General features: G+C 41.4%; 2 protein-coding genes across 2 annotated transcripts; both read right to left on the reverse strand.

The window, feature by feature from the left end:
- Nucleotides 1-27010: 27010 nt before the first annotated feature.
- Nucleotides 27011-52804, reverse strand: eif3ha (eukaryotic translation initiation factor 3, subunit H, a). The gene is made up of 8 exons (XM_027157727.1): nt 52690-52804; nt 47965-48121; nt 36476-36643; nt 32695-32794; nt 30814-30963; nt 29149-29269; nt 27749-27881; nt 27011-27238 (listed from the first exon to the last, which is right to left on the reverse strand). The coding sequence occupies exons 1-8, from the start codon at nt 52768-52770 to the stop codon at nt 27141-27143; spliced, it is 1008 nt and encodes a 335-aa protein (XP_027013528.1). The 5' UTR covers nt 52771-52804; the 3' UTR covers nt 27011-27140.
- A 672-nt stretch (nt 52805-53476) lies between these two features.
- Nucleotides 53477-60461, reverse strand: rad21a (RAD21 cohesin complex component a). Its single transcript, XM_027157851.2, has 14 exons — nt 60301-60461; nt 59232-59417; nt 58498-58627; nt 58272-58371; nt 57954-58060; nt 57615-57815; nt 57412-57528; nt 57174-57305; nt 56779-57002; nt 55902-56055; nt 55018-55163; nt 54749-54931; nt 54532-54615; nt 53477-54162 (listed from the first exon to the last, which is right to left on the reverse strand). Exons 2-14 carry the CDS (start codon nt 59373-59375, stop codon nt 53971-53973), a joined length of 1914 nt encoding a protein of 637 aa, XP_027013652.1. The 5' UTR covers nt 59376-59417; nt 60301-60461; the 3' UTR covers nt 53477-53970.
- Nucleotides 60462-64498: the final 4037 nt, after the last annotated feature.

Here is a 64498-nt window from a genome sequence, read left to right on the forward strand (position 1 = left end):
CGACCCAGCTGTAGTTACTTCTTTTCTCTTCTCCGCACCATCCGTCGCCAGTGATGAATGCTAGCGCAAAACCGAGCGATCACGTTTAGGATTCGTACAGGTATAAAAGCACACAATAGGCTAAATTGCTTCTGATTGAAACGTTTCAGGATGAGTTCATATTGATTGCGAGCCTGATTAAATGCCTCTGTTGGAAATCCGGTCGCCCTGCACGAGCGGCTCGAACACGGCGATGCAGATGTCTGAAATTTTTTGTTCTAATTAACAAATTTGAAACAAAATCCCAATTTGTATGCAGATACTGTGAGCGGTCCTTAGAGAGCCAAAGACAAATACACCTTGAAGAGCTTTTTGTCAGGGAACACTGCATGATAAGACACCTGCCTTTTTTTTCCTGCACAGACAACCATCTGTGCTTTTATACAACACACTACATGCAACATCTTAATACCATCGCAGTAAAGGGCCAAATTGAGATCAGAGGATTATTCAGTTCTTTCAGGGTTGAAGAGTCGTTTTGAGAAACGGGACCAAGAGGGTGTGAGATTCCAGCTGGCAAAACCCCAAAGCAGGGAAATGTTCATTTACAGATCAACAAGGCCGGATTAATCGTAGGGTCGATTGGGCTTTTGCCCACAGGTTACCAAGCTGAAAGGACTTCAATCTGTTTTTTTAATGAACAATTAAATAAAACTTTTTATCTCCTGAGAACAACTTGTGTATAATGGAGATGTTAGTGCTGTAGCGTAACAGGCTAAGGGGCAAATATAGACACACACAAGGCAGCAGGTTGGGTGAAACCATTGCGAGCGGTTAATTGTTTAGGACAGAAATAAAGAAATTATGGTAAGAGAGTGAGCAAAAAAAAGAGAGAGAGACATAACCTAGTAGTGCAAGGAAAGGCGTCAAGCTGGAGACCGAATCTTGGAGCCGGTAATCCGGGGTGGGTAAGCGACGACGGACATGTCTCACAGAGGCGGGTAATGGTGGTGGGAACAAGGTGACGTAGAGAAGACGGCCAGGCGGATGGTAAAAGAGGACAACACAGAACATTAGTTCTGGCTACGTAGCCAAAGTTAACTCTCTCTCTTCTCCTGGAGGGTGAGTGGAGCAAGCGGCCGCTCTAATTGGCCTATTGGTGCTGCTTTGCCCCGCCCCACAGCCACGCTGATGGCACTGTCCTTGGTGCTGAAGTGGCACTTTTTCTTCAGCACTGTCGTAAGGGTTGCTCGAGGAGCACCTGCTGTCTTGTCATCAGTGGCTGTGTGAGACCTGTCACCACAATGTACTGTAGGACAAAGCTCTGTGGCTAACATTACAGAAACCAGGGATTGCTGCCGAACCATACGACAGTTAGTCACGACTAACTACAGAGTCAGCTTTTTCAAAACTGTAAGATTCTTAACTTGCCGTACACTTTCACGCATTTCATTGTTCTCTTGGATATTTGTGACTCATGTACACCGATATAAGTGGCAACCCATGTAGAAACCGTCTATATTTAAATCTTTAAGACATAAAGTTTTATTTTGGACAATCCAAGAATAATCCACATCATGAGTCACTGCACAAGCAGAGCTTGAACTCGAAGCCGAAGTAAATAAAGGACTTCTTCCACTATATCAACAATTACAGACATTGTCAGCGTGTCGATACGGAGTCATCTGAGCATACGTGTAATATCTAGACTGACCGAATCGGTGTATATGTTACCCACATGGTACAAGATATTAATACAAGAGCAGGAGGAAGGTCAAAGATCCGTGAAAATAGCTGGTAAAAGAAAAGCACAGGGTTTTCAAGCAGCCGTTTAAATCATAAGACCTCGACGAGCCTCAGCAAACACAACCATCATGTAAAGCGTATGTTTTCAGAATCGACCCGAACCGAGAGCAGCAGATTGTCACAATCCCTCCGGCTTTTCATTTCATGGCAGATTTCCATCTCATTTAATAATAATCTGCCGAAGTGGCGCTTTCTTCATGGCTGAAATGCTTTGTACGTTCAGAAGAGTAATATCTCTGCTGATAAATTGCCACCTATAGGCTTTTGCACGTCTCCAGTGTCACCTGTATGAGTTCATCAGTCTCCACTGTTGTTTGTTCAACCCGGATGATTTTTACTGTGCCGAATGAATTATCCTGAAGTTTTATGATACCCCACAGAATAAAAGCTTGCTTGAAAAAGGGTTCGTTTTTTTATACAGCTCTCTGCTTTCGAGCACCTAGTGACTGGAGTATTTTATGCCATGTTAGAACTTTTGTGCAGACGGTCTGTATTTCAACAGTCTGAATAGTATTTACGCTTCAGTATTTCTACATCAAAAGGAACATTTTCATATTCATTCGAGATATTCGTTACAACCTGTTTTATTGTGTTTTCAGTTTAAAACAGTTTATTGAGACTAATTTAGCTGCTTCACGATTCACACTTTTTTCCTCGTTCCGTCTTTCCGTTTTTATACTTGATCTTTTTACTCCCTATCGTGATAGTCCTGTTTTCTCTAATAGATTACTCTGGCTTTTACATAAAAACAACCATCCATCAACTTCTACCGCTTATCCGGGGCCGGGTCACGGGGGCAGCAGTCTAAGCAGGGACGCCCAGACTTCCCTCTCCCCAGACACTTCCTCCAGCTCTTCCGGGGGAATACAGAGGCGTTCCCAGGCCAGCCGAGAGACATAGTCCCTCCAGCGTGTCCTAGGTCTTCCCCGGGGCCTCCTCCCGGTTGGACATGCCCGGAACACCTCCCCAGGAAAGCGTCCAGGAGGCATCCGGAACAGATGCTCGAGCCACCTCAGCTGACCCCTCTCGATGTGGAGGAGCAGCGGCCCTACTCTGAGCTCCTCCCGAGTGACCGAGCTCCTCACCCTATCTCTAAGGGAGCGCCCAGCCACCCTACGGAGGAAACTCATTTCAGCTGCCTGTATCCGGGATCTCGTCCTTTCGGTCATGACCCAAAACTCATGACCATAGGTGAGGGTAGGAACGTGGATCGACTGGTAAATAAAGAGCTTCGCCTTGCAGCTCAACTCTTTCTTCACCACAACAGACCGGTATATCGACCGCATAACTGCAGAAGATACACCGATCCGCCTGTCGATCTCCCGCTCCATCCTTCCCTCACGCGTGAACAAGACCCCAAGATACTTAAACTCCTCCACTTGAGGCAGGAGCTCTCCACCAACCTGAAGAGGACAAGCCACCCTTTTCCTTTTTCCTTTTCTTTACATAAAAACAATGACTTAAAAATAATTCTGGATGGGCAGAGCATTTCTTTATGTATGTGTATGTAGCTTAAAGAAATGACATTATGGTTAAAAACAGATCATTTCTAGCTTCTTTAATAGAAAAGATAAAAAGGATCTAATAACTAGATTTGTGATTAAAGCACTTCCTGTATTTATTAATGTGTTTATTTTCCTTTTAGGAATAAATCTCACCTCCACATTATCGCTATAAATGTTGAGTAGCTTCTCAGTTGGTAGACAGGGTCTTATTAAGTTGGCAGAAGGGATGTTATCATAATATGAAATAAATGTTGTCTCAGTGGTAAAGGGAGTTTGCTGGAAAAGGATCGAAACGGTCCGAAAAGGGATCATTATGCCTGTAGACACCTTTTAAAAACATGAGTATTAGTGCTTGGAAAAGGAATAGATCCTCTCAGTAATGGGGAGAAAGCAAGCAGCTTAGTGGAAATAACTCACTCAGATAAGTGCCCAAGCCATTAATTTCCCAGACAATACACAGCGAGTGATGCGATGTTACCAGGAAGAGGAAAGTAGCACAGGTCTGACCTTCCATCAAGACTAATTATGACCCCGTCTAAATCCTGCACAAGACACGGTAGCGCAAGGTGACGGCTCTCGCTAATGAGCCTCGTCCAAACATGCAGCACAGGGGGTTGAACCCAGGTTATTTACACCACCGAATGAGCCAGATCTGGTTTTTATTTAAAAGCTAATTAAAAAATACAAATAAAAAAACGTAATTTTTGGCTGTGTTTCAAGATGCCTTAAACGCTTCTGCTGCTTCTAGGAACTTTTAAAACATCCATTTTACTATCGTAATTGGATCCTTTGTCTCTAAATTGTGTCATTTTTCACCAATTATCCTCCACTATCTGGTAGAGAGAATACACTAAAGAAGTTAAAACTAAAAGATAACAATAACACTGTAGAGTCCGATGTTGACATGCACTCCAGAACCCAATTAGTATGAGTAAAGCCATAAAAAAAAATGCAGTTATCTGTAAGAAAACGTTTATTAGGATTTAGGAAATTCATTCATTTCATTCATCTTCTACCGCTTATCCGAACATCTCGGGTCACGGGGAGCCTGTGCCTATCTCAGGCGTCATCGGGCATCGAGGCAGGATACACCCTGGACGGAGTGCCGACCCATCGCAGGGCACACACACACTCTCATTCACACACACACACTCACACTACGGACAATCAACCTACCATGCACGTCTTTGGACCGGGGGAGGAAACCGGAGTACCCGGAGGAAATCCCCGAGGCACGGGGAGAACATGCAAACTCCACACACATAACGCGGAGGCGGGGATCGAACCCCCAACCCGTGGTATTGCCGACTCAAGACTCGAACCCACAACCTTAGGGTTAGGAGTCAAACTCTCTAACCATTAGGCCATGACTTCCCCACGACTTTTATGTTGAGAAAGAATTCAACCTAACGTTCTTCATTTTGTCCCTGAAGGAACCCGTAAAGGTTCTACTGAGATATTTTCTCGTATAACTTTGCATCCAATGTCCTAGAATACTGTATTTCAAACTTTGCTTACTGAAACCTAGAACTTGAGATGTTCACCAAGAAAAGCTCATTTAGTGGCAGTGATGTGCCTGTGTTTGGTGTCGTGTGTGTGTAATAAACGTACAACGTACTCATTTATACAACAGTCTTCATTAAGCAGGCAGCCAAGCATTAAGTGCTCCACAGTGACTCTCCATCCATAATTACAGCCTCAACACTGTAATTTATTCACGATCTGCCTGCGCTAAGACTTATTGACTCAAAGGCAGCGAAAACCACCCGGCGTTCTTTTACTGAAAATCGGCACACAGCTTGACGTAGACAAACACAAACACAAACACACAAGCTCAGCCAGACTGGAGTCAAAGGGCGAGGCCAGGAGCACACCACAGTCAGCTCGCTTGTCTTAAAGAACCATCTGTAATGCATGGTTAAAGCGAAATAATTAAGGGCCAAACTCTTTGCTTCCCCAGGGCTGTCAGCATAAGCAGACCATCAGTTGCCGCTGTGCTAATTTACCTGCATGCAGTCACCGTGACATAAAAATCCCCAACCATGGAGAATAGAGTGGTGTGTGTAGTCAGCATGAGCTCAGCAGATGGACACTTCAGCCCTTGTTGCTCACCGATGCATTAGATCCTCAAGAGTCCGGGTAGTAAGTTATGGATCTGCATTGTTTACGTATGCATTAGAAAACGTCCAATTAACATTTAGAGCGCGTTCGGGAACCATCCCGTGCGTCGATATGATATACAATATAATAAAAGGTTAACCATGATGGAGTTACTGCAAATGATCCTCAGCTCAAAATCTTCCTGGATCTATATTAATGAAATCAACCATCATGTATCACCAGGAATGCAGTCCATAGTGGTCAGTTTTAATGGAAGAGCTGCGGTCTTCCTGCTGACGTCCCGTATAGGTCGAGCTTAGAGCCAACGACGTGCCAATTCAATCCTCAAACGGCACCTCTGTGCTGTTCGGTAAGGCAGTCAGCATAAAATTGGGAACAAAGCACCTCTTAAAGGAGGAGTTTGAATTTTCAAGGTAAAACTTCAGTAAAACTTTCCCCATTCTTTCCCCAAAGCAACCCCAGTACACGCTTTGTGATCAGGGAAAGGAATAAAGAGTAGAGCAAAGTTTTATCTGTGGGCAGCGCTAACTTCCAGACCAGATAACGGAAACAAAATCTAGAAAAAAAAAAACTTTTTGCGATGCTTAAAAATCCATAGTAATCCATCACTTTACCAGTGATCAGTTGCAGAAAACTGAGCAGGTATAAATATTACATAAATATGGCATTGATTATTAACAGGATTTTGTCCTAAATCAGTAGAAAAGCGCACACACAAATTTACACAAGGCCACATGTTAATTCTTGTGATCTCAAGATAACAAAACCTTTAAGAACTTATTTATTTATTTATTTATTTATTTATTTATTTATTTATTATTATCTTATTTTTGCATGGTGGCTTAGTGGTTAGCAAGTTCGCCTCACACCTCCAGGGTCGGGGTTCGATTCCCACCTCCACCTTGTGTGTGTGGAGTTTGCATGTTCTCCCCGTGCCTCGGGGGTTTTCTCCGGGTACTCCGGTTTCCTCCCCCGGTCCAAAGACATGCATGGTAGGTTGATTGGCATCTCTGGAAAATTGTCCGTAGTGTGTGAGTGTGTGAGTGAATGAGAGTGTGTGTGTGTGCCCTGTGATGGGTTGGCACTCCGTCCATAGTGTATCCTGCCTTGATGCCCGATGACGCCTGAGATAGGCACAGGCTCCCCGTGACCCGAGGTAGTTCGGATAAAGCGGTAGGAAATGAATGAATGAATGAATGAATGAATGAATGAATGAATGAATGAATGAATGAAAGAATGAATTAACTTATTTTTCTCATATGGCTGTTGGGACATACAGTATTGTGTTGGAGAGATTTCTATAATCAACTTTTTTTTTGTCTTAAAATTACAAGAAATATTTTACGATCTCAAAAAAATCTACTTTTTTAACTTACAATAAATATCTTAAGAAATCAACATTTATTTGTCTTGAGATCAATAAAATAGTCAAAATCTCGAGAAATCTTTTGTCCCCGAAGCACAAATAATGGCATGAAATCAATATTTCTGTCATGAGATCACAAAACATCTGACATTATCGGAAGAAATCGACTTTTGTAGACCTTAAGATCATGAAAAATAAATCACGATCTCGAGAAAATCTACTTTTTATTGAAATCACAAATAACGTCTTAATCTCTATGAATCTTTTAAGTCTTAAAATCTCAAGAAATATGTCAAAAAAATCTTCTTTTGATCTCAAGAAATCAACATTTCTGCCTTGAGATCACAATAAATATGACGTCATCTCAAGTAATCAATACTTTTTGTCTCGATCACGATCTTGATGAAGATGTCAATAAATCCACTTTTCTGTCATGTGATCACAATAAATCTGACATAATCTCATGAAATCAACTTATCTTTGTGTCGAGTACACAAGAAAAAAAGATAATAACCCATGTCTTTTCTGGACTTTCATCCGAACTCAAAGTTTTTGCAAGTTTAAAATTCCACCAACTCTAGACCTTAAAGCACATGACTCCTGTGGCTGCTAAATGTTTCATCATCGCTCTCCACTCTCCAAAAATATCAAACCTCCACACATTTACAGCGAGAATTCAGCGCCCTGAGCTACAAAGCCATGATGGAGACTTTGGGAATTTAATGCACAATTGCATTAGTGTGTTCTCTTCCATTCCTCTCCATCCTGCTGCCTCTCACAGGACTTCTTCTTTCAGAGATGTTTTTAGCAGGCAGACACCAGCGGTGCTTACATCCACTCTGACAGAGCGACAACTCACAGCTCAGCAGGTTTGAGAGAGAAAAAAGGATTGTGTAAAAAAAATAAAAAACAAAAATGAAAGAAACCGCAACGATAATTTATGTGTAGTGGTCTGGGAAATACTTCAGGCGCTACTTTGGGGGAATTCTGACGACTTACTCAAAGGTAACAATGTATTATTCAATCCTGAAAGAAATCATCAAGTCTGTCTATCACACGCAATTTTAATATTTTACGTCCCGAAGAAACCGCTTTCGGCGATCGCGGCCCGATGTGGGCGTGTCTAGTGCCACTATAAAGTTCTAGACTCACGGTACAGGTGAGTTTCATCTTGTATGATATGATGCTGATCTACACTGATGGATTTTATACACAAACACCAAATCTCCCTTTAGTATGTTAGTACCAAAAATCCGGATTTGTCGTCAAGTGGAACGCTGGTGAAAAGTGCCACTCGCTGAGGAATGTTATTACCATGGCAACCGGTCATAGGAAAGCTTACTGGGGTTCTCGGAGATAAAAACTCTGTATGTTTGTATGCAGATTTGCATACTGTTAGATTATATGGCATACTAACTCAGAATTTGCCTCATGGTTTGAATTCTGAATGAACACACACACACACACACACACACACACACACACACACACACACGATATCTCTATCCCTCCAGTCTAAATCAATAAGCCATATCTTCTACTGTTCTTGCATCAGCTGGTAATCATTAAAGAGCAATAGTAGAAAGAGAAAAAAGAAACGCTCCACGTTCCATTGGCCTGAAACCAAACACGAGTCTCTGTAGTCTCTGGATTTCTGAGCACAGAAACCTTACAATCAATTTGCCCACAATACCATCACCATGGACACAAAGGACAATGTTCAGAGCTCAAAAGATGCATTGATATTTACACAGAGAACATTTTGTGTGTTCAGATATGGTAATGCAGCTACTTACTGTACTGTACGTCATTCTTCTGGACAGATTATTTCAATCCCCCATGCATCTGTTTTCCTCTGACGAGATCCGAGATGGCTTTTGGATAGAATACAAGAGCACTGAACTTAAACTTCTTAAACACAAGTATTTAACTTTAAGCCCTGAAACAGACAGGAATAGAAAATAATGACCAAGGAAGGATATATACCGCAACATGTACATTTAAATTAAAATATATTTGAAATATATACCAGAAGCACCAAGAGATGTTCCAGCTCCAGTTGTGTTCCTCTTCTTGAGGATTTGATCTTCAGTGAGTAGATTCTAACTCCATGTGGTCTCTGACGACAACAACCTCCTCATCGATACACAATTATCAGACTGTATCTGACTGTAGAAAGAACATTATACATAATAACACTCTCTGGTGTTTATAACAGTTTATAATCACACCCTTTGGTGTCACCCAAATAAGGATGAGGTTCACTTTTGAGTCTGGTTCCTCTCAAGGTTTCTTCTTCTTCCATCTAATGGAGTTTTTCCTCACCACAGTCACCTCAGTCAGCTCAGGCTTGTTCATTAGGGATAAATACAAACACGTTTAAATATAAGTCTGATATTAATCTCAAACTTTTCGTATTATATTTCTTATGTTCTATAAAGCTGCTTTGAGACAACGTCCATTGATAAAAGAGCTACACAAATAAAATTGAATTGAATTAAAGATAAAATGAATATTTCTGGTCATAATTATTACATGGATCACTACAAGTTCAGTTGAATTAACCATATGGTTTCATTCATTCATTCATTTTCTACACTTCTCGGGTCACCGGGAGCCTGTGCCTATCTCAGGCGTCATCGGGCATCGAGGCAGGATACACCCTGGACGGAGTGCCAACCCATCACAGGGCACACACACACTCTCATCCACACACACAATCACACACTACGGACAATTTTCCAGAGATGCCAATCAACCTACCATGCATGTCTTTGGACCGGGGGAGGAAACCGGAGTACCCGGAGGAAACCCCCGAGGCACGGGGAGAACATGCAAACTCCACACACACAAGGCGGAGGCGGGAATCGATCCCCCAACCCTGGAGGTGTGAGGCGAATGTGTGGCGAACAACCCCATATGGCGAACAATCCCTCATTATATATCAGCTTAACAATTAGCCCAGTCTGTTATTATGATGAAACAAATTCTGTTGTCGTTTTTTTAAGACCATTTGATCAAGTCTGGAGATGGAAAAGATCCTTTTGCATGAACTCACACACACACACACACACACACACACACACACACACACACACACACACACACACACACACACACACACACACACACTTTCCCTCAAGTTTACAGGACAATGTCAGCAATTTACTGGTTCCATATTGGATTTGCCCTGTGGGAGTCAAAATGATTGCAGTCATATCTCAGCTATTCTAGATTTATCGCTTCTCCTTCTGCTTTTTAGCTGTAATGTGTTTTGAGCTTTGCCCACTTTCACTTCCTTCCCCTCAATTGAACTCCAGGTGGCATTTCTTTTTTTTTTTTCCTCCTGAAAGCATAGCAAAAGTCATGTCTGAGTGACTCTGAGTGGTCGACGTGCTGATTGCTTGAGTGAACCTACACACTGCTGCAGTTTTGTCAGTTTTATTTCCATCTACTTTTAATCGCAGAACTGATGATACCTATTAGAGTCAAAAATGAAGAACTCTGCATTTTTGTCAGAAGAGAAAATGGTACAATGAAGCAAACTAGTTATTCTGCTCGTCCCGTAATTTTTTATTTTTTATTTTTTTCTAGCGAAAAAATATAATTGAACTATTAAGGAAAAACAGGTAAAGTTTAGCTCTCTGATGAGGTTTTGTTTGATTGTCCTTTTGGAAAGAGATTTGTTTGCAAAATGGGATACAAACACATCACTTTTAGAAAGCTAAGGAAAGGAAAAGGTTCTCTTGAATGCAGGGGCGGTTTCAGGGTTTCATCTTTGGGGGGGTTTTAGCCCTCAGTGAGAATTTAAAACAAGAAGAGTTTTATATTATATATTATATGACTACATAGTAAGCCAAAAGTTATGGTATTATTTAAAATGGAAAAAGTGGACAATAAAATGTTATGCATGATGTAATGATGTCGGTCTCGAATCAGATCAGTTTATGTACAGTACGTGTGCATTCTCTACGAACAGTGTGTCCGATGAATGCAGTCATTAATATAAAAATATTCACAAAAGAACAAATCAATAAATGTTATTTTTATTCAGTATTGAATGGATTGTTTGCATTAATACGGGCAAGTCGTGGCTTAATGGTTAGAGAGTCTGACTCGTAATCCTAAGGTTGTGGGTTCGAGTCTCGGGCCGGCCACAATTGAGGTGCCCTTGATCAAGGCACTGAACCCCCCAAATGCTCCCCGGGCACCACAGCATAAATGGCTGCCCACTGCTCACTGTGTGTGTGTGCACTTTGGATGGGTTAAACACAGAGAACGAATTCTGAGTATGGGTCACCGTACTTAGCCGTATGTCACGTCACAATATTTTGTTTGTGCTATAAACTCTGGTAATAAGAATAGTGAAATTTCACTGCGCTCTGACCGACTCTGTGCTTCTCCGTTCTAATAAAGCACACAGCTGATGACATACTATTGAAAGACCAACGCAGGCGCGTAAAAGCAAAGTAAAAAAAAATCGCTCTTGGATCAAACTGATAAATAATTTTCTTTCCCATCGACGACACGTCCTGCATTTTAATGTAATTTTTATTTTTGATTTTTGAAAGTAAAAATTATACTTCTAGTTTTAGGGTGGCTGAGACCATAGACGGGGGCGGGGGCGCTGGGGGGGGGGGGGGGGGGGGGGGGGGGGGTCTAGAAAGGTCTAGAACCGCCCCTGGTTGAATGCACCTTACGGATGTAGATAGAACCTTTAGAAAGGAAACCTTAGGAGGTTTAGTCTCCTAAAGAAGAGTGAACCTTAGAAAAGGGTTAAACTCTTAAGGGTTCTTCAAAGAGTCGATCAATAAATAACAGTTTTCTTTCCAGAAACAGTTCCAATAAAAACTCCTTTAGAAACTTTTAAGAACGTTCAGCACTCTATATAGGGGGGGCTTAGTGGGTAGCACGTTCGCCTCACACCTCCAGGGTCGGGGTTCGATTCCCGCCTCCGCCTTGTGTGTGTGGAGTTTGCATGTTCTCCCCGTGCCTCGGGGGTTTCCTCCGGGTACTCCGGTTTCCTCCCCCGGTCCAAAGACATGCATGGTAGGTTGATTGGCATCTCTGGAAATTTGTCTGTAGTGTGTGTGTGTGTGTGTGTGTGAGTGAGTGAATGAGAGTGTGTGTGTGCCCTGTGATGGGTTGGCACTCCATCCAGGGTGTATCCTGCCTTGATGCCCGATGATGCCTGAGATAGGCACAGGCTCCCGGTGACCCGAGATAGTTCGGATAAGAGGTAGAAAATGAGTGAGAGTGAGCACTCTATATAAAGAAGTGTTTGTTTTTTTTTACTAAAAGTGTGTATTTTTCCATAAGACCTTAAGCATAGCCTGAAGGGATCTTCTGTTTGACCCTCTGCTGAAACCCTTGGAGAGTTTATGTAAAGCTCTACAACACCTTCACCATCTGAGAGGGTTCCAAGTTGCTTCAGGTTTCAAGTTAATACCTATTAACAACCAAAAGCATATATAAAAGACCCTTTAACTCTTATGAGAACCATTAAATGTTCTCGGAGAACCTTTCAAATGATTTCCCTTAAACGAGGGGTTTCAATAATCCTTATCTATTTATTTCAATACGATTCGATCTTATTTCTATAGCGCTTTTAACAACGGACGCGTTGTTCAAAGCGGCTTTACAGAAAATAAGAAACGTAATCCAAAAAAGTTTAATATAATACAAAGATTAATATAAAACTCGTATAATAATGACTGAATACTTCATGAAGCGGAGTCAAAATGGAGCTGGAACATCTCTAGGTGCCTCAGGATCCTCACAGGTTTGGCCTCATCTCAAAGAAGGTCTGAAATCTTCATGACACGGAACACAACCGGAGCTGATAAAATCTCCAGCTGCCTCGGGATGGGTAGAAAAACAGAAGCAATGAACGAGAAATTATCTATGTATTTAAAAAAAAAAAAGTGGAACCTTTGAGAAGAAGACTTCACATTCTCAAATTTTACACTTATGTCATTTGGAAGATGGCCTTATTTTATACAACTGAGCAATTGAGGGTTAAGGGCCTTGCCCAGGGGCCCTGCAGTGACAGCTTGGTGGAGCTTTCATTTAAACTCACAACCTTCCAATTGGTAGTCTAACACCTTAACCACTAGGCTTCCTCCTCCACCAGTTTTAAGCATCTAGGAAGCTTAAGCCTTTTTTTCTGAAGTCTGTACAGAAGCTTTTGGGTTCTTCGTATCATTTTGGGGTTCATTCGTTTAGGAGAACACATCTGTGTTCTTTCAGATGTTCATTCTTCTGTTTGTTGTTTTGGCAAATCCTTAAAAAGGTTTAATATAGACTCCAACTGTCACGATTAGTCACAGGCGAATGCGGATCCAAATGCAGTTAAATCCTTTTAATAGGCACGGACAGAGGCGCGGACAGAGGCGCGGACAGAGGCGCGGACAGAGGCACGGACAGAGGCGCGGACAGAGGCGCGGACAGAGGCGCGGACAGAGGCGCGGACAGAGGCGCGGACAGAGGCACGGACAGAGGCACGGACAGAGGCACGGACAGAGGCACGGACAGAGCGCATAGCCCATACTAACAACAACCCACAACAGGGAAATGAACACACAGAGTACATATAGGGAACAAGAACCAATCACAAGACGGAGGCAAACACAGACTAAGACAAAACACCTGGGGAAGAGAATGAGTGCAGTTAATATCCATGGTAACAGATAGGTGGGCGGGGTCAACAATTAACAGCAGGGAATGACAACAGACAGAAACAAGGGGAAACACGGACAGACTCGTTACACCAACAAGGTTCCGTTCACATAGGGTTCTAAATATAACTCCTTAAAGAACATTCAACTATGTAAAGAACCCTGAAGGAACTTGTCTGGGGAAAAGGTTGCATCTAGAATTTTTTTTCCTATTCATAGTGTGAGAATAATTGTATAAAACAATCTTTTCTGATAATGTTGCAGACTTTTTTGTACAGTATAGAGCACATTGTTCTTTCTCTCTCTCACACACACACACACACACACACACACACACACACACACACACACACACACACACACACACACACACACACTCCCCTACACCCACACATAAACCTTCCTTCTCTATCTTACACCTACAGACAGATGCCTTGACCTTAGTTTAACCCCCTCCCACCTTAGTGGGACCCCCTGCTTTGCATGTATCCCACTTGCAACACCGAAAGCAGTTGTAAGAAACATGATACTTTGGCTGGGAGGTTCCTACATTGAGATAACGGTCAAGGCAGCTTTTGTGGACACTAGCATTAAGCTCTACACACACATTACGCCATCCTTCCTTACACACACACATTACGCCATCCTTCCTCTTGTACGACTATATATTCCTGTTTTACTTAATAAACCTTGGAACTTCTCTCTGAAAAGACATTGACTAGTGTGTTCATTGAGACGTCCCCGAGTACTCGGCGGGAACCGGAAACCGAGCGGAGGTCGAGAAGGCTGAATTTAGTTACCCTGTCCAGGCGACAGATGGAAAAAATTCCTTACACATAGTTCTTGTGAATCCCTTAAAGGTTGTAAGCAAGACCTTAAATACTCAAATTCTGGTGCAACCTTAACAACCTGGAGCTGAACACGCTCAAGACAGTGGAGTTGATAGTGGACTTCAGGAGAAACCCCCCTGCTCTTCCCCCACTAACCATCATGGACAGCATTGTCACAGCAGTGGAGTCATTCAGATTCCTGGGAACCACAATCTCCCAGGACCTGAAGTGGGACATTCACATTGACTCCATTGTGAAAAAGGCTCAGCAGAGGTTGTACTTCCTTCGTCAGCTGAAGAAGTTCAACCTGCCACAGGATCTGCTGAAACAGTTTTACACTGCCATCATCGAATCCATCCTCTGCACCTCAGTAACTGTTTGGTTCGGCTCAGCCACCAAATTCGACCTCAGAAGACTACAGAAGGTAGTCCGGACTGCTGAGCGAATCATTGGCACAACTCTCCCCACTCTCCAAGACCTGTACTCCTCCAGAGTGAGCAAAAGAGCAAAGAAAATCACTCTGGACCCCTCACATCCAGCACACTCACTCACTCTGGACCCCTCACATCCAGCACACTCACTCACTCTGGACCCCTCACATCCAGCACACTCACTCACTCTGGACCCCTCACATCCAGCACACTCACTCACTCTGGACCCCTCACATCCAGCACACTCACTCACTCTGGACCCCTCACATCCAGCACACTCACTCACTCTGGACCCCTCACATCCAGCACACTCACTCACTCTGGACCCTTCACATCCAGCACACTCACTCACTCTGGACCCTTCACATCCAGCACACTCACTCACTCTGGACCCCTCACATCCAGCACACTCACTCACTCTGGACCCTTCACATCCAGCACACTCACTCACTCTGGACCCCTCACATCCAGCACACTCACTCACTCTGGACCCCTCACATCCAGCACACTCACTCACTCTGGACCCCTCACATCCAGCACACTCACTCACTCTGGACCCTTCACATCCAGCACACTCACTCACTCTGGACCCTTCACATCCAGCACACTCACTCACTCTGGACCCCTCACATCCAGCACACTCACTCACTCTGGACCCCTCACATCCAGCACACTCACTCACTCTGGACCCCTCACATCCAGCACACTCACTCACTCTGGACCCCTCACATCCAGCACACTCACTCACTCTGGACCCTTCACATCCAGCACACTCACTCACTCTGGACCCTTCACATCCAGCACACTCACTCACTCTGGACCCCTCACATCCAGCACACTCACTCACTCTGGACCCTTCACATCCAGCACACTCACTCACTCTGGACCCCTCACATCCAGCACACTCACTCACTCTGGACCCGTCACATCCAGCACACTCACTCACTCTGGACCCCTCACATCCAGCACACTCACTCACTCTGGACCCCTCACATCCAGCACACTCACTCACTCTGGACCCCTCACACCCAGCACACTCACTCACTCTGGACCCTTCACATCCAGCACACTCACTCACTCTGGACCCCTCACATCCAGCACACTCACTCACTCTGGACCCCTCACATCTAACACACTCACTCTTTAAACCGTTGCCACCAGGTCGGCGCTACAGAGCCCTGAGCTCCAGAACGACCAGACATAGGAACAGTTTCTTCCCTCGAGCAATCCACCTGATGAACACTTAACACCATGGAACACACAACACCTAATATTTGCACTATGTTTACCTCAATTTGCACATTTCATACTTGCACTTACAATTTAATCTATACTACATATGTCATTCTGTTACACTATGGAGATTATGGCACTAAAACAAATTCCTCGATGTGTAAACATGCCTGGCAATAAAGCCTCGATCTGAAAATTTTCAGATTTCATTTAACAGATGTATCCAGATGAGCTGACTGGAGACAAAGATGATTCATTTGATCCGGTGGAGACCATGAAGCAGCAGATTCAAAACCAGGACACGGATCAGCAGGAACATCACTGTGTGATACACAGCATCCATAATGCAGCGAATGCCCGGGGACAGATACAACTAATTAGAGACTCAGAACATCCCATAATAACCCCCCCAGGGATCTCACTGCTTTCCAAGAGTCTGAGGTCAGCTGTAAAGCAACACTGAGGTAAGAAAGTATAAACGTTTGAAGGCAGGCTGATGAAGTATCCTGAGAAACCACAGAAAGTAGTGGAAAAGATTCATTAACTATGTTTAGTGGATTAACGCTGAAAACTATAATTGATGTGAAACATATTTGGTTTATCTTATTTGGTTTGCACATTTTATAAAAGCTCATCATATCATCATCATCCTCACACACACACACATACACAACAACACACACACACATATCTGTAAGATCATCTGCAAAAGACATCGATCACAGAACGAAGCAGAGACTAAAACCATCCGCTGTGGAACTCTGCAGTGATTCAGTGAGTTGTTTATTATTTAAAAAAAAACTGCTGTATAGAACTGAATATTTTATAACCATTTGTTCAAATATTTAAAACATAGTAAAAATTCATACCTGTCACCTCCTATAGCATCACAGGGTCTGTTTCATAGCAGCCGACAAACATGACTGCCACCGACTCCAGTCCTAACTAGAACTAGAAGCCATGAACACATCACCCCAATCTTATCCACATTGCATTGGCTCACAGTCAAGTTTTGCATTATGAAATGCTATGACTAACCTATAAAGCACTTAAGGGTGCAAAAGCAGCAAACGACTGAAATGTTGTGCAGTATGTGCAAAACAGGGGGGCACGGTGGCTTAGCGGTGAGCACGTTCGCCTCACACCTCCAGGGTCGGGGTTCGATTCCCGCCTCCGCCTTGTGTGTGTGGAGTTTGCATGTTCTCCCCGTGCCTCGGGGGTTTCCTCCGGGTACTCCGGTTTCCTCCCCCGATCCAAAGACATGCATGGTAGGTTGATTGGCATCTCTGGAAAATTGTCCGTAGTGTGTGAGTGAATGAGAGTGTGTGTGTGCCCTGTGATGGGTTGGAACTCCGTCCAGGGTGTATCCTGCCTCGATGCCCGATGACGCCTGAGATAGGCACAGGCTCCCTGTGACCCGAGGTAGTTCGGATAAGCGGTAGCAATTGAGTGAGAATGAGTGAGTGTATGTGCAAAACGACTGAAATATTGTACAGTATGTGCAAAACGATGGAAATGATTAGACAGTGTGTGCAAAGAGTAAAAAAGTTTTTTTTAAAAAAGTTAGCAAAACAGCATGGTGACTGTTCCAATACTTTTGATTATCCCTATTTTTGGTTATTAGAGCCTGGATTTGCACCCAGTGCCTTGATTCTCGCTCTAAACCAAATAAAGCATCAAATTACAGTATATGACAGAAAATGGCATTTATATAAGTATATTTATACAGTCAATTTCTAACAGATGATATAATAAATCTCGATCATGAATCGCGTAAGTAAATCCGATTGAAATTCCAACTTTAATGTTTTCATATCACTTCTTGTTTCAAAATAAGCTTAGCAAATAAACCTTGCTTACATTTTTAAATCAGAAGGCGAAATACAGCCTAGCGTTTAAAATGCTAGCTGAATGCGTTTAGATTGTTAAACTGGCACCTTATGTACCTAACATCATCTTTTTTTTTGATTAAAGCATAAAGCGTAAAGTAAGAGCTACATAAATATGTAAATTACACACTTATGTATGACTTATAATAACTGTTAAATGTTGCAGTGGTCCTATGTTATAAATCTGATTCGTTATGTTTGGAAGTCACAGAATATTCTTACTGTTCAATTTGGGATGTTTAGCCAAAAAGTTTGGATATAAGTCATTATTTTTAACCTCACTAAAAAACTTTTGCACTCACTCTCGGATTGTAAGTCTCCGGTTTATTAGGATGTAACCGCTGATAGTCGTAACATCGAATCTCTATTCTCTGAGTTCAGCTCTTAAAATGCTCTCCATGAGGACACTCAAATAAAACTTTTACAATCTTCAACACTTCATCATTTAAGCGACTAATAATTAAAAATATAGCCAAGTTTCAGTTCCTCCATTTATTGCATTTGAGTGTTTATAAAGGCTTCTTCGGAGACGTGTGAAAGCGGGCGGCTGTGGGTAAGAGCACACTCGCTGGCTGGCTGAGAGTGAAGGATGATGGGTAATAAACGAGTTTTAATGCTCACTTCTCAAATTAATCCAACGCAAACAGTATTAAAGTCTTATTTTTTTTCTTTTTTAATTCACTCAAGTTAAGACCTAATATTGTGAGCCACGTTTCGTATTATAAATCGTCTGCGCCACACGACTCCTCTGCGTTTTCTATCCAGATTTAATTAGCGCACTGAATCACGCCCAGGCCGCAATTTAAAGCGATACCGACTGATAAAATATAAAACAGAAAAATCTTCATCAACGAGATATTAAAATGGAGCTGGGTGTTTTATTTATTTTAAAAAAAAAACCATCCGTATTTCCTCTCTGTTAGCGTGGAGAAATTGAGTCTAAGCTTTTCAGGAGTCATGATTGCGACTCGCTCTGAAGTTTGCAGGAGTGATTAACGCGTCTAAACAGATGTGTCAAAACACGTTCCTGTAGACTCGGTGAAAAAAAAAACATTTTTACTTCTTCTTCTTCTTTTACTTTTGGCTTTTCCCAAATCATCAGCTTCCATTTAACTCTATCCTCAGCATCTTCTACTCTCGCTTGGTTACCTTCATGTCCTCTTTTAACACATCCATACTGTATATCAACCTCTTTGTCCTTCCTCTTGACCTCTTACCTGCAGCTCCATCTCCAACATCCTTCTACCAATATAACCATCTCCCTCCTCTGTACATGTCCAAACCATCTCAGTCTATCCTCTCTGACCTCGTCCACAAAACAGCCAACCTGAGCCGTCCCTCTGATGTCCCCGTTCCTAATCCTGTCCATTCTCGTCACTCCTAAAGAGAACCTCGACATTCTCATCACTGCTACCTCCATCTCTGCCTCATGTCTTTTCCTCACTGCTACAGTCTCTAACCCATACAGCAGAGCTGTGCTCTCTCTCACTACTGTCTTCTACACCTTTCCTTTGATTCCTGCTCACACTCTTCTGTCAAACACATGACACTCCTAACACTTTTAATGCCCTTCCTGAAGCACAGAAATCACCGGCTTGCAACCTTTTTGGCTAGATTACATTTTCACCTCCCAGACAGTGATAAAAATAAGATTCTTTTGAGAAATATAATAGAAACAAATGTGTTTAAAAAAAAGCATCTAAATTACTGACACCTTTAATACTTAAGACATTTTAATTGCTATCGATCAGACGCATTAACTTGCTAAAGAGAAGATTGTTTTACTAATCCGTTATTACTATTATTATTATTATTATTATTATTATTATTATTATTATTATTAATATTATTATTATTATTATCAGAACTTTTACAACTAGAAAAATCCTTTCAGTGTTCAAGTTTTTCCAAGTTTACTACAAACTATTTCAAAAAGTACTATGTTTGTTGTTAAGTGTGTCAGGGAGAGGATGGTAAGAAGAGGCAGTAAGGAGACAGTGCTGAGGCAGTAATGAGGCGGTGAAATCATCCTGGGGCTGATTATTTAGCTTTCTTTAAATAATCGTGTAACATCTGTGAACATGTTCGTTAACCTCTTATCACATATATTATAGCAGCATTATAGCAATAGTTCAGAGACGACTTCAAAAAATAAAAATAATTAAAAACGTTCACCCAGTTATTTAGTTTGTTGGTGGTGCTTCAGTTCTACAAGCCCTTCTGTAGGTCTACAGAAATGATAAAGTTTTAGAACGTTATAGAGCACATTGATATAAAACTGTATGACACGCGAAATAAACGAAACATGACTAGCTGGAGACGTGAAAACGCCACTGATACAAAAGGTACAACACAAATAAACATAACAAAGTGTCTAAAACACAAACCCGACATTAAACAAAGACAGATAGAAAAGGCAGGTGTATATAGGGCAGAACATTAAGACAAATGGCAATGGGTGACAAGGCAGGAAACAATACGGAACAATAGGAACAATAAGGAGAGCGTGATACAACACACGTGACATGAAAACAAGTTATAGCACCCTCTGGTGGTCTGGCAGGGAATTGTCCAAGTGGTTCCTGACAGTAATCTCTAAATCTCAGTCGTGTTAAAGTCTAGCAGCATGTTGCTCCTCTCCGTAACAGCAAGAGCAGTTAATCATCTCTGACCTGAAAAAATGCCATGGATTAAATGCTTCCACACACTCCATACACTCCACACGATTAAACCCAAGGCTGTCGACGTGCACAAGTGAGTCAAAAAATAAAAGTATCATTGCATCCTCCTGCTACTGAACAACACTACAATTAAAGACAGAGTGGAGCGAGCGACTGCATACAAATCTCCCCGGGGTACTTCTACTGTATAATCAGATTAATTCCCATCATACAACACAAATATAAGCCGGAAAAAAAGAATTGTGTATAGAACATATTGAAAATTGTATTTAATATTAAATACAAAAATGTTAAAAAATATATATATTATAAAAATGTAATTATAATTAGCACATGGACAATTGTATTTAATATTTAATATAAAAAAATGTTTAAATCTATAATTATTCAAATATTAAATCTTAAATATAATTATAAAGATATAATAATTAATTGTAAATTACAATGATAAAAATTTAAATATTATTAAATATTATTTAAAATAATTAAATATAATTATAATAAAATATTTTTTGCATATAGTACATCCTGAAAATTGTATTTAATTCTAATTCATGGTTAAGAAAAGCGGTCCATAAAGACTGGACTGATTGACTTATTTAAATTAATTTTAATGGCTGCTATATTACCTGCTCATTTTCCTCATTTGTGCTGACCATCCGTTCCTGCTGGTTATTAATAATAATAATAATAATAATAATAATAATAATAATAATAATAATAATAATAATAATATTAGTATTATTAATAATAATAATAATAATAATAATAATAATAATAATAATAATAATAATAATAATAATAATAATAATAATAATTCATTCATCTTCTACTGCTTATCCGAACTATTATTATTATTATTATTATTATTATTATTATTATTATTATTATTATTATTATTATTATTATTATTATTATAAGAACTTCCATCTATCTGGTAGAAATAAAAGTTCTCTCTGCTCTAAAAGAAGCAGGTCCTTCATACAGCTGATCATTTTTCTCTCTCTGGAGCAAAGTCCACCACTCCAAAAGGGAATTGGATCATTTTTGCCTGAACAGAATCCTTGCCGTCTTTCATCAGCCCCCTCGTTTTCTGCAATAACGCTAATCATAGCGGGGCTACAGAGCACACGACCCACAATTCACACAGGCCTGAGGTGGAAATGGCTGCCTCCCATCATCGTAAGTCATGTGTGTGTGTGTTATTGAGGTCTGATGGAGCATTGTCGAGAGCGGGACATTTTTTACCGTCGAAATGATTCCTCTGTGTCACTTCTTGTGAATACTCGAGGATATAGACGTTGTTCTCAGTCCTCGGTTTTCACTTAGGTGCTGTTGTTGTCCTTCAGGTCTTTGAGGTTTTTCCCTTAAACGCTCAAGCACTCTCAATGGACTATTTTTATTTATTTATTTATTTATTTATTTATTTGTTTATTTATTTATTTATTTATTTATTTATTTGTTTGTTTGTTTGTTTGTTTGTTTATTTATTTTGGTAAGATCTAATGGTGATAAATCTAATGCTGATAAAAATTAGTATTCAACAATTATATTAATCTTAATGTGTCCATTCTAGCATTTTCAATAGTCTGTATAGCAACATTTCATTGGACTAAAAATGTGTTGTGTTGTGTTGTGTTGTTCTTTAGCAAAGCAAACGATAGAGATGTTTATTGAACGTTTAAGGAAGTAGACTCCAACATCGGCGCTTTGTAAGCGTCAGAAATAAAACTGTAACAAAATGTTCCACCTTTTTCACTGCTGTCTCTCTAACAGTTAACGGAAAATGAATCCGTTATATACATCTTAACGGATCTGTTTTGATATATGACATTTATATCAGTAATGTTAGCAACTTAACAACCAAAAAAAACTCTCTCCATGAACAGCCAGCTTCTTCTTGGACCTTTTGGACGATGACTTTGCTACCTTAAAGCAAAAAATAGCCAGCGTTGAGCAGGAGAGGTCTGGGTGAAGGCCATGGAAGGAACAAGCAATTTCTGCTCTGAAAATTGGGGGAGAATTTATTCCCCTGTCCCTGCGGTAAGCAATGTGAAAGTGCTGACACTTGTCGAGAATTTATTGGCCCCATCAACCTCGAAAAAGTTCTTTTTTCGAGCTCCGAGATTAAAAAAGGGGAAGCGTTTTTGTTTAAATAGGTGTATCTAAAACTCAGCCCTTCGTGGTGATTTTGTCCTGCACCAACACGTCATTTTAACTCTGTGAGCGATTTGTTAATGAGTCGACGTGTCATGACAGGATAAAGGTTCAGTAGAAAGGGAATTACACGTTCTAGGGATTTGGTGTAGAATACCAGCGTGAATAACTGTAAGCCGGTACCGCTGTCATGGCGCTCAACTTCTCTCGGCATTAACCGATCGGTTCGTGTTCAGGCCGAGACGTGGATGGTGAATGCTAGTCAGTTGTGCGTTTGGTCAGTGGAAGGTGCCATTTGTCAGATGGAGGGCAGAAGAGCTCATGTGGGCAACTGAGAGAAACACTTCAGCGTATGATGGGGTAAAAAAAATAACTTCCAGATCGTGATGCTGACCAACGTGAAGCGATGTTACTAATTATTCAACTTTATGTTGGACTTTTTTTTTTTTTATCCATTTACAGTTTTGCATTCAATGTTGTGGAAACAAGTTCCTCTTTGTTATCACTTTGTTTAGAATATAATAGGTTTATCCTTTCTTTTACTTCCAAAGGAATAAAACAAAAACAAAACATTTCTGGCAGAATAAAATGTACACATTTAAAAATAGATGATTTCTATCTTAAATTTCTGTAAAGTTGATTTGTGAAAATGTCTTAATGTCCATTTTTAAAAGTTCTATACGAATCAAACTGAATTCTGAAGACTGGAGACTCCTTCCTATAAAACGTTAAAAACGTCTTCTTACAGAAAGACTTAACGATTCGGTTTTGCTTTGTTAACAAGTTTAATGGGTTCATTCAAACATTCATTCATTCATTTTCTACCGCTTATCCGAACTTCTCGGGTCATCATATATCTCAGGCGTCATCGGGCATCGAGGCAGGATACACCCTGGACGGAGTGCCAACCCATCACAGGGCACACACACTCTCATTCACTCACACACTACAGACAATTTTCCAGAGATGCCAATCAAACTACCATGCATGTCTTTGGACCGGGGGAGGAAACCAGAGTACCCGGAGGAAACCCCCGAGGCACGGGGAGAACATGCAAACTCCACACACACAAGGCGGAGGTGGGAATCGAACCCCCGACCCTGGAGGTGTGAGGCGAACGTGCTAACCACTAAGCCACCGTGACCCCCAATGGGTTTAATCACTTCATTATCAGACTTTGATTAGATTTAATTCTCCATTAATTATTACATTCCTGACCAATCAGAATCCAAAACTCAACTCGATTGCTCAATTTCAATTGCTTTCTCTCTCACATCATCTCAGTTAGATTTTCCTCTAGCTTGCTCTTTGGGGATAAATTTAGATGTATAGTTAATACCCTGAATTTATAGATTTGTGTAAAGCTGCTTTGTGACCCTTGTTAAAATCGCTCTCGAAATAAAACCGTGAAGAAGGGAATCGAATGTAATATAGCATTTTTATAACGTAGAATTTACATTGCAGTGTAGTAAAGTACAGTTTGTCTAATGGCTAATCCCCACCCACTGTACAGAACAGTCTAAGCATCTTGGGCCGGCCCATGCCAGAAGACTTTATATTTTATTATCAAACGCACTTCAGGGGTGTATCCTTTCATAAATCGTCTTCCACATCTCGGCAGGACACAAACACCTGTTCCGAACAGTCGTAAACGGAGACGACACGAAGGCAGGCGTTTGTGATAAATCTCCAAGGAGGATTTATGCAGCATGTTGATTTTCAGATCCCAGGGTTTATAAAATATGTGGGTGAGAAAACCTGGTGATCTGGGTTATGTAATTAGGAAACAAATTAGAAGAACACATCTGTTTGTTGATGAACTGTAAAAGAGCACAGAATGAAGGTCTGTGTGCTTTACATAACCTTTATATAATCAGCTCCCACCTACAAGCATTCCCACGTTCACCCACACCTTAACTCGAGTCAATATTCTTTTCAATTTTAAGGATTTACAGTACAGCGAAGTTCTGCAAGGTTGGGCTGTACTTCACCTTCACACATCTGCTGTAGAATCTGCTGTTGCTATGGAAATCTTGCTGAGGAGGAACAGCTTTACTAAGACGGAGGATGTTCCGTCATCACCGACAAACTTCCGTAGACAAGGGTACTGGCGGAAGGAACCCCATGCCGACATGAAACATGGACAGCAGTTGAGAGATGGAAAATCATATAGGAATGATCAAATGACATAAGGCATGATGTCACTTATTAACCAGTACACACTTTATCCTGGTCACGATGGTGGTAAATCCAAACCTAATCCCAGGACAATGGGTGAAAATCAGGAAAACACTCTGGATGAGATCCCAGTCTATTCCTAGGCAGCATGCACACACATTGGGCCAATATTTTAACCAGACATTACATCTACCTGGCTGTTTTTTGTGAGGTCACAGGAGACTGGAGAACCTGGAGGAAAGTCAAATGGAGAACATTCTTAGGAGATCACTTGGAGGATGACAAGCCTGGAGCCTAGAGGAACATGAACCTGCTGAAGGACTGGGATCAGCAAGAAAACACTGAACCCAGGTATTCACATTTACGGCATCTGACACATGCCCTTCAGAGCGACTTACGATTTTATGTCATTTTCTACAACTCAGGGGCCCAGTAGTGGCAACTTGGTGGACCTCGGAATCAAACTCACAACCTTCTGGTCAGTGGTCCAACACCTTAACCGCGAAGCTTCCTCATCTCAGGTAGTTCCTGCTGAAATGCTACCTCCATTAATGTTCAAATCTCACACAGGTTTGCCAACTAACAAACACCTTCAGAGACACGAGACGAAGGCACTGGATAGGATTTAAACTCTACAGGAGGTTAGCAGACCAGATGCCGTGTCGATGAGATCTCCGCCCTAAAACGTTATATTCATTTTACTGCCCCGGACCATATGGCAGCTTTAGAACATCCAGTCCGCCTTGAGCTGCCCACTAATCTATAAGAAAAGTCTCGCTCACATTGTGTTGAAGTATTAAGCATCTGGCCATGCAAGTGTAATTAGTCGTGCTTTCCTGTGAGATGTGGCAAAAGCCTGAGTTTTCATTCAGTACTGGAGATGACATTTAAAGCGAGAGCCGCAGTTACCGGAACACGAGCCGCCAGGAAAAGGCTGTAAAACAGCACAAGCAATCATCGCGACGCTGTCTGACAAAGACGGAGGACATAATTGTTTGTGAATAAAGCTGATCCGACATGTTCGTTATTAAGCACTGGCACAGTGCTGCACTCTTAAGACTGTAGAATTTTCTGTTCAGGGGCTTGGATACGGAATTTTCCCTCAAATGTTTAAGGAAATAACTTCTAGAATGATTTCAATGCATTAAAATGAATTAGACTACTCAAATAATTTGACCTTTTCTAAACAACAGTATATTCTCTCAGGAATAGGTGGCAAAATACTGATATGCCAAAGCTAAGATTTAAAAATTATTATTCATTAACTTTTAAAATTTCATGTCTGGGATTCTTTGGAAATTTGATAGGAAACCGACACTCGTGCATACCGTCGAGTATCAAAAACTATAAATGATCAAGAACAACTTTCTCTTGCGTATTAAAAACTAAGATGTTGCAGAAATATCGTGCTACAAAATGACACAAATGAAAGTTTGAAGAAAAAAAAATTGATTCTATACTTAAGCTCAAAATAAACATGTGTATATTCAGATTTGCTTGTGTTGTCAATGGTGCCATAGGTTTTAGCCACCGGCTTTGTTCATACAACATCCAGTCAGCCGTCGAGTCTTAAAATAGTGGCCTAATGGTTAGAGAGTTTGACTCGTAACCCTAAGGTTGTGAGTTCGAGTCTCAGACCGACCATGACCGAGGTGCCCTTGAGAAAGGCACCAAATACCCCAACTGCTCCCTGGGCGCCACAGCATAAATGGCTGCCCACTGCTCCGGGTGTGTGTTCATGGTGTGTGTGTGTGTTCACTGCTGTGTGTGTGTGTGTGTGCACTTTGGATGGGTTAAATGCAGAGAACAAATTCTGAATATGGGTCACCGTACTTAGCCGTACGTCACGTCACATTCACCTGAGTTGTGTGTCCGTGATACGAGGAGACGTAGAACAAGCTTTGTTTTGAGAGCCTTGGGATTGAATTTGGACAGCGATCGCTTTTCGGTACACGACGACTGCAACCCAGTGATGGAAGTAAAGGACGCAATGGAAAGTTTCAAGATTCAGACTCTTACTTTAGGGTTTGAATTGAAGTTCATGAAAACTCAATACCCCCGAGTTTGAATCAACATACAGTATAAAAACATATAACATGTTGTACTTGGGGTCTCTATGACACACACAGAGTCAAAACAAAACAGAATAACGCCTAGTAGTGGATGCACACATTTTATTAACTTTCTGGACAGAGTGATATGGATGTGTTTTGCATTTGGGAAATTAGCGCTGTTGTGTAACGTTTAGCGGTGTACACCCGATCCACAAGCTCGTCTGTTCGTCTCTTCAGCTGCTGAGCTCTTGTAGCGCCTCTGCCATGAAGAGCTTGCCGAGGTTCTGAGAGGTGAACTCCTTCACATTCTGACAGTAGTTGTTGATTTGTCCTTGAGAGGTGAAAGGAAACACACGTATGTAAATGATATGCAAATGAACAAGACGGCATATGCAAACGAGTGGATCGTCTTTAACAGGACGGCTTAATTAGATGGAATTAAATTCGGTAGAAATAACGTGGATTCGAGATGGAGGGATTCCGAGATTGGGGTTTTCTATTCTGATCATTTGGATCAAATAAATAATCATTAGGAATATTAATAAAACCTACACGAACTACAGCGAACAAGACGACAGCATTTAGTGTGTCCTCGTCCCCTAGTTCCTGACTGATACTGAGGCCCATTTATCCCAGATGATATAGGACAATTCTATCTCGCTCTAATTCTACCGCTCTAAAGCCTGAAGTCAGTCTGGAATTTTGTCCACTTTGAACTGGAAGCTCGTCCCCCACCTTTTTCACCCATACAGATGAGGAAGGTTGAGGAAATCAATGACTATAAAGAGAATAAAAGGGAGTGTAATTGGTTGTAAATGGCTGCTATTGCCCCTTCAGGCACCTGCGATGAGGAGCGTGTCCATGCGTGGGGGAGGCGGTGGGGGTTTGAACATCTTGCTGATGTCCTCCTCAGGCAGTGGTGGTTCTCCTCGACTCTGACGCTGGGCGTTCTCCTGCTGTCGCCTTTGTAGGTACTACACAGAGAGAGAGGGAGAGAGAGACAGAAAGAGAGAGCACGAGAGAAAGAGAGCGCATGAGAGAGAGAAAGAAAGAGAGAGAGAGAAAGAGAGAGAGAAAGACAGAGTGAGAGAGAGAGAGAGAGAGAGCGCAAGAGAAAGAGAGAGTGCGAGAGAGAGAGCGACAGAAAGAGCGAGAGACAAAGAGAGAGAGAGCGAGACAGAAAGAGAGAGCGAGACAGAAAGAGAGAGCGCGAGAGAAAGAGAGAGCACAAGAGAAAGAAAGCGAGAGAGAGAGACAAAGAGAGAGCGCGAGAGAAAGAGAGAGAGAGAGCGCGAGAGACAAAGAGAGCAAGAGACAGAAATAGAGAGCACGAGAGAAAGAGAAAGAGAGAGAGAAAGAGAGAGCGCGAGAGAGAATGCGAGAGAGAGAGAGCGTGCGAGAGAGAAAGAAAGAGAGAGCGTGAGAGAAAGAGAGAATGCGAGAGAGAGAGAGAGACAGAGAGCACGAGAGAAAGAAAGAGAGCGAGAGAGAGAGCACGCGCGAGAGAGAGAGCACGCGCGAGAGAGAGAGCACGCGCGAGAGAGAGAGCACGCGCGAGAGAGAGAGAAAGAGGGAGAGAGAGAGAGCAAGAGAAAGAAAGAGAGAGCGAGCGAGAGAGAGAGAAAAATTAATCTCTGGACAACATTTTAAAATACAACATTTTCAGAACAATGTTTATTCCAACTGAATAATTTACAGAGAGAAGAACAGAATTTTTAGCATTCAGACTTTAGACAGAAAATGGACACGCTTACAAGGCGTGTCTAAAAGTTGGACACTTTCGTTTAGATCGTTTATTTAAGTCTTTCCGTCGCGAAGGAAAAATCGACCGTATTCCCGGGATCCGTTTGTGTGATTTACATCAGTGCTGAGGTCGTGTGTCGTTTCCTTTCAAATCAGGGAACATGACTAACGGAATATGACAGTAAATGGTGACGGATGGTACACGGGGGGTGGGGGGTGACTGATGGGTGGTGTAGTTACTGAAGATCTCACTGGGTTTGATATATAACTATAACTGGATTAAAAATCATGCAAAAGAATGTTCGATATAATAACAAATAAATAAATAAAGATTTGTTATGATTAAAGGAGTGGAAAAAAAAAATAAAAGTCTGCAGAGGAAACAATTGTTTTTAGGCTACGACGCAAGTGCTAACATGAAGTAAAGAGTTCAATGGGATAAAGAATAAAGTGATTAAGACAGAAGCTGAGAGCTGAGAGCTGAGACAACGCCGATACCTGGTGTTTCTGCTGCTGCTGCTTGCTCAGGTTGCGCGAGTACGTGTTGTACTTGTTGATTTCCTGGTTGGTGTCGTCGATGCGATCCATCAGCAGCTGCAGACTCTTCTCCAGATGGTTGCTGAGGAAGCAGATCGACACCCAATTAGGCAAAATGAACGGAGTCTGAGAAACGCTTGACTGCGCGTTCAGTAATAATATCGCATGAGGAACGCTTCGGCGAATCGAAAGCCCGAGGAGTCGGAAATAACTCCGAGCTCTCGATATCCGACCGGACTTCCGCATCGTTTCTCGTCTATTAACCTACGGGACGTCGCTCGGCCTCATACGAGTGCTGCTCCTTCTCAACTCTACAAAACACGAGAGCATTCTTTGTACACTTTCAGCCTTAGAGTTTTCGCCCGCTCCGTCGACATTTGGCATTTACTCAGACAACAAAAGGGCATCGCTGAACACCTTCAGGAGCAAAATTACACATCGTCGTTATCTGGCTGGTAATAGGAAGGTGGTGAAATTCTGTGCGGAAGCCTGTTACTCGAACACCACGTCTTCACATTCCTAATGGACTCGAATTCGAACTGTTCTGTCCGACGTTTCGTGCTTCTCACCTTCCGGGTTTGTGCGATGAAGCGGCGTCACCGTTGCCATAGAAGCCATTTCTAGTTTGGTAGTGTTAATAGTGTTGGATTTCTATATATGTGTAGATATAGTTATGCATCATTTAAGTTATAGCAGCTGTGGACTATGGATCCGATAATATATCAATCCCAATTCACCTCCATCCGTCAATCCATATCCACCTGTATCCATCCATATCCACCTACATCCATCCATATTCATCCACCCATATAACCATATCCACCTACATCCATCCATATTCACCTACATCCATCCATATTCATCCACCCATATAACCATATCCACCTACATCCATCCATATTCATCCACCCATATAACCATATCCACCTACATCCATCCATATCCACCCATCCATCTTCTGTACACCTGAAGTCTATCCCAGGGGAAACAGGGTATAATACAAAGGACACCCTGGAGAGGGAACCAACCTATCACACACACACACACACACACACACACACACACACACACACACACACACACACACACAAACACAAACACAAACACACACACAAACACACACACAAACACACACACAAACACACACACACACACAAACACACACAAACACACACACACACACACACACTTCTTCACACACTACAGATTATGGATGCCAATCACCCTACAATACGTATCCTTGATGCCAGGGGGAGGATGCCAGAGTACCCAGAGGAACCAACTGAAGCACAGAGAGAACATGCAAACTCCAAACACACGGAGTGGCGCCGGGAACCAAACCCCGACCCTGACGGTTCTTAGGCAAATTCAGCACAAATAATCAAAGACTTGCTTCTGAAATAATAAACACCATCCTGTGTGCTCATCTCAGGACTCCTTGTGGTACGGTTTGTGTTTATTCTGTATACCGTACCGTTACTGTATAATCACACTATGCAGCGAGCACAGGTTCCAATTTGAGCTGACGTGTTCCTTAGGGACCTCTGCATAATAAAAAAAAAAGTTCTGCTGCTTCATTTAATGGCCTCTTTTTTGCCGAAGGTTAATTTAATTGTTAACTCTGACCTGCTGGATAAACTGAGTAGTTCGTGTTTGTCAGCCAGGGTGCTCTTGTCCTCTAAATCCCACATCAGCACGTTCATCAGGTGAGAGTTCTTGATGGAGATCGGCACTTCTTCGAACATGTGCTCGTAGCTGACGTTGGCTTTCTTCAGCCTGAAAGTAAACAGCACGTGTTAACAAAACGTTCCGCATGAACTGAACAGAGAGTGAACCGAAACCCTGTGTTTAACTTGGTTATGTAATAAGTTCTCATTTTGCATTCTGCGCTTATACGATGGTCTACAGATCGGCAAACTCGCACTGGCAGATACGAAAGCTTGCATTAGGCACAGGACACTCGGATCAAGGTCAGAATAAAGTCTGAAAGGGGCAAGTGGAGTGGCTTTAATATTAATGGCAGAGTATTTTGTACCAGCAGCCCATTCTGTCAGCTCTATGAGTGCGGAAGGGGGAAAAAAAAAAAACGACTGCTGCTTGAAACGGAAAAAGTTTCTGTCTTTCTCGCCGCTGATTTCGGATTTCTAGCTGTCACTGCTTCGCTGTTATTTCATCCTAATACTCTTGCGCAATTTAAAAAGCAATCACCGTCTGCCAGCAAGGCCGGGGAAAGGCGTGAACCGTGTGGCCGAGATTGATGACTAATCCGGCGCGAGCGGCTCGAACGGCGTTTTTTTTTTTTTACAAAGTTCCTTTCTGATGACGAACGCCGCGGGGGGTAAAATGTGCGCCTTTTCACTTTGCTTACAAAGGAAGACAAATCCAAAAATAAGCCATGAATAATCCTAAACTTTGATTATTTGTCTACTCGAAAAGGCGAGACGCCGCGTGTGAATAGGGTCGTGATTTAAAACAATAAATATCACTGTGAACATCTGCTGATGTTCTTACGAGGAAACCGTTTTTTTCCCCCCAAAACTTCGCACTGACGTATGCAAATCGGGCTTCTTATTAAACGTATGCATAAATTTGCATACATAATACAAACAAAACAAAACCAGTGCTTTGCTGTTGCTAGAGTGAACGAGGAGATCTATTAGAAAACAGCACCATGCGTTGGTGTTAAAAATATTTCATGCCGTCTTCGGTAGAACTGCTGGAATAAATCCAGCGTAAATGTTAATGTTTCTTTTCCGGGGTGATAAAATATCTCTTTAGCTCTATATTTCTTTATAAAAGGATTGACATGACAGTTATATGCATGTCAAAATCACAATTGCAGTAATACATATATCACGACACACGTTTCAACGTATATCATGATGACGCGTGCATTGATCCGCATGTCACAATGACAAATGCAATATTGTGTATATCACAATGATACACATATTCATTCATATATCAAAATGATGTATGCATGACAGAATGACGCATACATTGATATGCATGATGTATCTGTAGATACATGACATAATGACGCATACATTGATACGCATGACAGAACGACGCATACATTGATAAGCATGATGCATCTGTAGATACGCATGACATAATGAAGCATACATTGATACGCATGATGCATCTGTAGATACTCATGACATAATGACGCATACATTGATATGGATGATGCTTCTGTAGCATGTCATAACGACAAATACAGTAATGTATTCATCATAATGGCACACACACAGATACACGTCACAACGGCAAATGCAGTGATGGATAGAAAACAAGCTTTATCAGGATATATGACATGTTTATAAGACGCAGGCAGAGCTTAAAGTCTTCTTCAAAATTGCGACATTTTGTACATTACTGTGGAAATAAAACAACACAAACTCTGTGCAAGCAATTTACTCATTTCTACATGACATCTTGTCTTAACGTGTGTGTGTGTGTGTGTGTGTGTGTGTGTGTGTGTGTGTGTGTGTGTATGATACCCACCCTTCTGGAGAAAAATCTTTCTCCTTACAGATCTCCATCAGCTTAGGTGTTAACCTGTAGGCTTTGAGGGACAGCGAGCCTTGTGCCGTCTTGATGGGATCTACAAAAAAAGGAAGACGCTACAAAGTAAAGCCCTGTGCTTTCCTTTCTACAGCAGCAGCCATTAAACCTCCCTCTAACTCTTAACCCGGGGCTCTTAACACGTCTGCGAACCGGGCGAACAAACTGTTGTAAACAACGACATGGCTGCCTGCGAGTCAGCAAAGTAAATCAGAGCAGTCTTTCAACACCAGTTTCAGAATGCTCTTTGTTATCAGACATTTACTGGGAACGCTCACTGAACTCTCACTGTAATCACAGGGTTCTCTTCCTGAAATCAATAAAAATGGCTTGCAATAAAAAAAAACTGCCTCGATCCTGATCCCTGGTTATGAACTTTCCGGGGAACCCGAAAACCTGAATGGCTGCAGAAAAGGGAGGTAAAAAAACGCTGTGGTGTGTTCTGGGAAAATAACAAGCGACAGGATGGTGTGATGAAACAGAGGAACAGTTTCCACCTCAAAATAGGGCCTTTTTACACCCGGACACTTCATGTGTTGTCTCTGATCCGATAGCTATCTGATCTGTTAAAACCGTTCCAGTTACATCAGGCCACATAAACGCGTCTCGGCGAATCGGATGTTGATCCGATCTTGCTACCCCCGCCCAAGATGCTAATAACAATATAATATATTTTACCTCATTTCCGGGGTAATTGAAACGGAGCACGCTTTGGTGTATGTGGTTGTCAGAATGCGATCAAAAAGAAGACGAAAAAACTGGTTACGACGTTTATGCTACAAAAAACAGCATTTACTGTTTGCTGCGTTTTCGCTGGCAGCAGCAGCGCGTTTTAAGACCCGACGACACGCCTGGGTAAAAGGTCACCTGCGAGTGATGTACTTCCGTTTGGGAGGAGTATAGCGCTGACGTATGTGGCTTGAACAACCACATTCATTTACACCTGTCCAGTTTCATCTGAAACTCGTCCCAGACCACCTCCTGAAGGGGTTTGTACCATCGGATTTATATCCGTCTCCAAAACGTTTCGGACCTGGTCTACCTGGATAGCTATCTGATCACAGAAAACACATGAAGTGACCAGGTTTAAAAAGCCCCATATGCCTCTTTTCCACCGAAAAGAACCGGGTGCTGGTTCAGAGCTAGCGCTAGTGCTTATTTTATCTTTAACACAGAAAAAAAATTTAGCCTTAGCATGTAGCCACCTACTATCATGTGTGCTGATAATGTATCATATTGCGGTAAAGTAAAAGTGTATTAAACATTAGTATACTTAAGGTACGTTATCAAATACGCTAACAGTAGCCCCGCCCACAGCTCCTGACACAAGCGGTTCTTAAGTCTAGACCAGCAACGTTTTGGTGCTACTTAAGAACCACTTTTCCTGGTTCAGAGCCGGTGCTTTGGCGGTCGAAACAGAAAGAACTGGTTCTAAATTAGGCTCTGGCTCCGAACCAGCACTCAAACTGCCTCGGTGGAAAAGGGGCAATAGATGACTTTCCTACAAATCCTGAAGTGTTTGATTCCTCTTGCACCACAGATTATTATGCATTCCAAATATCACAAAACGTTTACTTGTTTGGAAACATGAACATGAAATGCAGCAGTTTATCGTATAAAACAGCGAATATATTCAATTTCTGAATTCAATAAAAAAAAAAAAGTCTTAGTAAGTGGAAATCTTACTCGCTCACAAAGCACTAAAACGACTAGCCTCCTTCTATAAGCGTGAAACGAAATCTACTTATATTGATAGAACGTCACGATACCAAAGTTTCAATTAAACGCCACGTCTGATCCATTTATTAGTGGCGTGTTCCCTATGAACGTATTAAAACAAACACGACTGTGATTTGAAACACAGCCGGAAAAACCGTCCCGGCTGCTTCTGACCAATCAGATTTGAGAATTGAACAGATGTGGGTGGGTCGAAAAGGGAAAACTGAAGCAAGCATCTTTCTCAAACACACACAGTCTCTTTCTCTCTCTCTCACACACACACAGAGCTTAATTCATGATTGACAATCCAATCTTGAGTATGTGAAGTAAAGGTCAATCAGCAAAGGCTTTCCCCCCTGAGTGAGAAGAGACACAAGGGTTATAGCGATTGCTATGGGGTGGCACAAAGAGCAGCTCACCAACAGCTTCAATAATTGAGTTGTGCTGAATTAATTTCGTTGTCAGGCTTGTCAGAAGCCTCGACACGTTTTCAAAGTCCTCGTCAGCTTTTCCACTCATCCGAGATTGGCTTTTTGCTCGGAGTCTGTTTTTAAAAACCCCTTTGCGACAAAATAAACCCGTCAAACCCGATGTGTGTGAAACGACCCCGACGGCATGCTAAAAACCGCTCCTTGGCTTCTTTTACACTGGAAAGAAGAAAGCCTTGTTTATTTGGTTCTTTAATATAACAGGCTGCATTATTGATGCGTTTTAAATGTGTCGTGATTAACTGCACCGCTCACACGCCGCCTTCCTCTCTGTAAAAGACTAGGAGATTAACAAAACGGGACCGAAAGTCCCCGAAGGCCTGAACACGCCACTCCTACATAATGAACTCTAGACTCAAGAAAGTGAGAAACCTAAAGCAATTTGGAACAAGATTAAATATTAACAAATTGCTAAAATGTTAAAAAGAATCGCGTGATCAAAAACGGTGTTTTCGCGGCGTCTGCGGAAAAACCCGTCGGATGTCGCCGTGGCTCGATTCGGCCGACAGCGGGATGAATAAATAAAGAGGGAAAAATATGCGTTTCTTACATTTTAGTTTCATTTGAGTCATTCGTTAAATAAGATGGTGCACTGTTTCATATGAGACATTAACGCGCCATAAATTACCAAAGCGGTAGACCGATGATTCGAGATGGACCCGAGTTAGACGGACCGTGCGAATTTAGGGCACTTAAAATGGGTCCAGCGCTCAGTGAAAGGTCAAGAACATCATCTCTTGTGTTTGTTCACCAAACGTCACCCTGCAAAAATGTGTAAGTCTTTTTATAAACTGTTTAAGGCACAAGCTTATAGGTTGTTAAAGGTGCGGTCTCCATTGTTTGAAAGTCAATGTCGACATTTGAAATCACCAAAACAAACACGCCCCTAACCCAAACAAGCCCCACCCCTGTATTGATAGCTCCGCCCACACATACATACGTAACCCAGGCGATTAATGGAAAGAAATGTGTCTTTATCATAGCTGAAGGGAAGAACAATTGTAGATAAACAAACAAGCAACAATGACACACAAGCATAATCATGTAAAGGACAAAAACATATATTAGTTCTGTGTAACAAAGCAAAACCAACGTTACTCACCTATCGAGAAGGAAAAAAGCGCCTCGGCGTTCTATCGCAGGCCTTCACACACATTAACACGTCCTACTTCTTGCCTTATCCTAAGCCTTTCTTCGCTCTCTTTCTTTGTTTTTATCCGCCATGTCGATGTTAAAACCGCTTTCTGCTAATGTCACACACGCACACTGAACACTCTCTCCGCCCATCTTGACTAGACACGCCCCTTTCTGCTCATTGGCTACATGTTTGTTTTGATTTTTGTTTTGTTTGTCGTCCCGACTCGGTTTTCTGAAGCATTTCTCAAACAACAGAGACCCCACCTTTAATATAAGAATTGAATGTGCGAGGTGTTTGCACCAACAACCTATAAATCTCACTCCCTGGAAGGAAGACGTTACCTTGGGTGAGGAACTCTGTAATCAGAGAGACTTACCGTAAATAAGCACCACAGACTCCTCGATAGCGTGCTGGTAGCTGAACTGGGAGTCCAGCAGAGCTCGGCTCACGAAGGAGCCGTAATCCGTAGACTGGTACCAGCCGACGTGGAGGTGGTCGATGTTGACGTGACGGAGGCTCCTCATCATCTCCATCTGGTATTGAACTGAGAGAGAAAGACGAGATAAAAAAGAAAACGGTAAGGAACAGAAGAAAATCAATTCACAAGAAATTTTGAGACATGAAGCCTAGCGTTTGCTGGGGGATGAGATGAGCATCGTGTATCGTATCACGCAGTAGCCGATCGTTTGCGACGGTAATCAAGCGTGGCTGTGGCTTTGAATCTGTAAATGATAAATCTCACCGTTTAAAGCTTAAATATCACTGCTCAAACCGAGGAAATGTGGATCGATACCTGTAAATATCAGAATCGTAAGTAAAACTTTTACAAGGTGATTACAATGCCCATCGTAATGTGGCTAAAAATGGACGGACAGTGAGAAGGTGAAAGTGTAACAAGATGTGAGGAGAAAGACAATGAGGGAAGGAAGCAGCGAGGCCATACAAACACGACACCACCGAGCTGTTACGAGGACACGTCTGAGCGAAGAACAGTCGAAAAAAAAGTCAAACAAATACGGCCGCAAAAATAAATAAATAAATGGGAAAAAATCCACCCATCCGTGTTCCAATAACGCACCTCCTAAAAGAGCGGCTGTTTTGGAACATCAACGCGCCGAACGGAGCGGATGGAGGATCTGGCCGTTACGGAGGCATCTTTCAGCAGTAATCAGAGCCCTGCTTAATTGGCTGTGTCTGGAGTTTATGTGCAGCCATAATGAAGGGGAATAAGAAAAGAAGCCTGAGGTGAGAGCGATGAGGACCTGCAGGATGTTTATCACACTCCACAAGCATATAGATGGTGCCTGGTGCATCCTGTTTTATTAGCTCAATGAAAGGGGACAGAAAATGCTCTGATATTGGAAAACAGATGAGGGGTGTGTGTGTGTGTGTGCCCAGGTAAGGATTAGGGTTTATCTGACCTTATCCAATACTGCGTTCATACTAGCAAGAGCCAAGATGCTTGTTTCACTCTTGGGCATGGAGTGTTTGTGCTGATGGGTGTTGATGGGTGTGGCCTGTTCAGGTATTTATTTAAAGGCACGGTGCACGATCTCTGAAAGCCAACGTTGACATTTGAAATCACCAAAACAATCATGCCCCTAACCCAAATGAGTGTCACCCCTAATGGTAGCTCCGCCCCACACATACATACGCAACCCAGGCAACTATTATGGCGGAACCTGCTGGGGCAGCTGGCTGAGGGAAGATTATCATCAATAAAGGAATATTATGGTAATGCAGATGTGTTTATGTAGTACTGTGTGTTGTACCGTGAAAGGTTTATTTCCGTTTCACGCGGAAGACGACGTTCGACACCTAGAACCCGAGGCAGAGGTAAAGGCAGGTATCCGCCATGTCAATCTTTCAATCGCTTTCTTCTAATGTCAGAACACTCTCTCCGTCTCATGTTGACAAGACACGCCCCTTTCTGCTCATTGGCTACACGTTTGGTTTTTTTCATCGGCCCGATTCGATTTTCTGAAGCGTTTTTGAAACATCGTGCACCGCGCCTTCAATGTTCTGTTGAGAAACTGTAGTAGAACAATAGCCAGGACTTATTCTGTCTGCGTATGCTCACTGGAGGCACCGATGAAACTTTTCCAAGCTTTCTTTCCTTCGGCGTCTCTATACACATGAGATGATTAAATATATATATATAAAAAAACGATTACGTATTAATTCTAGAGAGATTAGGCTTAATAAGCGACTTAATATGCTGACCATTAAGAAACGCTGTCCAATTCAAATCCAAACAATCCAAAAGAAATTGGCATTTCGAACAGCGGCATCTCACCGACAACAGAAGCAGGCTCATCTGTTCCTAAGGGTTGGCTACGATGCGAAAATTGAGAGCGTGTCAGATGAAAGCCATCAGCATCATATCTCACGTGAGGGGATGAAAGCATAAAGCTGCCACGGTCACCGCCGAACTCCTATTGCCATCATATGCAACCAGACCAGATCAGTGCTGCAGATGCCGGGATTAATACACTGAGCTCTCATGGTTCTGATATTTCTACTTCACATCTGAATGTTCTTATGGTTTCTCATATTGTGTGTGCAGACAGCTGGATATCTTCTTTGCCAAGATGCCGCTGTTTGGCATAAAGGTGCAAACAATGTGACGGGAGGAAGAAAGGTTTCATTTTCCAATCTTTTCATCTTGCCAGATGTAGAGAAGCATTAATATGGTGCACCGAATGAGCTTCATCACTTCGGTTTTGCTTTGGTGATTTCTTGCATGCTCACACAGCCTCGCAGCCCGACAGCTAAACTCGCTCTTACCCGAGACTTGGCAGTGCGGGGACATGAATGAAGAAGAGAGAGGCAATTTATCATGAAAGTCTTGGCTGCTTTTTCATGAGTGCAATGTATGGAAGTGAAGACTTAAGTCACACAGTAGAATCTGAACAAGTGATGCCAATTGCCCAGCTTTGACAGTCACAGGGGAAAAAAAAAGACCACCATCTGCTTTCCTAAGTAAAAAAAAAAAAAACAAAACGTAGCAACAAAAACACTGGAGTATTCTTTATGCCTGTGTTAAATCAGCTAAAGTTTCTCACGCTGAATGTGACGTCCCACGGTCTTTAGTTCTATAGCAATGAAGGTGAAAGGGTCACTGGGATTTAAAGCGTATAGCCCTGTTGCTAAACCTCCTTCATAATTTAAAGCAGCCAGATTCGATGTAATGAGCAATCACACCTTGAGATCGTGCCCACCTAAAGAGATTATGTTTAATGAGCTTTAAGGGGAACAATCCTCCAGAAAAGGCCACAAAATAAAAACTGCAGGGAAGCAAGTAGTGAACTCACATTTGAATGACATCTACTAGCTTCCATTAATCACCTGCAAGGTTACTACTTCGAGATGAATTATTTAGGGCTTTAACGTGTACCCTAGGCTTATTCTGGATTTGTTTGGGGAGGGCATCTTTATCGGTCTCGTTTCAGGTTCTGCCTTCGATTTTGCTGACCTGTTCATGATATACTATGTTATTTTATCGTTTGTATCTTTACTTTATTATTTCTTCACTTTAACTAGACATGCGTTCTTCATGCCTAATACATATACGGCCAAAGGAACAGTGATTCCAGTGTTTTCACTTCACTGGAACTAAGAGGACTAAAATGACACTGTTCCAGCATGACAATGATCCCAAAGGCTGGAGTGGACTCGTTGGAGTGTCCAGCAAGGAGCCTATGAATCCCAATGAACACCTTTCGTATGTCCTGTTACTTGATGGATAATCTTCCTGGATGATCTTAATAGATCTACTGTAGCTGAATGAACACAAATTCCCACAGCCATGCAACGAGATCTAGTAAAAAAAATTCTCCTCAGAAGATTGGAGCTTATCACAAAAACAAATGGGGTTGAAACAAGCACATATAGCTTTGATGGCCAGGTATCCTCATACTTTTGGCGATCCAGTATTAGCATGGTCTTCGAAAAAAAATTGGCTTTGGATAGTTTAGAAGACCACAACCAATTTCGCTAGGGAAAAATGTCAAGTTCTACCAATCAGAATGTTTGTGTTCCAGCCCACATAATGGACTTGAAAATGGTGTACTTCAAGTGCGAGAAAAAAAATCAACCAAAATTGGTGGTCTTCAAGCCCATCAGAGATCAATCAACAATCTGCTTTCTGGACTGGTATACAAGTAGAATGATTGGTTTAAATGTGCTACTTTACTGTCAGATTACAGGCGATATTAAATGGGAACCAGACCGAGTATGAAAGCAATCTGCTTTAAGAAACACCAGATTTACCAAACTGTGGTTACGATTGTCCACAGATCCAAAGAATATGTGTAAATAAAAGAACTGCCCATAGAACCGACTCAAAAGGCACTGAATTCGAAGACTAAACACTAAATGCGGAGTCAAATTGAGTCGTTGATACCGCTATTTGATTTTGGTCCAAAGAGGATTTGACTCCCAAATGACTCTGTTGCAAAGTCACATCAAACTGAATAAAAACATTATGAATCTGCAGTAGAGAAATTTAGTCCCTTGCTCTTCGTTCAAAGCAGAAGTCCCATTTGATCATTTCACCTGAGCGAGAACACAAATCGGAGATTGCGCCTCCGTTGTAATCCGTTACTCCTGACACCTCTGAAGAATCCTCCGTCGAGGGGTCTAGGGGCGACCTGACCCACCCCGAATTACTGCGCCCGTGTAGGACTACCTTGGGAAATACATTCATTTCATGATGCGTTGGATTCCGAGTAGGAGGCAAAAAAAATAGAAAGATCGTTCAATCTGGACAAGTACTGCCTTTTGATTTGTTGCTGAACGCGATACAGAATTATTTACCCAGAGTAGCGGTGAATCGGTGATTCATTTGTCCTGGGTAATAAGCATTGTGTCAAGAGGAACAATAATTGAGCACCTTTTTTTTAACCCACTACGATGGTGTAAGGTCGGGGTGAACCGCCTATTTTATGGGCCGATCAGGTTCATCGCATACAGAAATACTCACCGGTTGTAGCAATTGCAAGTTATTACATCAGGAATGGACAAAGATCCTATGCTCTTTACTTCACTTCACAAACACTACAAGCCAGGAGCTATAATCTACTGGCCAAAACTCTGTCCAGAATGGACGTCCATCAAAGAATGACAGATTTAAAAAAAGATATAGGCCGGAAGAAAAAGTATTTGCCTTTCCGAATTATTCATTTCTCCGCTTTTATGTGCTATTGATGATCCCAGCAAAGACTGGCAGACTTTTGTTATTTAATACTTCATATTGGACCGAACACATCATGCCTTACAATTGGACACCCCCCCCCGTTGCTCCTTACCGTTAAGTCCAACCAAGACTTTAGAGAGGGAAGTCGTGGCCTAATTGTTCGAGAGTTTGACTCCTAACCCTAAGGTTGTGGGTTCGAGTCTCGGGCCGGCAATACCACGACTGAGATGCCCTTGATCAAGGCACCGAACCCCCCCAAATGCTCCCCGGGCACCTCAGCATAAATGGCTGCCCACTGCTCTGGGTGTGTGTTCACGGTGTGTGTCTTCACTGCTGTGTGTGTGCACTTTGGATGGGTTAACTGCAGAGAACAAATTCTGAGTATGGGTCACCGTACTTAGCCGTATGTCACGTCACTTTCACTTCACTTTAAATGATTAACCCTTAAACTCTAATCTATTTAATCCAAAGAGCCATGTGTCTTTTATTGAACTGCTAAAGAAGCAGCATAATTAAAGAAAAACTCTAGTTACAGAACAGCACTGAAAATACAAACCACCTCGACATCAGGGCAACACAATAAACAAAGAGTCGTTGTGATCGTGCATTGCTCGGACTGTTCCTGCTAAAGCTATAAATATCAAACGATCCCATCAGAGCCAGGGCGTGTGATTTTGTCTGAGCAGAACCATATTCATTTAGGTGGATCTGAACATCGATTCAGGCCTTATTATCGGGAGAGCAATCCGAGCGGAAAGGCCACCAACAAACGACCTTGGGCGTGAGAAGCGGAATAAAAAGGGACGATAAATTATGCATGGACCCCTCTGAGCTCGGAAACAACAATTCTCTAATTTAATAAAGGAGAAGGCTGGGCTTGCGATGTCATCACACCACGGAATAAAATAATAGTTTTGACTAAATGACAGGTTGTATCAGAGAGAGACTGCATGCGATGATGGCGTTCGGCCGTACACAGCATGCGATGCCCTAGAAGAACCTCGGGGCTGTTGTGGTATGTTGGAGTAGATGGTCAAAGGATTACTGCATCTGCTGCTCTTTCGTCAGGACAGGGAAGAGAACCCAAGAGGCCACGAAGTTGAAAATTTGCTTTGCAATATCTAAAATTTGCAAATATTTCACTCAAGAGTTATTTGCAGCGGTGATAAAACAAGTGGCAAGTCTAGGTTTTGAGCTTCATTTGCATTTAAAGGAAATGAGTTATAGATCATACATCAGTACATTTCTATGGCTACACAACCACAAAATGGTTCACATTGCTTATAAACCACGAGGAACTTCTGACTCGGACAAAGAATGGCACTTGGTTTGTTTTTTTTTGTCCAGGCAAATTTCCAGCCGACTAAATGATAAGATTGGGCATGCATGCTAGGTTAGCTAATGAGAATTCAAAATAAAAATTGCTTTGTTGCTTCAGGAGTCTCAGGTTATTATTAATATTATCTATTCGACTCTAAGTAAGCAGAAACCTGAGCTATGCCAGTTCCCTTTTCACGAGCGACAGGGTCCATCATCGGCAATAACTCCTGTACTAGAGAAGAGCGATTAATCAAAGTTAAACCATTAGCGCAATCTGGAGCACAATTAGCATTAATACGAATACATAGCCACGATCTTGCTAGCAGACCTCCATCTTACCTCTGTTCATTCAAAATAATTACCTTTGTCTTGCAACAAAGATGAAAGAAGGGAGCATTTAATTGTTAATTGCACGACCCTGACTTTTTTGCCGAGAATATCGTCACTCGTCCTTGTTGAGGATTTGTTAATAGTGATGTAGAGATCAGTAAGAATGCATCAGGCTGTAAGAAGACAAATGAAATGGTAACGATACAAAGTGCATCTGCCTCTGAAAGGAAATATTCCAGGGACTGCAGGAGGACGTGCTTGCCTGTTCCGACTGTTTTTTTTGTGTCATCTGATTTGACTTTGCTGTTTCTTTCAATCTGCAATTGCTGTATCGACCCAGAGTGCATTTAACAACCTCACTGACAAAAAAAAAAAAAGATGGGTGCCAAACACAAACAGGTTTCTCTTAACTAAGGGCCTTTTTACACCTGGTAACTTCATGTGTTTTCTCTGATCCGATAGATATCTGAACTGTTTCATTTACATTATGCCACAAAACGCGTCTTGGGGAATCGGATATCGATCCGATCTTTCTACTCCCGCCCAAAATGCTAATATATTTTACCTCATTTCCGGGGTAATTGTGAAGGGGTTCGAACCATCGGATTTATATCCGTCTCGAAAACGCTTCGGAGGGCATTTAGACCTGGTTTTTACCATCGGATAACTATCTGATCACAAAAAAACAAATGAAGTGACCAGATGTAAAAAAAAACCCCCATAGATTAACTGCTACTAACCTGCGATGCCTAGTGAAACACTGAACAATGCAGGGTCCAGTCGTCCACTCTTTGGCTGTCTGGAACCACGAAGAGCCTGTGCTTGAGACGGTTCATTTCCAGCCACTCAGATATTTTAAAAGATGAAGATGGAGGAAAATGAATATATTGGGTGTGGGATACAATACCAGCCTTTCAGCCCTTACCCAATTTTCATCTTTCTCCTAACATGTGATGGAAGAAATAGACATACAAGGATGAAAAGAATGGATGGGGAGGAGGATTATTCTACCACCGAATGGTGGACGATTTCATATTTCACGCTCAATCTCTATAGAGCACTTCTGTGAATCTCTAATGACCTGTAGGACTTCAAGTACGACGGACACAAAGTTCAACAGGATTTATAGTGCCGCAAAATCGGAATAACAAGCATCCGCTCTCTTCAGCGAGATATTTGTTGTCTAACAAAGAGGACCTCGATATATTTTCGCCTGGTGTTATAATTAATGCTGTTGGATGATGCCAGGTGCTGCTCAGCTCTCCGAATATCAGCTACATTTCCATCCAAACCACCTACAATCCGTGTGCTACTGCATATACATGAGACAAGGTAGATAAAAAAAAAACAGACACACAATTTTGCCCTCAGCTTGTGGTCAGTAGAAGCTGACTAAATAATTCAGTCTGTCACACAAAAACGATGAACACCAGCTTATTTAAAATAATGTGTCTTCATGGGACTTTATATGGCAGTCACAGTCTGGTTTAAAGCGGTTCCCTGTTTCTTGCGTCCTCAAAAATGTGACTGTACGGCAAAATTGATGCACTTCCATAAATCTCGTGTATCCTCTTGTATCGAGAAACGAAAAGGCCGTTGACTTCGGTGTGCGACTGCAAAACAGGAAGGAAAACAGCTGTGTGTGTCGGAGACGTTTAAAACCGATCCGCGACTCTGTCCAGAATGGTGAGCTGTAAATTTCGAGATAAACGTCTTCACGGTGTCGGGTGGTTTCTTCAAGTTTGGCAAGTCCTGCAAGTCCTCCATCACGCAGATAAAAGGAAGTTACGGTGCTGCAAAAGTGAGATATCTTTAAGGACTCGTTCCCTTGAGCTGGTTTCCGGTTCGCACGACTCCTAGGCGATTTTGTAAAAAAAAATAAATAAATAAATATATTTTCTGCCATGAGACAAGGATTTGCCATCTATAGTTCGCAAATGAAGGAGTTTCGAGGGCATCTTCAGTTGTTTGTACTTGAAAATGGAAGCTCAAGTGTGCCTGGCATCTCCGTAATGGTGGGTTCTGCATTAAGAACTTTGAGAAATAAAATCTCTATCTATTTTTCAAGGCGAACGCACAAACAAGACTTAACAATTTTTAATAAAAATGTCATGTATAAACAGAATATATTCTGCACTATACCCGAGTGGGTTTATTAGAAGACTTAGGTGAGGACATTTGTCCAGCTTGTTTAACTGCACTGTTTACTAAAGCTTTTCCACACGCAGGATGATAACATATGGATAATTGCGCTTCCACTACCCTTGTGTTGAGAGTTGGCGCCGAGTATTGGGAAAACTGAAGTTTTTATGTTGGAACCTGGCCCATCAAATTCTCGTTGTGCGAATGCAACAAGCAGATTGTGGAGGCGTCTTGGCACCACTCGTTCCTGCTAGATTATATTTAAAATGTTAGCCATATTGGCATTTTTGGGTGCTAGAACGTCTTTAAGGTCTCAACGCGAACTTGATTACTGCTACAAGGCAGAGTGGCTCATGAATGTCTCTAACAAACTTTCTCCTGTGAAGAAATTTAGTTTAATCCCAGTAAGGAAAGCACTTGTCACTCTATCTGAAGGCTATGGTGAGGTTTTCAGGAGATACTCGATTAATTACAGCTCGAGCGAGGACACGAAGGGTATAAAGCGATGAGCCAAAACTTTGGAGACGACAAACTCTCAAGAAGGCATAGAAACCCTTTAATAAACCAAGCTGTTAAGGGAAAGAATTTGGCCCGGAACCAGTGCCAAAGCTCCTACATCCTATTTCTGACGAAGTTTTAAGCTGGAGGCGGCCATCACCGATACCGTATGATTTTTTTCAGGTGTGTATGTGATGAGATCTGAGGTTTAGAGGTCATCCAAAGGGAATGTACATCTCTAAGTGTTCCCAAAATCCCAGTGACTCTCATGGCGATGCAGACAACATACCAGGATAATATTGTCATATTTAAGTTAATGGTTATAGTAAACAGTGCCGATGACCCACAGATTGTGTAGTGTTTCGCATGTTCTTCCCATAAGCATGTGTTTCCGTTGGGTTCTCTGGTTTCCTCACGTCTCCCAAAATTATTCCAGTAAATTAACCGGCTATGTCCAACTGCCTCCAGATGGCAAATGTGTGAATGGTACTGTGATGGCTTTGCATCTCATGCAGCATGAGTTCATTCCTTGCACCCCATGTTCCCCGCATAGACCAGGCTACATCGGTTAAATTTAGATAAAGATAAATGAACTTCTACCCTCGTTTGCATCTTAACCACTTCTGTATCGTAGGATTGAAATAAAAGGAATACACAGTAGGTATGAAAGAATACCGAAGGACGGATCTGCTTGTCAATAGAACGCACCTATTCCTAGTCTCTGTGGAATACAAAGTACAAATCTGGCCATGACTGTTCTGTATGGGAGCTCTAAATAAACAGCTTGCATCCAACCAAAGGAAGCAAACTTCCAGCATCCGTGCCCCATAACCAAAGTTTCTTTCAGCTCATATACCACAGTGGTTTTTCACCCCAACCATGACACGGTCACGACAGGGACCGATAAACCTGCTCAATCAGTTAAGGCAGTAGAAGATTGTGGACATTTTGATTCGAGGTAAGGGTCACCGATCAGGCTAATGTACACACGGATGCTGGTCGGCCAACTGCCCGTTTAACACACTGCTTCTACAAGGCGCAGATTCTGGAAGGGGTGGAGCTTTGCCTGCTGGCTCGTCAGTTTGGTGCTCACTTCCGTGTTCGAATGGCAGCACTGAAACCCAGAAGTGCAACAGTGCCACCGTCTGCGAGGCCGAGAAAATGAGTGCCGTGGAAGGATTAAAACGGATGAAGACCTGCCGCAGCAGCAGCAGGCGCTGAGGCATTTCTCTTAGGCTGGGGAGAATGATCACAGCAATAACCAAGTCCTCTTACTGCCTTTACATCTGCTATCATGCTCACGAGGAGCAAAGGAGGTGGGAGGGAGAGGGACAAAATTATGAGCTTCTGTGAAATCTGTCATTGGGCCAAGATGACTGCCTTAGCAAAAGGCGGCCAAGTGAGACTGATTTTAAGTGTGATGGACCGCTAAAAATAGAGCTCAGGCAGACTGCGGTTCAAAATCAAGTCTAGGGTTGAGTTTTTTTAGTCTGCCTTCTTAACCAAAATGTTACCAGGAATCATTTGGATGCGGTAGGAATGCTTAGAATTTCTATAATTTTATATTAATCAAGAGCTGATTTGTTGCTCTTCGAAGTGCCCGGGATCCAAACAGGGTCAAACAGGCACTACACCTTCTCCTTAAGCCAGGAGATAATGTCAAGGTTCTTTAACAATTTGTCCCTGGGCTCGCATTTTCAGCGTGGCCTTTCTATTCTTGACAACGTCCAGACTTCTGCTCATTAGTAATGCTGACCACTGTACATTTAGACGAGCTCTAACACTCAGTCTGGATCAACAAGGTTGTCTCATGCCACCAGAGACATGGGAACTTGACCTCCCTTATAGGGCTGGTCTGTCAGAAGCCTAGAATGAAGTAGTGGTACCGAATATCGTGGCCTACTTGTGAGTAAAGCCTGTTAAAAAAAACATTACGGTAATTAAGTAAAATACCAGCTTTTTATTCTCACAGCTTTTTTAATTATGCAGTGTTTTGGGTCACATTTGGTGTGCAAAGCTGTTGGAAAAAAATAATCACACACTCGTCAGGAAATGCAGGTCAAAAAGGAAATCATTTTTGATATTTAGACAATTAATTGTCATTATGAGAACGACGTGAAGCAGATTGACATTATGCTGCAGCTGAATCATGACTGACACGAGAGCACACGTCACTTCTACGTGAATCACATGCTGTCAGAGAAAAGTCAGAGATCGAGTCCTTACCTTACTGTACTTACCGTCAGGCTACATAAGATGTTGCACGTTTATTAGAAATAGTTATAGCTGATAACCGTACACTGGATTTTGATTTGAACAAGCCGTCACTACTCAAACCTGACCATACTTTTCCTAGCGATGTCTGAAATCGGTTTTACCTTCGTCAAAGTCGGCATCGTCCTCTGTGTGCTGGGGAAATGGGAAGCAGTTAGTGATCTCCAGGCGGTCATCAACCACCAGTCCCAGCAAGACGCCCTGTACCACCTCGCTGCCCCGTCCTTCCTCCTGGTAATGCTTTATGATCTTCAGAACCACCTGCAGACACGCAATAAAGAAGCTCAGACGTTTAGAGCACACTGGAAGGTCGTCATACGCATGCGTTAGTACAGAACAGAAGTATGGTCAGATATTTGAGTTTAAGAGAAAATGAGCTCCTAACAGGCGAAACCAAGGAGAGAGCAGAACGAGATTAATTGGAGCACATCTATCCACGCTGTGTCGTTACCCTCTCTGTGGGGTAACTGCCCTCTGAAAATTGACACTGAAGTCTCCAGCTCATAATCTTGCACTTCTCAGACCTTTTAACAAGCAATCAGATCTAAAAAGGTGCAGTTTTCGACAGTGTGTCTAAGGTCTTGTGGTTTGTCTAAACCTGATCGACACCCGATATCTATTGAACACTTACCTCTAACAAAAATAAACCCCGATATTAGCAAATCTGACCACGATGCCAGCCAAGCAGTTCTTTAGTTAAGTAAAACAAATAAAAACAAAACACCTACAGGTAGGGCTGGGTGATAAAACGATAACGATATGTATTGCGATAGACACGTGATCGATATCAATAAAAAATGTGTTCGATAAAACGTTCGACATTTTTTATTCTTCGTCGGAAGTAAACAGAGGCTGCGGAGCAAGTTTGGTTGCGTTAACAAAGACACTCGCTCTCTGGTAACCAAGCAACGTAGGGAGTGACATGCTAACAGCCAATCATGTAACAGTATCACGTTTGGTTGAGCCATATCGTTGTCTCGTGCTGGTCTGCTGGTTCCTCTTCGGTAACCGGCGACTAATAAGCAGAAAATCAGCCGCAGCGAGTGAGGTAATTGTAAATAAAAGAGGAAAGTCAGCGCGCCAGTACGGCAGTTTTTTGGATATTATAAGTCTGACCGTAGTCACAACAACGGTTTCTCTCTGTTTATATTTAACACTTTGCACTATTTTATTGCACTTTATTAAGCATTTCTTACATTTTCTTTCATCTTGCACCTTAAATGTTAAGAGATAATAGTTAAGTGTTCATTGTGACTTTAGACTCATGTTTACATTGTAATTATTTGAGTTTTCCTGGTTGTCGACATTTCTGTCTTAATAACCGAGGGGATTCTGATCAGAGGAAGGTTAAGTTTAAAATAAAAAGGTTTAAATGTAATATATTTTTCTCCTGGTCCTTATTTTAAATGGGTCATAAAAAAAGATCAGTAATTCTCGATATCGACCGATATCAAACACCGATATCGTGATACTGTTTTCAGCCGTATTGCCCAGCCCTACCTACAGGTCTACTAAACTTGAGACTGCTCGAGAGTGCGGACCAGCCGCCCCGTAGGATCTGAGTTCTTTTCAGGACAGACAGAAGGCCAGGCCTATGACGCACAACAAAAGCAGCTTACCACAATCCCTGGGATCAAAGATTGTTCTGAAAGCCTGCGGTTTTCTCTCGGCAATCCTGAAAAGGGCTTTGAGGTCAAAATGAGCCGAAAGATCGACTACCTTTTAGCGGAGACGTAGATTGAAATAGAGCTTGTAAATCTGAAAGGCGGTCATTGGGCTAGCCTAAACACTTCACAACATCAGTTAAACACCTGTTTTTCTAAATGAAATGGATGATGCAGCAAAATACACACAAATGCCAATGCTCGGATCACAGGGTCTGACCGGCGCATGCATCTGTTCCCGATTTACAAGCATTTTATCTTCAAACAGCTTGCAGGAAATGCGCAACCAACAGGATATGAAAGGTAAAGAAAAGCCAGTTTCCCTGCTTATTAGAAATGGCATGTCGTTTGGATCCAAGCTGTTCTTCGTGCTAAGGATCAGTCCAATTAGGCTGCGATCAGGTTACCGTCTCGGATTCAAAGCCGCCGACTCTTCCATACTGCCTGGTAGTTCCAGCGATCGGAGCGCAGCACTTCTGTATGAACCTGCTACAGCAGATGCTGGGCCAGATGTGTGTGACTTCATGCGTTCCTGGTCAGATCAGTTTAGATGCTGCTAGTTTAGTAAAAGGAGTTGAAAGAACATGCAAAATAAAAGTCTTGGATCATACTTAAGCACAGCTGACACTACATGACTTCACAATCTTCGAATTTCATGGCTTGCAATTGACCTCCTTTGATGTGTGCCTGATTCCTTTCGCACAAAAAAAATAAATAAACGTATCTATCTGAGCTATTCTGTACAGAAACGAGAGAGACGAGGCGAATCGGGAAGACAGGAAGGTTCTGCGAATAGAACTGGATGTACGCTGGAAAGAGTTCTTTTTATATCGTGCGCCACCGGGAATCCTGCTGTGTTTGGGTTTTTATCCTTGTTAAAGACGATCATTTGGAAACAGCGTTATTGTGTTTACACTTTGACGCTCCACTAGACTTTGAACCTGAATAGACGGATGATTAAACTGCGTTCGGGGATCTTCTGTGCGTGAGACATGACGGATTTGATTTCATCTCAATCACTGGCTGTTTCTCAATTTTGCTATTGCTACGAATCCTAGAAGTGATTAAAAGGACAAAGAATAATCATTGTGCAGAATCTCAAATGTGTGTGTGTGTGTGGGGGGGGGGGGTTAGAATGCTAAGAAAATCGTATCACAGCGATTGTCAAGTAGCGTGGTTTTGGCATTAATGACCGAACGCCACCTCAACTTCCCTCCTCCAATTTCATCCCTTGCTGATTGATGGAAACAGATTAAGCGAAGCACACAATGTTTGCTCTTCCAGCCAGTCTTTCCTGCCACCTGCGCTGTGACGATCGAGACGACACACACAGTCCCGCATGTTAGCTAATGATACCTGTGAACGCAGCACACATGTTGGCTCTATTTCAAACAGTTTTCTTTTTGCCTCCTGCAGCTCACTAACAATCCTCTTGCTGAAAAAAAAAAAAAAAAGAAAAGAAAAAAAAAAGATGATTCATGGAAGCGATGTCAGCTTGGCAATGGAGTGGTGCAAAGCACAGAATCGACTCGGCTCCAAAGGAGAAATGAATTATTTATTAATCGCATTCACCAGATTTCCATCCAGCCTACTGTACAGTTCCTAGTCATCAAGGGTACTGGAAAGTGAAACGAATTTAAACAAGAACTGTTTGCGGAGCCGTTTCTAGGGAACGCAAACAGACTGTAATCTGAAACAACATGTGCGATGTTGACAGAAATGTCCTGTTTTTTTTTTTCTTTAAAAAAAAAAAAAAAAAAAAACGTGCTTACAGTCTCTATTTGCATTGAGGTAAAAGTGACTGTTAATTTTAATATAAGTCTGCCCCCTGTTGGCCACAAGGAAAAATGCACAGCACCATTTATCTAGAGCCATTTATCTAATAATCAACGTACTGAAAAGCAACTTGGTTGGTGTCTGCCCCAATATAGTGTTATTTATGTCTGTATTGTCTTGTATAGTATAGTGTTATTGATGTCTGTATTGTCTTGTATAGTATATTGTTATTTACATCTGTATTGTCTTGTCTTGTATAGTATAGTGTTATTTATGTCTGTATTGTCTTGTCTTGTATAGTATAGTGTTATTTATGTCTGTATTGTCTTGTATAGTATAGTGTTATTGATGTCTGTATTGTCTTGTCTTGTATAGTATAGTGTTATTTATGTCTGTATTGTCTTTTCTTGTATAGTATAGTGTTATGTCTGTATTGTCTTGTATAGTGTTATTTATGTCTGTATTGTCTTGTCTTGTATAGTATAGTATTATTGATGTCTATTGTCTTGTATAGTATAGTGTTATTTATGTCTGTATTGTCTTGTCTTGTATAGTATAGTGTTATTTATGTCTGTATTGTCTTGTCTTGTATAGTATAGTATTATTTATGTCTGTATTGTCTTGTCTTGTATAGTATAGTATTATTGATGTCTGTATTGTCTTGTATAGTATAGTGTTATTGATGTCTGTATTGTCTTGTCTTGTATAGTATAGTGTTATTGATGTCTGTATTGTCTTGTCTTGTATAGTATAGTGTTATTGATGTCTGTATTGTCTTGTATAGTATAGTGTTATTTATGTCTGTACATTTGAGAGTCACAAACAGCTGGAACCAGATTCCTCGTGTGTGTGTGTGTGTGTGTGTGTGTGTGTGTGTGTGTGTGTGATTTAAATGAGTTCACTTGAAAAACGTTTGCCACATAACCATAACACAGCTCTAACAAACTCGACCCTCTTTCACATGAATAAACTACATGTTTAAATGTAAACAGATATAAAGTCAAAGACATTTAGACCCATAAACTGAGCCGCTGCTGCAGAGTAAGCCACGCCCACTAAGGCGGGACATGTCGATTCTACATAATTCGATTGGACGATCTCAAGACTAGTAAATTAGCTTTAATGGTTCTAAACGATTCTTATTTTTATTACTTGTTTTTCTTCTCGATCGTGTCCCTAACACTAAGAAACACACACAAGACTATCTGAACAAGGTTAAAAAAAGATCTCTAACCGTTGCTACGCGACCATTTAAGGTCCAGCATGTAGCTAGCTAGCTAGCTTGTCTCGTGTTAGCTTCGGTCATCAATTTTATGATATAGAGTTAAACTTCCGGCCTCAAGACAAAACATATAATCGTTTAAACATATAAAAGTTCACGCCACTCACTAGTCCGTCAATTTGAACACGTTTAACTTGTGATTCCAGTGAAGTAGAAGCTCCAGCGGATGATTCCTTGCGCGTCGCCATTTTTGCACACGGACAGGAAGTGAAAGAGGTTGCGCTTCCGGTTTCCGGTAAATAAAATTACATTTTAGAAAGATTAAAATGAACAGTTTGGATTGTTCGTGTCATGAGAAAAAACAGAAAACTAAACATACAAAAAAATTATATTTATTTATATTACATACTATAAATATATATATTTATTTACTATTTAATTTTATTACTTAATATACTTGTGTGTGTGTATATATATATATTTTTCTTTTAAGTGATTCAAAGTGTTTTCCTAGTTTGTGCTAAATTAAAAAAACAAGATACACAACTGTTTATTTTGTCTTTAAAATAAACTTTATGCAGATTATTTGTTAATGATCCATGACGTGTTAATTACTTGCATCTAAACAGCCTCGTTTTACCTTAAACAAAAAAAAAAACAACAAAAAAAAAACACATAAAACACCAGACGCTTGTTTCTAGCGTTTTCTTTAAAACCATTCTAAAAGTTAGACCTTTTTTGACCGTTCACTGATATCATGTGGACACTTCACCAAACTGTTGCCACAAAGCTGGAAGCACATATGCGTATGGAAGGTCTTCATATGCTGTATCTTTACAGTTTCCCCTTCACCGAAACTAAAAGGCACAGCTATAAACACAGTTCCAGCACAAAGTTCCAGCTCCACAAAGAAAGTTAGTGAGGATTTGAACGTTTATAAAATTATCAACAAAATCTGTTTTGATAAACCTTTAATAACCATCATTAAAAGAGATACAAAATGCTGAGCTTTTGCATTATTCAACAAATACACCAGACATCCAAAAATAAACCTTTGTCTCTCCAATGTGATATTACTGAAAAGGTAAAAATGTATACAGCTACTCTACGAAGTATCGTGATGTAAAATCTAGTTGGGTAAAACCATGACGTTAAACAATTTCTGAAAACGAAATGAGGATGCAAAAGTCTGGTTCTGAGGTTATGGGATTATAAAAGGGACTGACATGCAAACTGGGCATAGAGTAAAATTTCAAGATAATCAAATCAACTGTTCCTGAAGCAAAAAACAAAAAACAAAAAACAAAAAAAAAAAAACAAAAAAAAAAAAAAAAAAAGAAGAGGAAAAAAAAATACAAAATTGGTCCAAAACAAGCCCAAGATATAGGTACAAAAGACTGAAACAGTAAAAAGTGTTAAATACAAGCTAAAAACATAAAAACATGCATCTATACAATGTGGAATCTTGGCCCTGGCGTGGCGATGATGTCGCTGTAAGGCTCGGATTGGGACAGGTCCACCGCTTGCTGTTTCTTCAGGACGAGGAAGCTGTAGAACTTGGCGGCGGCTTGTTTCTTGTTGTTGTTTCTGCAAAGCTCCAGCAGGCTGATGGACTGTGCTCCGGTCTTGGCCACAACACGCTGAGAAACAAGTGGATCTGATCAGACTTCTTAAAAAATAAAAATTCTCAAACTAATCAGCTGCAGAGCTTTAAAATACTGACAAGTCTTTCAATAAAATACAAGATAACTGCATATTTGTTCTTTTAAATCTACCAGCTGATAATTTCAGTATAGAGAGACAACATGCAGATCAGCGCTAAATAAATAATTGGCTAATAAAAAACAAAAATTGACAGTTTAAAAGAATTAAACAATATTTTTCATAAAATAACTAGTCATACAATCAATGATTTAAAATAATCACATTATCCATTTTATGATGCAAGTCATGATCAGAATTGAATAAACTGGTCTTCAAATTCCGCATTGCTCTCTGCAAATCCATACCTGAAGTCCATGCAGCATCTGCTGGGTTCTCTTGTTCCACCGTCTCTCTTCTTGGTCCTGGTCTCCACCTTGTCCGTCACCCTCCTTTATGAATCAAACCATTACAGTTGCCGTTATTAACACTATTATTTCTATTAACATTTCGGAATGGGGCAATAACCTGAATTTAAAACAAAATCCTAAATAAATTCTGCCCTATGCAGAAGTCCATGCTCACCTCCTCCTCCTCGCTGTCCTCCTTGTCCTTGCTCTTCTCTCCCAGCAGGTCAAACTCAGGCACAATTCGCGACAGGTTGCCGCTGTCCTCTGGGGGAAGGTCGACCTGTGGCATGTCCAACTGCTGGGACAACAACGACGGCTCCATGGGCGGAGGCACAGAATGATCCAAAATGCTCATCGTCTAAAACAGAAACATACTTTCATTTCTTGTCCATGGAGTAAAACCGAGTAATGAATAAATTAAAGAAAGATAAGCCAGACACTCACAGGCAGAGCGGCTTCGGGCTCCTGAGACTTGCGTTTTACTCCACGCTGTCGTGAAGGAGGAGGCATCAGGGTCTCATCCAGTGCAGTTCTGCTGCCCTCCATAGATGAGGTCTGTAGCATGCTGGGCTCCTCCACGATGGTTTGATCTACACAAAAGACAGAAAAACACTAGAATGATGTACTATGAACCACACACACACACACACACAGAGAACTTAACAGAATAAATACAAGTAAAGACGACCCAAAAATGGTCCTGAAACGAAGGTGCTGCCGTTTTCAATGTTCCTTACTGACTTGCGTTAACTAAGAAAACATTTACGTGAACTCAACTGCATGTTCAACTAAAGCTGAAGTGTTACATGCAACACGACCTCGTGTACAAGTGCAGAAATTAAAATAGAGGGTGGAGTGGGGGGTGTATTTGGTCCTCATTGTTATCTTTAAGAATTTTTCATTCTTGATGTTTTTCCAGACTGCATCCATAATATTAAAAAGGATTTGTTTGCAAAGACAAAAGCTGAAAACATACAGATGGGTGAAAATCTACATATAGCGAGGAGCCCAATAAATCCTTTTGTTGTAATGTGTCAGAATTTAGGATCAATATGAAGGGATACTGCTATGGTTAGAAAGCTAATCCAAGCCTGGAGGCAAAGACAACTCTGCTTTGAAAGCCTGATACTTGTTGTACATGTAGTAGCTTTCTGTTTGTGCAAAACGATTGATTATACCTGCTTCTACCTGCCTTTAACGTCGAATGATGGAGTACAAACTGAACACAGCACTCGATGCTCTTAGCGTTCACAGGTACAGAGTCTGTGGCCGAACAGCACGAACAAATACGGATACAATCCAGTATCTGAAAATATTTCTCTCCTTACCAATGATGTCGGCCCTGTGGCCCAACTGTTCCTCACGGGGAACCTCGGGGTTCTCCAGCTCCTTCAGGAACTCCTCCAGGCTGTCAGCCTCACCACCCTTCCTCCTCTTCCTCAGCTCGTCTGGCACCAGTGGAGTCAGACAGCGTGTGAACATCTTCAACAAACACAGAGCAAGTGAGAAACCTGCACAGTCGTTTTACTTCAAATGCAGCACTCAAATTTGAAAAGGTCTTAATTTATACCCCTTGGGCTTCCAATAAATAATTTTTTTTTAAAAAGGAGTGCAAAATCCAACTAACATTTCATCTTAAACATATTATCATCAAGCTTGTTAGACATATGATATTAATTTGCAATGAACAGAACTCACTATCTAAGGCTATTTTGCAGCTTTCCACCATTAGAACTGCCTAATAAAACCATCTTGTACAAAGACCTAAATGCAGTGATAATCTGATGAGCGGGAAGTACTGTAACTAGACAACCAGTATTCCGTACAGGTCTGCAGATTAAACGGTTTTCCTGTTAAAAGAAAAAAATCCATGAAAGAAAAGAGCAGACTGGAACCCAAAGAATGTCATCAGTTAGCCGTAGATTTCAAATAAAATGTCAAGCTTTCATTCCATTGTACACAGTACCCTCAAGCAGGGGAAAGGTATAAAAAAAGCAATGAGTGAAATGTGAGTGAAATTGTTGTGGACACTGAATAGTTATACTAAATAGAACTTCTCTTCTAGTATGAATTCAATATAATTTAATAACGCAGACAGGTGTGAAGTTAATAATGGCGTTACTCCATAATTCCGGACTAAATTAGATCCACCTTGCTATTTGATGCTAGATGTACAAGTTTCCTCCATAAGATAAAAGCCAGTACCTTGAGCAGTCTGCTGTTCCAGAGAGGCTGGGCAGGGAGAGAGAAGAGCTTCTCTACACCACCAGTCTCCTTCCACATCATCAGCTTCTTGGTGGGTGGGGCCAGGTCCAGTGTAGTCACGATGTCAGAGTAATCGCTCAGCTGGGCGCGAATAGTCTTGCTGTCGAGCTCTTTCAGGCTGTCCACGATGAGCTTCCTCTTTCTCTTCGCCTTTGTTTCTTTCACTAAAGACAAGCACCGCTCATTAATTATAAACCACCCGGAAATTTACAAATATTATATAGCGATGAACATCTTTATCGCGACACTTAAAAAAGGTTTCTATTTGTGCTTAATGAACTACAAAAATTGCAAACACAATGCAAATACAATTATTGTTTTGTTCATTTCTTTACCGGTGATGTCAATAGGCTCGAGAGCAAATGCTTCCTCCTCATTGGGCACCAGCGTGGTCTGCTCCGTCTGGTCTGTAGTGCTGGGCAGAGCCTCAACCGGACCTGAATCGGGGCTGTCCGGAGCTCCGGCAGCTAAGGAAAACATTGCACACAGGATCAGAGAGATGTGTGACTGGATAGGACACAAAGTATCCTCATCCTGCATGCGGAGTAGAGTCGCTGTATTTAATTAGCTTACGTGAAAGATGGTCATAATCATCGTCATCGTCGTCTGGGGGCATCATGACGCTATCTGTGATGGCCGGAGGATCGTCGAAAATTCCTCCACCACCATCGCCACTCAAGAGCTTATCCACTTAAAATGTTTGAAAATAAAGTACTTAGTTGTAATAAACATACCAGAGTGTTTAAAATCAGCAATGTTACCTACTGCATACTTACCAAGTATGCCACCGTCGCTGTTCTCCAGGTTTTTATCTCCAAAGTCGTCGTAGTCAAGGTTGGTTGACTTTTCAGGAAGGTGGGCGGGACCAGGATCTGCCTCCATCAGGAGGTTAGAGGCAGAGGAACCATGCATAAAGGCAGTGTCCTCAAAGGCAGCCTCTTCTCTAAGAATCTCACGATCCTCAATGCCAAAATCGCCTGGTGTCAAGAATATAAATATTACACATCTCCAAAGCACGACAATGCCATTTCCAAAGCACGACAATGAAAACGTCTAAGCGAAAATACATTTTTTATTTAGAGTAAAAAGTACTTTTTGCTTGAATTCATTCTTACCAAAGTGGTCATCATTCATGAGGCTCATATTCCCCACCTCCTCCCTCATGGTGATCTCCTCCACTCGGCTCTGGTTCAGCGTGAACTGCTGTGCAACATCTATATCACTAAAGACGCAGATGATGAGTTAACTCACGTCCACAAAATTCCCCTTAATAAATCGATCACAAATAAACTGTAAAATGAGCAAAGGCAAAACCTGAAACTGCTACCTGAAGCAAATTCCTGTTTTACAGACTTCATACCTTATTAATTTTACATCCAACCTGGTCAGAGCGTAATACGCTTAAGCAACCTACAGTTAAAACCCAAACTCACTCGAGATCCGGAAGCGGCTGATCAAAGTCATGAAATTCCTCGGGCAGGGTGATGGCATTGTAAGCTGCCTCGCGATTATCTTCAGGCAGATCCACGACGCCTGAATTGCAGAATTAAAATTCTTTTTAGCATTACAGAATTGCTTTTTAGCATTACAACTACAACAAGCACACACTGTTTCAGATGTTACAAAATTTGAATGCTGCAAGAACAAGCATATCATTACCTGGTCGGAAAGCCATTTTGATCTTTATAAACGCTTCATTACAGTCAGCGAGCAGATACTTGGCCTTCCTGTGGTAGATCCTCACCACACCCAGGAGCAGGTGACCAGATGTACGCAGAGCCATTTTCACCTGCAAAGTAAATGACTGATTAAGAAAGAAAGCCTGTAATCTTCATGCAATACCAACAATGCCGTTGCTCCTTCTTAATATACATCGTATCATATACGAGGGAAAAAAAACCAAAATATATCCATTTGTGTTTTTTAAACGTTAGAATACATAATGAAATGGACCGTCATTTAATGTACAGCAATAACTGAGTCGAGTCACGTTTATAATGACATTTAATACATACCAAACCTTTCGTTTTTGGAAATAATGATCTGAGACTATCAAGTCAAGTCAAGAAGCTTTTATTGCCATTTCAACCATATAAATGAGACGACGTTTCTCCAGGACAAAGACGGAGCAAAGGATGTAGTAAGTTAGTCCTAGCCACATAAAGTGCATCTGATGTTGTAAGAGTATCTAAATGTTAGTTAGGTCAATTAATCAAGCAGAGATGCTCTCACTTTTCTTTAGCAGAAAAACCCATTTGAGACTATTATTAGAGGGAACACAAGAGAAGCTCATTGCTTAGATTTTTGAGTCATAACGGCACAGTACAACTCACCGAACCTGTTGCGATTTGCAAGAACAGAAAAGTCCAAATGTATGCATGTAAATCAATCACCTTGGGTGAAATGATGCTCTCCACACTGCTCTCCAGGTTGCACTCAAAGACGTGGGCTTTGGTCAACTTCTTGTCCCAATGGGCCGCCAGCCAGATCTTGGCCAGCGGCCCTCTTTTGCTCAGGACGAAGTGAGCGTAAAACATTGCCCCTGGGTTTGCTCAAAATGTGTAAGGGTCAAGCTTCACCTAGGTGCAAAAGAACATACAATTATAACATACAACTCAACCATGATCTGACTTAAAAACAACGGTATTTTCTGTATAGATATTACTCAAAAATATCTACATAACGTTAAAAATAAACGAGTTAGCAGGGATCAGAAATAGGGATCTTTTGTAATCATGTATAAAAGCAGGGATCTTTTGTAATCATGTATAAAAATTCAAGTACATATGCAGCTTAAAAACAATAAATCAATCACCGGGTCAGTGACAAAGTGCATGCAGAAACAGAGAAAACGCTAAGCTAATAAAAAATACGAGTTGGTATAATATACAGGACTGGGATCTTTTTAACGTTAGCTCACGTAGCTAGTTAGTTAGCAAACACCAGTTGCAAAGTCCTACAAGCGTATTAAATTAGCAAACAAATTAAACACAAAGCAAAAAAAAATAAACCTTTAAAGACAGGGGGTCATTTACAAAATTAAAAATAAGCTAGCGTTTAAAAAAACTAGTAACATTTGTCTAACCAGTAAGAAATCAACAAAAACTAGGTTAACTAGTCGACAGGTAAGCATTTTAGCATATTAGCTAGCTAGCTAAATAACATTTCGTTATCACCTTATATTTACAACAACCGCGTATAAATTAATGCATATAAATGTGACGTAGATACGATGTGTGCTGTTATGGAGTAATAAAACATCGAGTTAGATTAGAGTTAAAAAATAAATAAAATAAATAAATAACAATCGTAACTCGTATGCTAGCGGCTAAAACATGCTAATAGCGAAGATTAGCCTAGTTAGCTATGTAGCCGTTAAGCTAGCAAGTGGTCGCAAACGGGCTAAAACGACAACATTGTTGTTTATTTTAATTATTTGCGAATTTGCGCACACAATCTCACCATCCAATGATATTTTTCCCGTTTTAGTCCGGAGTGGGAGAAGCTCTCCCTTCCCAGCCCAAAGAGAAGTTTTAACAACTTGTTTCCCTCCTTCTTCGTCTCTCTCATTGAATCGAGCCAAAATGGCGCCCGCTTTTCTTCCTCCCGCTTTAGCGACGCTTTCAAAATCAGCGGGATGTTTACGGTCAAAATTCGCCCGTGGGCGGAGCTAAGCATCCTGATTGACAGCCTGAGTTTGACTGTCACTCGAATGTCGTGTGATGATTGGCTGGTTTATCAAATGATTGACAGTTATCCCGCCCTTCGTGAATAGGCGGCCATTTTTGTTACAAAAGCCATAGAGGTGTTGAGGGAAGATGGCAGTGTTGTCTTACAAATTATTGTCACCAAAGCTCACCCACTTTTTTTGTATTAAAAAGTATGTCTGTCTAAGTTTGGAATTAATGATGGGTGTAATATAATGTAGTATTGTTGTGGGGTGTTTTTTTTGGCTAAATTTACACTGTTGAACCAGATTTTTTAGTATGTTAACAACTTGTGGTAAGATTTCAATCCTATTCAATATTGTTACATTTAATGTTATGAATATGTACAAAAATTCTCACAAACCACATATTACCGAAGACTATGTCTACTGAAAAAGTGGTGACTGTAAAGTTCCAGAAATTATATTCTGTACTTGACCATCGCACCCCTCCTGAAACTGACATGACGTGACATACGGCTAAGTATGGTGACCCATACTCAGAATTTGTTCTCTGAGTTTAACCCATCCAAAGTGCACACAGCAGTGAACACACACACACACCGTGAACACACACCCGGAGCAGTGGGCAGTCATTTATGCTGCAGCACCCGGGGAGCAGTTGCAAGTTCCACGTCGAACTGCTCCCGGGCACCTCAGTCGTGGCCAGTCTGAGACTCGAACCCACAACCTTAGGGTTAGGAGTCAGACTCTCTAACATTAGGCCATGACTTCTCCAGTTAGGCCACAAAACTGTTGCCACAATGTATAAAGTACCGCAGTTTGAGTTCAACCAATAGCAAGGTCATGACTTCGAATCCCACTGCTGCCAAGCTACTACTCATGGGTTTTTGCGCGAGGCTTTTCTAAACTCCTCAGTTGTATAAATAAGATAAATGCTCTGTATGACAGTGTCTGCCAAATGCTGTAAATGTAAGTGGCTGAGCCAAAAACCTGTTCCATCATGACAGTAGATTACAGAGTACTTTATTAATCCCCAAGGAGAAATATGGTGTCATGCCCCTATGTGCAAAATCTATAAAGACTTGGTTTTCAAGACTGGAGACAAAGAACTCAAGTGTTCTTCACACAGCTCAGACCTCAACCCCACTGAACACCTTTGGGATGAATAGGAGCGTTGGCTGGGTGCCAGATCTACTCGCCCTTCATCAGTACCTGAGCTCACTAATGCTCTTGTAGCTGAACGAGCACCAATTCCCACAGCCGTGTTCCAACATCTAGTCGAAAGCCTTTTTATAATAGTGGAACTTATAATGGTAAAAGAGGGGAATAAATCTGGAACGTGATGTTCAGAAAGCACAGGTCAGATGCCCAAATACTTTTCATCAGTGGACATCGTCTCAAAACATCTTTACAAAACATGAGAAATATAGTATAAAAAGTTTAATATGATACAAGCATTAATATTATACAAAGGTATAAGATTTATATTATACATGTTTAAATGTGTTAGTATGTTTCCCCAAAAGGGAACCCATCCTTGTTTTGGTGACATTGGACGGAGTAAGAGTGTTATTATGAATAATGTCCTTTCTACAGCCAGATACAGTCCAACAATTGTGGTTGTCCTCAAAGACCACATGGATTTGGCATCTCCTCGTCGAATGCCCAAATCTTCATGCAGCTTGACTGGTACATCTCTAGATGCCTGAGGATCCTCACAAGGTTGGACTCTTCTTATCAAGGATCCGAAATCTACATGAAGCGGAACACAACTGGATCTGGCACAATCTCTGGATGTCTTGGGACAGTTTATTCCCTCACCAGCCTCTCATTTTTCTCTCTCTGTAGGTTACTAAGAAAAAATAGAACCTTTGTGGTATTAAGTCACTTAGCTAATTGAGTCTTCTTAGAGTGTGGTTCGTATTTATTTATTAATTTTTGTAATAAACCATTTAATAATCTTAAAATTATATACAGTATATGGTTCAATTTTGGGTAACTGTACCAACTCAGTCTATTAGAAAATACTGCTGGCTGATGAAACAGAAATAGCAGCAGGAGCAGGCGGACGTGGGATTTAATAAAAAAAAATAAAAAAATAAAAAACTCTCCACACAACTCTAGAATGGAGCTTAAATCTGATCAGTGCAGCTTAGAGAATTTCAGCTCTAACATACCTGATTCATCAGGGGAAATTCACCAAACTGTGATGGATTCTAGACATACTGTACAAGACCAGAGTTGGGTTCTCATAAGATCTCATCATCCTTGTGGAACCTAAAAAACTAGAAATGAGAACATAAGATGTGGTTGCTTGCAAGATATAATAGTTTTTTTAACATGGTTAGTGTTTCATTTATTTGTTTATTTATTTATTTATTTATTTTCATTCCTTAATTCAAAACTTAATTTATGATCCTTCATGACGTTACATGCGCTGTTCGAGAGAGACAATCACTGTACAGTAGCAAACGACCAGCAATATATTTGCATGTCTTTAATGCAATATTGTCATCCATCATCTTTTTTAGCATCTCAGCCGTTCTCAGTTCAGTTTTTATTTCACAGAATGCATGAATCCTGTTATAGGACAGTGTTTATGTGATGAGATGGAGAAGGCTTAGTGGTTAAGGATATCAGTTGAATCAATTGAATCAAAGCTATGTTAATATTAACATTATTCACAAAACACTTGGAGGTGTGCGGTTAGAGATAAATAATCGTAGACAGGGTGATGTTACTTCTTTAATCTTATCATATGAATTGATGTTAATGTTACCAACCTGAATATTATTATGTTCCTGTAACATCACATAACAAATTATTATTCCTTTTACACCACAGAAAGTTGCCAACAATTTTTTAATTCTATTGTATGTGTATATTTAAACACCCTCGGGGGTTTCCTCCGGGTACTCCGGTTTCCTCCCCCGGTCCAAAGACATGCATGGTAGGTTGACTGGCATCTCTGGAAAATTGTCCATAGTGTGTGAGTGTGTGAGTGAATGAGAGAGTGTGTGTGCCCTGTGATGGGTTGGCACTCCGTCCAGGGTGTGTCCTGCCTCGATGCCCGATGACACCTGAGATTGGCACAGGCTCAGCGTGACCCGAGAAGTTCGGATAAGCGGTAGAGAATGAGTGAGAGTGAGTAAAACACCCTATTAAATCAATACCTTTTTTTAACAGATCCCAAAGACAATATCTCAGGCTAATTCATACAGTAATACATTCTGCTCACTGTAATGAAAAACGATGATGAAATAGTTAAACCAGTGTGTCCTGACTTTTAAATTTATAAAAATGTGACTCAACAGGAAAGACTAAAAGTCCTGAGCTATCACATTATCTCATTTGCTTAAAGCTACTCATCAGCGATTAGCTTTCATCCATGATTTACTGAGAAAATACCCAGAGACAATGAAACTGTCTTGAAGACCCAGGACAAAAGCCATGCCAATTTGCGTCATGATTCATTCTGGGAAACTGTGAAATCGAGCCACAAAATCCCAGCATGATTTATGGAGCTGTGATCAAAGCTTCACGTTGGGTTGCAAAAAAAAAATACAAAAAAACCCCAAAAGCCAATCCAAGATTAGTGTGCAACCTTAAAAAGACATTTTATAAGCACATAATCCAACCCTTTGATGTCGCAATATTTGTGGGAAATCTTTGAGAAGGTTACAGGTTACGGAGCTGTATTACGTTATTATTCTAACTGCGCCTATAATTCTTCGCAATTCCATAGCAATTACATTTTTATAAGCATCTTATATGCAAGAAATAAAACATGACAGGGCATATTGTGAAAATAATTAACAACAAGGTGGTGTGATGAAGCAAAGTTAACGCTTGTCTTTTATTCCTCGCACATGATTGCCAATCATTACAGTTCATTCGATGAAGAATAAATACATGTAAAGTAGTACTTTTTATCCATGTTGTCATCAAAGCGTTCTAAAAACGGTATCCAAGTTATGGAACCATCATAAA

Source organism: Tachysurus fulvidraco, chromosome 25, assembly GCF_022655615.1.
Source record: "Tachysurus fulvidraco isolate hzauxx_2018 chromosome 25, HZAU_PFXX_2.0, whole genome shotgun sequence".
Classification (NCBI taxonomy): domain Eukaryota; kingdom Metazoa; phylum Chordata; class Actinopteri; order Siluriformes; family Bagridae; genus Tachysurus; species Tachysurus fulvidraco.

Bases quoted from the DNA above. Each gene is read 5' to 3' on its own strand.
- eif3ha (XM_027157727.1), bottom strand. From the start codon at position 52,770: ATGGCGACGCGCAAGGAATCATCCGCTGGAGCTTCTACTTCACTGGAA. The intron at 48,122-52,689 runs GTGAGTGGCGTG...GCGTGTCTGCAG, and splicing joins GTGTTCAAATTGACGGACTA to GTGGTTCTGAAGATCATAAA. The intron at 27,882-29,148 runs GTATCGGCGTTG...CTCTCTGTGTAG, and splicing joins AGCAGCAGCAGAAACACCAG to TACCTACAAAGGCGACAGCA.
- rad21a (XM_027157851.2), bottom strand. From the start codon at position 59,375: ATGTTTTACGCTCACTTCGTCCTGAGCAAAAGAGGGCCGCTGGCCAAG. The intron at 57,529-57,614 runs GTAAGTATGCAG...AAACATTTTAAG, and splicing joins CAGCGACGGTGGCATACTTG to TGGATAAGCTCTTGAGTGGC. The intron at 54,616-54,748 runs GTGAGCATGGAC...TGATTCATAAAG, and splicing joins AGGACAGCGAGGAGGAGGAG to GAGGGTGACGGACAAGGTGG.